The sequence below is a fragment of the Lactuca sativa genome, chromosome 5 (genome assembly GCF_002870075.4).
Source record: "Lactuca sativa cultivar Salinas chromosome 5, Lsat_Salinas_v11, whole genome shotgun sequence".
Lineage (NCBI taxonomy): Eukaryota > Viridiplantae > Streptophyta > Magnoliopsida > Asterales > Asteraceae > Lactuca > Lactuca sativa.
Window position 1 is genome coordinate 74,866,968 of NC_056627.2, and position 72,089 is coordinate 74,939,056.

Below are 72,089 nucleotides of genomic sequence, written 5' to 3' on the forward strand. Positions count from 1 at the left end.
GGGTTTATTATAAATAGATGCATGCATGCATTCTAGAATAAGAGGATTAGAAACGATTAGAGAAGTATTTTCAAGTATATTCATCGTTCTTGTTTTGTAACCCTAGAAGTCCTCTACAGCGGAAGTTCTTAGTCGAGCTCTGCTGAGGATTGAGTAATCTAATCATTCGACTCATTGTGATCCATTCTTGTGTTTTATTTCCCTGTTTTTTACGTTCTTTACTTACCTGTTTCGAAGATCTAATCAATCAAAGAGTTTTTATAACTCATCAATTGGTATCAGAGCAGGAGGCTGTGTAATCGATACACATCTTTTCTGTGAAAGAGTTTGCGATTAGGGTTATTTTGCATTAACTGATATTTATTGAGCCGTCATTCCATAATTGACGTAACTCAGCATTTATTTGTTTTGACCTAATATTACGTGTTACAAGTCTGATCTTTCCAACAGGTTAAACGATCAAGCATGGACGAGTCACAATCTAATCCTATAAACATCTCAAACAGCATTGGATCAACGACAAAGATTCCTATTCTCTACACCCAGGATTATGAAGTCTGGGCGCATCATTTTGAAGATTATGTCATCGGATCTGAAGATAATGGATATCTTATTTGGGAAGCAATCGTGTCTGGACCATTCGCTCACTTAGGAACATCAAAGATCATCAAAACTCAGAAAGAATATAATGATCTGTTAAAAGATGTAAAAGACGTTGCTCAAGACGAAAAGGAAAAGTTTCAGTGCAATATCAAAGCATTGAGACTAATCCGATTCGCTCTTCAATCTGATACATTCAGGTTAGTGAGTTCCTGCAGTACCGCTAAAGAAATCTGGGATAGGTTGCGAGAACTTTATTCCACATATGAAGATTTGGAGCATTCCATTCAGACGTTGTTGTTGTCTGAGTTTGGTGAATTTAAGCAGAATTCTGATGAAATTGTTACTCAGATATCCGATCACTTCAATCATCTTCTTAGCAAGATGATCAAACATGATATAGAAAGGAAGCTGATTGAACAGAAAGTCACCTTTTTGAATGGCCTAAGACCCGAATGGAGAGTTGTTGTGTCTACAGTCAAAGCTCATGAGCAGTTCAAGTCTTATTCGCTGGCAAAGCTGGTGGGAGTTTTGAAATCCCAAGAAAATATTGTCATGCAAGAGAAGAATGTGGTTTCAATTTTGGGGTCCTTGGCCCTCCTGTCTAAAGGCAAAAATGTGGTTGATGATGAAGATCTGAACCTAGAAGACTATGATCTTACTTCTGAAGATTATGCAATGATGGTGTCTAATCCAAAGAGGTTTATCAAGAAAAGGTTCCCTACCAATAAGAACCGAAATTGGCAGGGAAGCTATAGTTCTGAAAAGGTCAGAGAGGAACCGAAGACAGAAGAACCAAAGAAAGAGGCGAAGGTTGAAGGAGATTCTGGTGTGAACTGCTACTACTGTGGAGGAAAGAACCATTATGCCAAAGACTGTGTTCTGAAGAAAATGGCAGAGAAAGATGAAGAAAAAGATGAAGAGGCTATTTTGATGAAAAAGTTGGATGAGATCAAGAGGAAGAAAGCTGCTACTAACCCTTCTATGAATGCTCTTATTGTACAGGGTTCGGCAGCAGATGACGAGTTCGGTGGCGTGCAAGTATGGTCTACCGACTCTGAGGATGATGAAGTGAGAAGGCCTTCGCATGGAAAGGCGTATGTGGCAAGAGGTGACGAAAGCAGTGGGAAATGTTTGATGGTGACTGATGTATCTCACATGAGGGGATACAATATTGATGGTGGAAAAGAGGACACCAAGGAGCGAGAGGACTTATGCTTCACAGCAAAACCTCTCAGTGTGCAGATCAATGAGCTTGATGAATTGATCAAGAAGGTACAATCTCTTTTTGTTTCATTCAAAGTCCCACAGAAATCATATGAAAAAGAATTAAATAGCTTAAATTCAATAATCTCAAATTTGGATAGTTGTTTAACTCAAACAAGGGTCACCAATTCTAACCTAACTGACCAAATAAGCAGGGTGTCATCCAAGAGTGAGGAACGGAGGATGTGGATAGAGCTGAAGGAGTCAGAGCTGATTAAGTCTAAGGACGAAAAAATTTATTTACAAAGAGACAATTTAAAACTTTTGAAACAGAGAAATGTTTTTTGTTTAATTGCTAAACGTCTTTATGCTAACATCACTCAATTGCATCTGAACTGTGAAATAGGGCAGAAAATTCATTGCATGATTTTGCCCTTCCTTGAGTTTAAGGAGGATGAAATCGATGCTGAGGCATATAACTGCGAAAGTGTTCTTTCATCTGATGATGTAAATCCCACCTATATGTATGGTCTGGACAAAATCGAATCTTTTATAAAGTCCAAGGACCATAAGGACATGTTGAAAAACCTTTTGGATGAAAACGACAAACTGAAACTAAGGACCGAAACCATACAAAAATTTGACTCATTGAATGCCAACTTGAGCTCAGAAAATAAAATTGATGTTGAAAACGCGTCTGAGCTTAATGAGGATGATGATATGAGCGTAATTTCTGTAGATGATGAAGTCGACTGTTCTGAGTTTGTCAAGAGCGAACCCGAAAACCACAAAAATCTTATTTCTGAAAATTCTGTGGAGTTTGCTCGTTTGTCCCAAAATAAGTCTCCAACTCTAAAAGAAAAGGCTGTTGTATACTAAAAGGTGAGAACAACACCAAATCAAGTATATAAGGTCATTGGAGTAACCGAACATCAAACAGCCGAACTCACTGCCATAGTGAATGAAGATAATGCAGATGGCTGTGATGAGTTTTTCTGGTCTGCTCCTATAGATAACGCTAACGAAACTGTTGGTCTGTCAGAGCGGACGTCCTGGAAAACCAAAGGCAGATATGTTCCAGAGCCACTGAACAAGCCTGACAACTTCGACGTGCCAAGCACTAGTGGTACAAAAGAAGTTCCTGTAGAAGAAGTTACTTCCACAAGCGAAACATCATCTGTGAGAAGTGAACCGGCTGACAAGAAGCAGAAGCAAAAGGCTAACATCCACAAACAGCCGAAACAAGTGAAGGATCAAAAGCAACAAAGAAATCAAAGATACAAAAAGAATCTCTCTGAGCGAAAGCAGTTTTGGCGCTCTCAAAACAATCATTTCTCTTATCATGACAAAAATTCAAAGTCAGAGAAAAGTGTTGTCAGACCGCAAGAGGGCAACAACAACCGAAAGGACAAGTTCGGTTCAGAGAGCACCAGCAACCGAAAGCATAGGTTCGGTTCCGAAAGCAAAAGCTACCAAAGTTCAAGGTTCGTTCCCTCTAATGATCAAAAACAAAAGGGTCACTTAGAACCTCACGTCAGGAAACATTCTCAGTCAAAATTCTCTCATTCTAATACTTCTCATTCTAAACCTAATTCTGTTCCTGCTCAAAGTTCAAAATCATCAAAGGATTTGAAAGGAAAATCGAAGGTTTCCACAGTCAAGAATGACCGAAAGCAGTCCATGGCCCAAACGTCAAAACCTGAAACCAAAATGACTGTAACTAATCCTAACAAAATCAAAGTGTACACCATTAAGAAGAAAGATGAAACAACTTTAATAAAAAGAACATGTCTTGTTGATGTTTCTCTTACTATTCCTGTTCCTGTGAAAGGCTCACGTGGACCCAAGAAACTTTGGGTTCCTAAATCTGCTTAAATTTCGTAGGTTATTAGTGACGAGCAGTTCGACGAAGAATGGTATATTGATAGTGGCTGCTCACGTCACATGACAGGGAGGAAAGAGGAGCTAAGGGAGTTTCGATCTCTTGAGAATGGTGGGAATGTCAAGTTCGGGAACAACTCATATGGAACGATAAAGGGTTATGGTATGATAACCAATGCTGATTTCACTATAAGAAAGGTGGCGTACGTTGAAGGGCTACAGCATAACCTTATCAGTGTATCTCAGCTTGTTGGAGGTACCGGTCTTAAAGTTTCATTTGACGATGAGGGTTCGGAAATTATAGAGAAGAAAACAAAAAGGGTGATTCTCAAATCAGAACGCAAAGGCGAAATGTTTCCTCTCAATCTCAAACCTATCAAAGGAAATCCAGCTATCTGTCTGTTATCCAAAGCTCATTCTGACGAAAGCTGGTTGTGGCACCGAAGGCTCTCCCATCTCAACTTCAAAGATATCAACAAGCTTGTCACCGGAGGTCATGTTCGGGGTCTTCCATTGCTCAAGTTTGATCGAGAACATTTGTGTGCTGCATGTGAAATGGGGAAGCAGAGTCGTCAAAGTCACCCATCCATTATAAACACTAAAGTTGTTGAACCGCTTGAGTTACTTCACATTGACTTATGTGGTCCATCATCTATCGAAAGCATTGGCGGTAGCAAGTATATTCTTGTTATTGTTGATGACTTTTCACGTTTTACATGGGTATTCTTTCTGAAGCACAAATCTGAGGCTACTCTCAAGCTAAAGATGTTTATTAAGCAGGTTGAAGTGCAACTGAGGAAAGTCGTTCGCAACATCAGAAGCGACAATGGACTGGAGTTCAAGAATAAAGAATTTGAAGACTTTTTGGCAGAAAAAGGAACCAGTCACAACTTCTCAGCACCCTACACCCCTCAACAAAACGGAATTGTCGAAAGACGAAACCGATCTTTGTGTGAGGCGGCCCGAACCATGCTAAGTTTTGCTTCTCTACCTTTATATTTGTGGGTTGATGCTATTGTTGTAGCATGTTTTACGCAGAACAGGTCGTATCTCAACAAGCGTTTTTCTCTTACTCCTCATGAGATCATCAACAACAGGAAGCCGAACATTAAATTCTTCCATGTATTTGGCTCACGATGCTTCGTCTTCAACTCTAAAGAACATCGTAACAAGTTTGATGTTAAAGCTGATGAAGGAATTTTTCTGGGATACTCACTCACTTCAAAAGCATACCGGGTTTTAAATAAGCGTTCGAGGAAGATCGAAGAAACGTATTATGTGACTTTCGACGACAACTACGTAAAGAAGCTAAAGGCCATTGAAGAAGCAATTGGAGAGATTTTCACTCAAACAGGTCAAGTCACGGCCTCGATTGCTAATTTGTTTGAACAGTTTGTAGAACTATTCGATGAACCAGAGAAAGCTACTCTCTCAGAAGCCAAGGCAGCAGACAACAAAGTCGACCATCTGAAGCAAATCGTCGAAGATGCCGCCAAACGAATGGGTGAAGGAGAACATGTTCAAAACGAACCTCCAAAGCATAGTGCTACAGTTGAGGGGGAGAATCCACCTTCTTCAAAACAACCAAGCTCACAAATTGAGGGGGAGAATTCCATTCCAGTTCCACCCGAAAGCTTAGTTCCACCCGAAAGCTCAACTGCACCCGAAAGCTCAACTGCACATGAAAGCCCAACACCACCCGAAAGTCCTGTAGCACCAGAAAGTCCAGCTACACCTGAAAGCTCATCTGTCGAGGGGGAGAATGCCGATGTGTTTTACGACGATGATAGCCAATCTGAATTAGAAGAAATGGTGAATGCTGAATTGGATCCATCCTATGATCCAAATTACCCTCCTCTTTTTAAGTGGACCAGAGATCATCCCGTTTCACAGGTAGTGGGTAATGTCTCCGAAAAGGTCCTGACCCGATCTCAACTGAAGGTAAAGCAAGCATCTCTATTCTCAAAAGTAGAGTTCTGCATGTTTAACTCTTTCGTCTCAAAAGTTGAACCGAAGACAGTTAATACTGCTCTTGATCACTCTGACTGGGTTCAAGCTACGCAAGACGAACTCAACGAGTTCGAAAGAAATAAGGTTTGGCGCCTCATTCCAACTCCTAAAGACGCCTCATTTGTTGGTCTCAAATGGGTCTTCAGAAATAAAATGGACAAGGAAGGCAATGTGATCAGAAACAAAGCTCGTCTAGTGGTGAAAGGATACTGCCAGGAGGAAGGAATTGATTATGAGGAAACTTTTGCTCCAGTAGCGAGGCTAGAATATGTTCGAATATTTTTGGCCTATGTTGCGCATAAGAATTTTGAGGTCTACCAAATGGACGTGAAATGCGCCTTTCTGAACGGAGAACTTGAAGAAACCGTTTACGTGGAGCAACCTCCTGGGTTTGTCAATGAAAAGTACCCCAATCACTGTTATATTCTGGACAAAGCGGTTTACAGTCTGAAATAAGCACCTAGGGCATGGTATGAAACGCTAACCAAGTTTTTAAAGATGTCAAAATTCAAACAAGGTTCGGTTGACCCAACCTTCTTTCGTAAGAAGGAAGGTAACCACCTTATGATTGTTCAAATCTATGTCGATGACATCATCTTTGGCTCAACGAATCCTAGCTTAATAGCTGAATTCAGAAAGCTGATGGAGACTAAATTTGAAATGAGCTCAATGGGTCCGATTAACTTTTTCCTTGGTTTAAATACTAGACAGGGACCCAAAGGCATATTTATCAACCAAGAAGCTTACACCAAGACTCTTCTTGCTAAATTTGGCATGATGGGAGACTCAAAAGTTAAAGTTCCAATGGCATTCGACACCAAGCTCACACCATCCTTGGAGAAACCGGCAGTCGATATTACGTTATATCGTCAGATGATTGGTTCTTTAATGTACCTTACTGCTAGCAGGCCTGATATAATGTTTTCTGTTTGTTACTGTGCTAGATTTCAGGCGGATCCTCGTGAACCTCATATGCTTGCTGTGAAGAACATACTCCGGTATCTGAAACGAACCACCTCTCTCGGTTTATGGTATCCATCAAACTCAGGCTTCTTCGTTCAAGCCTACTCAGATGTAGACCTTGGAGGTTGTGGACTAGACAGGAAAAGCACCACTAGAGGATGCCAATTCCTAGATGGGAAATTGGTTAGCTGGCAATCAAAGAAACAGACTTGTGTATCTCTATCTACCGCTAAAGCAGAATACATCGCAGCTGCCTCCTGTACATCTCAAGTGATTTGGATTCAAAGCCAGCTTCGGGACTATGGACTCAATATGAAAAAGATCCCACTATATTGCGACTCAGAAAGTGCAATTAGGATATGTCATAACCCAGTGCAACATTCCAAGACCAAGCATATAGCACTGAGGTATCACTTCATAAAGGATCATGTGGAAGATGGGAAAGTCGAAATTCACTTTGTTCGAACCACTGATCAACTGGCCGACATCTTCACTAAAGCTCTTTCTGAAGCATCTTTCAACAAAATTCTGCAAGGGCTAGGAATGATGGAATCGAAGTCAATACCAAAGATTACTTCTCAAGCTCAAAAGTTAGAAGCAAAATAAACCGAACGTTCAGGTTCGGGTCTCATGTATGCCGAAATGAACCGAACGCTCGGGTTCGGTCGTATCATCTGCTCTTCGCTTTCACTCAAAGGTAGTTTCTTTGGTTGTAAATTTGTTGTATTACTTTCTCGAAGTCATTTATCATATTATCAAAGTTCTTTTCTTTTTCAAACTTATTTTTTTGGCACCCGAAATAGACCGAACGCTCGGGTTCGGTTCCAAAAAAATTTCTCAACTGAACTACACCGAACGCTCGGGTTCGGTTCCAAAATTTTTGTTAAACCGAAATAGACCGAACTCTCGGGTTCGGTTCCAAATTTTTTTTATGTTTCCAATTTTTTTTTTTTAAGTTTTGTTTTAAAAATCAAAAATTCCAAAAATATTTTTTTTGTTTTCTTTTCGTTACTTCAAAAACTCCAAACACATTTTTTTTATTTTTTATTTTTTTTATTTTATTTTTTATGTCTTATCTTTTTGTGTGTCTATTTGTGGGGAAATCATTTCACTAGTTAAGTGTCCCTAGAAGCATGCTGCTGTATGTGTCCAAAGCCTCACCTGATGCTGAATAATAGCCTTACTGACTTGGTATATACAAACCTTGTCTTCCCAATTAGGCTTTCATATTTATTCTAATCATGAGCTACCTAACTCTCTTCTCACATGAGATAAGAGTTTTCTGCTTAGTCCATCTTTTAACAGCAGAGGTACTTTGGTTTCTTTACACCATCTACACTGCTTCTTCATCTCATTCGCTTCATGAACGTAACCCTTGAGACTCTCAGAAATTACCACTGAGGTTTATGGTTACACAATTTCTGAGTTTATGATCTTAGTTTCGTGTCACTACGTACTAAGTGAAACCCAAAATTCAATACCTACTATGCATTGACGGTGAACAATAAATTTGCTCTAGCTTTCACTAATGAATTGATGGACTTATCCATGGGGATACAAAGTAAAATCTCTAATTTCCTTTTGAGTGATTTCTATGAAATTGTTAAAATCAATAACATTTCTTCCCTTGGAATCCAGTTTTATTCATTTTTTTGAGATTTTACATGCATTATTTTACCTTGCCACTTAAATTATCTCCAACCTACTTGTTCAACAGACTACACTGGTCTCACAAGTACTTCGTTCGATTTCTGTCTTATATCAAGACCAGGAATTCTGAATTGAAGCGACAGCCACCCAAATAAGCCTAATTAAAAGAAGCCTTTCAACACTTCTTAATAAGTGTCTGATCGTTATTCAACGGGAAACCACACAAACACTTTAAGGTCTCTCTTGACTTTGAAGGAAGAGATTTGTGCCCGGGATCCATTGTTTCGTGTCTTTATTGACATCACATAATCCCTCAAATGTGTTGCTTTATTTCTTTTTCTTTTACACACTAAGCACGAAAATCTTTTTAATTCTCCAGAATTCTGATTACATTGGTTCCAAGGCATTTTAATGGGATTGGCAGTTAAAAACGGGTTGTGGTTAATATTAATCCACGTGGGTAATTTTGCTTTAAAGATGTCGTTAACTCTAAAAGAATAAGATGATAAAATGCTGACTCCGGCGGGAGTCAAATCGATTTGATTTCAAACGGCGCTAGAAGGCCAGGCGTGCGAATTGGAACCGTTTCTTCTGAAAATGGCGCCTGATGGGAAGGCATGTAAATCGGGACTAACACTCTCTCTCATGCGTAATCATCGGCAATACCAACTGTCACGCGTCAATCGCATCCGAAAAACTCTTTGTATTTCACTCGAAGATTTGGGAAAGATTCTTCTCTCTCCTCTACCCACAGTATAAAAGGTAACGTAAACATTTGTTTACCTCTTTACTGCACCCATATTTCCAGAGAGCAAGAAAACCCTCAAACACTCTACTGTTCATCTTCTCTCCCATCTTCTTCACAACAATGGCAGATTCTTCATCAGTTCACGCTACTTCACACATCTTTCCGATTCGTCCCCAGCATAGTTTGATCATTGATCTTACTCCTCATGCATACGACGCTTTCATGTTCCCGATAATCGAATGCCTGAAGTACTCGTCGATTGCTCCTGCTCTCACCAGAGCTGAAGCAGTACCCATGGAGTTCTTGTCCCAGATATTTGCCACTGCTCACTACGACAAGGTCGTTGATCGGATTTTCTTCGACGTGTTCAATCAAAAGGCGTCAATTTCCAAGCAGAGATTCTGCTCATTGTTAGGGTTTGAACCTGATTCATCGAGGGTTAACCCTGAAACCATTCCAATGGGTCATCTTTTCAACATGTTCTACAACATGGGGTACACTGAGGTGCTCACAACGGTCACGAAATTCAAGAAATCGTGCCTGCCTCCTTCTGTGGAATGGGTTATTTACGGTACTATTCAAGGGGCTGTCTGAACGCAGTGCTGGATCGGACGGGGCAAGTCGCCTTTTTCTCTCGATTCTGTACGGGGTCTACAACGGAATCAATATGGACTACAAGTCGGTCCTTTGGCAACAACTTATTCAGAGTCTCTTTTCAACTTCTCAGCATTCTGAGATTTCATACGCCCGTTTCTGGACTCTGATTACTAAATGGGTGATGGACAAGCACAACATCCCCATTGTTGTTGGCTCTCCAATGTCTTCGATTGGTACTTTCCATACCACGAAGATCATTGTCTCCGACGCCTCCAAGTTTCCCTTCAATGGTTCAATCCCTGAATCGATGTACGGCGATGTTCCTGCTGACAGCCGGATTATAAAAACCTACAAGGAGTTCCGACGCTCTGGTCCGAGAGAGCTTACTCCTGAGATGCTCAAGTCAAGTCATGATGCTGACAAGCCTGCCCCAAGGGGAAAGAAGACTGATAAGGGCAAGCAAGTTGCAAACGGAGTGAAAGGCCCATCTCCCAAGTAGAGAAAAACCACCAAGGCTGTCCAATCCCCTCCAATGAAGAAGCGAAAAAACCCAACCTAAGCGAAAGCGGATCATCGCTTCGTCCTCAAGCGAATCTGAGGATGAGGGTTCTGATTCTGACAGATCTCAACGTGGTAACACTCCACCACGCTCGCCTACACCAGAGATTCATATTTCCACTTCTCCAATTTCTTCTCCACCAGTTACTATTCCTATTTCTATTCCCCCCATAACCTCCACCACTCAAATACCATCCACCTCCATCCCAGTCCCACCACCCATCTTTACCGAAGCAACCACCACCACTGCCGAAGTAAGAACCAACGTATCTGATACGGGGGTTCACACTGACGCACCCAAATCCACCTCAGCACCCGAACCTACACCAACAACCGAACACACCACCCAACCCGAACCTACCTTTACTACCAAACCTCAAGCTTCACCACCGCCATCATCTCCTTCTCATACAGCAGAGAGTGACGAACCATTCCTCGGCGGAGAGGACATGACCTTTGATTCGGTCTACTATAGTGTGACATCCCCAAAATCACGGCCAGAAAAGACCGGTTTGTTTATGCTTTGTTTAAAAATCAGAGTTACATTTTAAATGAAAGTGTTGCGGAATTTGTCCCAAAACAAAAATATGATAAAGATTTATCAAAAGCATTTCCATAGAAATGTATTTCATTAAAAGACTCGGGATGTCATGTTCGTACAGATCAAAAGCATAAACAGTACAATATAAGCCTTACTACATTATTTCATATCTACAAGCCTATATCCGTAATCCCTCGTCCAAAACATCACACCTATGCTCATGCGCCACTACCTGTAATACATAAAACTGAGTGGGTCAGGCTTGGGAGCCTGGTGAGCACATAGGGTTTTCAACCCACAATAAATAAGTTTATTAATTTCATCGATCAACAATAACCCGATTACCCGTTCCCGTTATCCTCACTTTACGTCCCTAAACACCTATCATAAGGGACCTAGCCTAAGGATCATCATCGGGACGGACACTACTGCTAAGGGGATTCCTCAGCAATAAATGTCCTAAAGGCAACCATGTGGGGGATGGAGTACACCGGTGAACATATCGTTCACAAACACCTACAGGTTGCGAGCCTGCTAGTGTTCCACTGGACTGTCTAGAAGAGTCCGTGGTCGTCATCCATACTCCGCTAGATGACAGAATCAACAACATCAACATCGAGGCCTCTCATCATTTTATCACACATCACCTATTGCATCTACCCATGTTTTACCCCAACATTTTCGTAGATATAAAATACATATACAGTTTAAATCATTGAAAACATGTATAACAACGTTCATCTAGCATAGATAGCAAGTATTCAGATAATATGCACACATAGCACGTAATTTATATAAAATACTTCATATCTATGTGTAAGTTGAAAGTAACTATGCACTCACTTGTTAAGGTGATGATTCCAAAATCGGGCAGCGCTTGCTTCTAACGATTCTATTTTCCTTCGACGAAACCTAGCATTATTATCGCTAAATTTTAGTCTAATATTTACCGTGACCAACTATTAGTCTTAGTATTATTATTATTATATAAGCGTTAAACAATATTTTCCAACCACTATGTACAGACAGGGGCCAGACATAAAACACCGGAGGGCAGGACCATTTTGGCATATAGCACTTCTGAAATCCAACAACCCTATGCGACCCTTTAAACCAGATTCCCCGTACCGCGAGTAGTTAAAAAAAATATTATAACGACACTTATATAAGTTATAATAATAGCTCAAATATTTATTATAAGTTCATAATAACAATACTAATTTTAAATATAAGCTATATTAAAATAAGGTAAGCATAACTTACTTACAAGGGGGTTTTAGCTAGGAGTCGGGCTCTGCAGGGGCAGAACTTCGTCGCTGAATCTTTCTAAGAAAGATTCGTGCAGCGCTTCAGCGCTCACCTTACTATACTAAACTACAGAAAGAGAAGTCGAATCACGAGGGACCGAAATGCTCGGGGGATAAGGAGAGAAAGACTCTTGAATCAAGAGAATGGTGCAAGAAATATGAGAGCCCAAGGCTCTTATTTATACTAATTGAATTTTCAAAAACTACCCTCCATAATTACTTAATGACCTTTTAGTTATATAAACAACTAAACACCCCTCTATAATACTATTATAAATGGATTTAATGATATTTGTACTAAGCTAATGTCGAAAGAACTCAGCATTAGTCTTATAATGACCGCATCGTCGATACCTTTCTAATGATATATACATATGTATATATATGTGTACGTATACATGATTTATACTTTATTTTAATACGTAAATATGCTATTATAATTTGTAACTCGTTCATACGAACTCCGTTTTTGACGTTCTTTATATCTACGCGTAGGTGAAGACGTACTCTACAACTTTCGTTTAGACTCCGTCGGCTAATTTTGACTTTATTTTTAAAGTTATATTTTTAACAAGCCGGGACAGGATTGGTCTATTTAAAATCTCATAACTTCTTCATACGAAGTCAGATTTGGGCGTTCTTTTTATCGATGTTCTTAGTTTAACATATTCTACGACTTTCGTTTAGATCACTAAGGCTAAATCTCGCTCTATCGTAAATTCACTATTCACGCTTCCCGGTATCGTGCCGGTTCTGTCGTGAAACTTCGACGGGTCATAACTTCTTCGTTATAACTCGGATTTCGGCGTTCCTTATATGAACGGAAACCTTGAGACATATTCTACAACTTTATGTAGAGATATCAGGATTATCTCACACTTTAATTTTGACGCTCATTTTTATTCTTTATTAATTATACATTTATAATTAAATAATAAACACATATAATTCACATAATACTCAAATATTTCATCTTTATTATTTCAAAAAGAGTTACAAGAGTTGACCTAGACTATTACATTGACAAAAATGCTTAGCCCTGAAACCCGGGCGTTACAATTCTCTCCCCCTTAGGATGATTCCGTCCCGGAATCATGCATCAGCAAATAGATGTGGATAGCGACTCATCATGTCATCCTCTGTTTCCCAAGTGAGATTCGGCCCATTCGAATGTTTCCATCGGACTAGCACCAAGTCGACCATCTTGCGTCGTAACTTCTTAGTCTTACGGTCAACAATTGTCTCAGGCTCTTCGATCAACCTTTTATTTTCATCCATCCTTAACTCTGAGATTGGAATTATGTCGGGAACATCTCCCGTGAATTTCCTCAAATAACACACATGGAAGGTGTTATGAATACCATTGAGTTCTTCGGGCAATTCCAGCTTGTAAGCTTGGTTCCCTATCTTCTGAAGAACTTTGAACGGTCCAATAAACCTTGGACTCAACTTTCCTCGTTTCCCAAATCGTATAAGTCCCTTCCACGGTGAGACTTTAAGCAAAACGGAATCCCCAACTTCGAAAGTTATCGGTCGTCTTTTCTTGTCAGCATAGCTCTTCTGACGATCCTTGGCTGCTAACATCCTTTCCCTAATCACCTTCAACTTCTCAGCAGTCTCATGGACTATCTCGGGGCCCATACACTGCTTTTCTCCGGCTTCAAGCCAACAAGACGGCGTACGAAACTTCTGCCCATACAAGGCTTGATAAGGAGCCATCTTGATGCTCGAGTGAAAACTATTGTTGTAGGAAAATTCTACCAGAGGTAAGTGCTCGTCCCAATTCCCTTGGAATTCGAGGGTACATGCTCTCAACATATCTTCCAGCGTCTGAATCGTTCTTTCGCTCTGACCATCAGTTTGCGGATGGTAAGCAGTACTCAAACACAACTTTGTACCTAACTCCTCTTGTAGACTCCTCTAAAACCTTGACGTGAAACGACTATCACGATCTGATACAATCGTAAGAGGGACACCGTGAAGTCTTACAATTTCCTTCACGTAAGCATTTGCGAGCTTATCCATAGACCACTTCTCGTTGGCTGCTATGAAGTGTGCACTCTTGGTGAAACGATCCACGACTACCCAAATCATGTCGTGACCGTTCTTCGTCCTGGGCAGTTTAGTCACAAAATCCATGGTGATGTCTTCCCATTTACCCATGGGTACAGGTAAGGGTTCTAAACTCCCATACGGTTTCTGATGTTGTGCCTTAACCCTCGCACATGTTACGCACTCGGCCACATACTTCGCAACATCGAGCTTCATCGTCGGCCACCAGTAGTAGGGTTTTAGGTCCCTATACATTTTAGTGCTACCGGGATGAATCGAGTACATGGTCTTGTGTGCTTCTTCCATTAGAAGATCTCTTATTCCTCCCGTCTTAGGTACCCAAATTCGATCTTGGAATACCTTCAGTCCACGACTGTTTGTACCGAACACTAACGTTCTTCCCAAACGTTCTTCCTTTCGGTCATTTTTCTCTAAAGCTTCTTCTTGAGCTTTCCTGATGCTTTCCACAATCGTCGAGACGACTTCAATTCTTAACGCTCTTGGCCTTTTCCTTTCAAGATTGACTTTCCGACTGAGAGCATCAGCAACAATATTTGCTTTACCTGGGTGGTAAAGTATCTCACAGTCGTAGTCCTTGAGAAGTTCTAGCCAACGTCGTTGCCTCATGTTCAACTCCTTCTGATTAAAGAGGTACTGGAGACTCTTATGATCAGTGAAGAGCTTGCACTTCGTGCCGTAGAGGTAATGCCTCCATATCTTTAAGGCAAATACTATCGCTGCCAACTCCAGATCATGAGTGGGGTAGTTCTTTTCGTGCTCTTTCAATTGTCGAGATGCGTATGCTATCACCTTTTCTCTTTGGGTCAGAACACAACCCAACCCGACTCCAAAAGCATCACTATAAACCGCGAAATCTTCGACTCCATCGGGTAGAGAAAGTATCGGTGCTTCACATAACTTCTTCTTTAGTTTCTCGAATGCCTCATCGTGTTTCTCACTCCACGTATATGTAGCTCCTTTATGAGTCAAAGCTGTTAATGGAGCAGCTATCGAAGAAAAGCCTTGGATAAATCGTCGATAATATCCGGCTAATCCTAGAAAGCTTCGAATTTCCGTGGGACTTTTCGGACGTTCCCACTTCATCACAGCCTTGATCTTTGCGGGGTCAACCATTATTCCCTCCTGGTTAACAACATGACCCAAGAATTGGACCTCCCGTATCCAAAAGTCGCATTTGGAGAACTTTGCAAAAAGCTTCTCCTTCTTCAACACTTCTAATACTTCCCGTAGATGCTTTCCATGCTCCTCTTGGCTTTTTGAGTAGATGAGAATGTCGTCGATGAACACTATCACGGATTTATCGAGGAATGGTTTACAAACCCTATTCATCAAATCCATGAATGCTGCGGGAGCATTGGTTAGCCCGAATGACATAACCAAGAACTCGTAGTGTCCATATCTCGTTCTGAATGCAGTCTTCTCAATATCCTACTTTCTCACCTTTAGCTGATGATATCCTGACCTAAGATCGATCTTTGAGAAGTAGCTCGAACCTTGCAACTGATCGAATAGGTCATCAATCCTCGGCAATGGATACTTGTTCTTCACCGTTGCCTTATTCAGCTCTCGGTAGTCTATACACATTCTCATACTTCCGTCTTTCTTCTTCACGAATAACACCGGAGCTCCCCAGGGTGATGAACTAGGTCGAATAAAACCGTTGTCCAACAGCTCCTGAAGTTGCGTCATGAGCTCCTTCATCTCCGTCGGTGCTAATCGGTAAGGTGCCTTTGCTATCGGTGTTGTTCCTGGTAACAAGTCTGTACGAAACTCCACTTGCCTATCAGGTGGTAATCCGGGAAGATCTTCGGGAAAGACTTCCGGATAATCACACACAACCGGTATATTCTGCACCTCTTTCTTCTCCTTCTTGGCATCGATTACGAATGCCAAGTATGATGCACATCCTTTGGACAAACATTTCCTGGCTTTCATCAGGGAGATGATTCCAGAATTCACTCTGCGTTTGTCCCCATACACCATAAATGATTCTTTTCCGGGTGGGTTTACCTTTACTATCTTCTTTCGGCATTGAATCTCAGCATCGTTGGCGCTAAGCCAATCCATACCCAAAACGATGTCGAAACCGTTTAACTCTATGGGTAATAGCTCTTCGTGGAATTCGTTTCCGTTTAGGTCAATGACGATGTTCCTAATACGATTACTAACAGGTACGAATTTGCCACTGGCAACTTCTACAATCAGGGCATTATCTAGTTTTTCTACAGGCAATGCTAATTTCCCACCAAATTTATGCGACACAAAGGAGTAGTTGGCTCCGGAATCAAATAGTATATTTGCAGGCAAACCATTTACAAGAAAGGTACCTGAAGCGACGTCTGCTGCCTCCTTTGCAGCCTCGAGCGTCATCTGGAAGGCTCTCGCCTTCGGCTTCGGTGGTATGTTGGGTCTTCCTGTCTCCTTCTTCTTCGGGCAATCCCTTGAAATGTGCCCCTCCTCATTGCACTCATAACAGACCTTCTTAGTGAACGTGCATTCATTGGCATAGTGCCCAGGCTTTCCGCATTTGTAACAAGTGACCCCTCCGTCACACTTCCCAGAGTGCTTTTTCTTGCACTTGTCACACCACTTCGCTTCTGATCCTCCTCCTCTCGAACCAGACTTCGAGAATCTACCCTTCTTACTGGACCTTGAGGATCCGTCAAATTTCCTTTTCTCGCCAACCTCGACTTTGCTGGCAGCTCTTCCCTTAATCATATCCTCCACAGACTTGGCAGCCCAGATAGCTGCCTCCAAAGTAGGTGCCTGACGCACTGGCACCGCATACTCCCATGGTAATCCCTTTGCGTACTTATCAATTTTCGTCAGCTCATCCGGAACAAGACGCAAGGCAAATTCCATCTTTTCTGTGAAGTTGTTCGTGTATTCATCGATTGACATGCTCCCCTTCTTTAGGGTTAGAAACTGGTTCTCTAGCTCGAGCAGGTTTTGAACTGAGCAGTACTTTCGTTTGAATTGTACCAGAAATTCTGCCCATGTCAATTCCAGGGGTTTGTTGGGGCTTAAAGTCTTCCCCAAAGTATTCCACCAACGTACAGCGCCTCCTCGAAACTGACGCACTGCAAACGTGGTCTGTAGCTTCCCTCTGCAACCGCATGTCATGAAAGCTAACTCCATCTCCGAGATCCAATCCATGACTCCGATTGGATCTTCCTTTCCCGTGAAAGTCGATGGCTTGCAAGTCTGAAAATCCTTGTACTTGCATCCATTTCTCTCGAATCCGTCATCTTGGTTATTTTCTTGAACTATTGGTTGGTTGACTTGACCAACAGTTCCACTGTAGTCTCCTTCCTCAGTCTGCCCTTCGTTCAACTCGGGCTGTTCGATTTGAATAGTGCCTTCCTCTCGATTTTGCTGGAGCAAACGTCTAGTTTCCTCCATTTGACGATCCAACATAGCCTGGATCATCGCTTGCACTCCGGCCATCGTGACTGGCTCAGGTGCAACTTCTTCTACAACAGGTATTTGTTGAACCACTGGGGGTTGGTTCCTATCTCCATTCGCGTTCACGTTTCCGCTACGAGTCCTTGCCATCTTGATCTATACACCGAATAAGGTGAATTTAGATCTTTATTTAGGATAGACGTTTAAATCGTCCTTATCACTCTGAAACGTTTACATGTTAGTTCTAATATCGTAGTCGTACGTTTAGAATCCTAAACACATAAAGTTTCCAGATCCGGTCGGCAACAGACCATAGATCCGAACAATTAATAGCATATTATGCACAAAGCATTTAGCACATAAAAGCATTTTAGGCACAATTCCTAAAATAGGCTAGTGCTCACACCTCACAATCATCGCTTAGCATTCTAAGTTTAAGTCTATAAATCCTACAAATTCCTAGTTCGCTTAAACTAATGCTCTGATACCAACTGGGACATCCCCAAAATCACGGCCAGAAAAGACCGGTTTGTTTATGCTTTGTTTAAAAATCAGAGTTACATTTTAAATGAAAGTGTTGCGGAATTTGTCCCAAAACAAAAATATGATAAAGATTTATCAAAAGCATTTCCATAGAAATGTATTTCATTAAAAGACTCGGGATGTCATGTTCGTACAGATCAAAAGCATAAACAGTACAATATAAGCCTTACTACATTATTTCATATCTACAAGCCTATATCAGTAATCCCTCGTCCAAAACATCACACCTATGCTCATGCGCCACTACCTGTAATACATAAAACTGAGTGGGTCAGGCTTGGGAGCCTGGTGAGCACATAGGGTTTTCAACCCACAATAAATAAGTTTATTAATTTCATCGATCAACAATAACCCGATTACCCGTTCCCGTTATCCTCACTTTACGTCCCTAAACACCTATCATAAGGGACCTAGCCTAAGGATCATCATCGGGACGGACACTACTGCTAAGGGGATTCCTCAGCAATAAATGTCCTAAAGGCAACCATGTGGGGGATGGAGTACACCGGTGAACATATCGTTCACAAACACCTACAGGTTGCGAGCCTGCTAGTGTTCCACTGGACTGTCTAGAAGAGTCCGTGGTCGTCATCCATACTCCGCTAGATGACAGAATCAACAACATCAACATCGAGGCCTCTCATCATTTTATCACACATCACCTATTGCATCTACCCATGTTTTACCCCAACATTTTCGTAGATATAAAATACATATACAGTTTAAATCATTGAAAACATGTATAACAACGTTCATCTAGCATAGATAGCAAGTATTCAGATAATATGCACACATAGCACGTAATTTATATAAAATACTTCATATCTATGTGTAAGTTGAAAGTAACTATGCACTCACTTGTTAAGGTGATGATTCCAAAATCGGGCAGCGCTTGCTTCTAACGATTCTATTTTCCTTCGACGAAACCTAGCATTATTATCGCTAAATTTTAGTCTAATATTTACCGTGACCAACTATTAGTCTTAGTATTATTATTATTATATAAGCGTTAAACAATATTTTCCAACCACTATGTACAGACAGGGGCCAGACATAAAACACCGGAGGGCAGGACCATTTTGGCATATAGCACTTCTGAAATCCAACAACCCTATGCGACCCTTTAAACCAGATTCCCCGTACCGCGAGTAGTTAAAAAAAATATTATAACGACACTTATATAAGTTATAATAATAGCTCAAATATTTATTATAAGTTCATAATAACAATACTAATTTTAAATATAAGCTATATTAAAATAAGGTAAGCATAACTTACTTACAAGGGGGTTTTAGCTAGGAGTCGGGCTCTGCAGGGGCAGAACTTCGTCGCTGAATCTTTCTAAGAAAGATTCGTGCAGCGCTTCAGCGCTCACCTTACTATACTAAACTACAGAAAGAGAAGTCGAATCACGAGGGACCGAAATGCTCGGGGGATAAGGAGAGAAAGACTCTTGAATCAAGAGAATGGTGCAAGAAATATGAGAGCCCAAGGCTCTTATTTATACTAATTGAATTTTCAAAAACTACCCTCCATAATTACTTAATGACCTTTTAGTTATATAAACAACTAAACACCCCTCTATAATACTATTATAAATGGATTTAATGATATTTGTACTAAGCTAATGTCGAAAGAACTCAGCATTAGTCTTATAATGACCGCATCGTCGATACCTTTCTAATGATATATACATATGTATATATATGTGTACGTATACATGATTTATACTTTATTTTAATACGTAAATATGCTATTATAATTTGTAACTCGTTCATACGAACTCCGTTTTTGACGTTCTTTATATCTACGCGTAGGTGAAGACGTACTCTACAACTTTCGTTTAGACTCCGTCGGCTAATTTTGACTTTATTTTTAAAGTTATATTTTTAACAAGCCGGGACAGGATTGGTCTATTTAAAATCTCATAACTTCTTCATACGAAGTCAGATTTGGGCGTTCTTTTTATCGATGTTCTTAGTTTAACATATTCTACGACTTTCGTTTAGATCACTAAGGCTAAATCTCGCTCTATCGTAAATTCACTATTCACGCTTCCCGGTATCGTGCCGGTTCTGTCGTGAAACTTCGACGGGTCATAACTTCTTCGTTATAACTCGGATTTCGGCGTTCCTTATATGAACGGAAACCTTGAGACATATTCTACAACTTTATGTAGAGATATCGGGATTATCTTACACTTTAATTTTGACGCTCATTTTTATTCTTTATTAATTATACATTTATAATTAAATAATAAACACATAATTCACATAATACTCAAATATTTCATCTTTATTATTTCAAAAAGAGTTACAAGAGTTGACCTAGACTATTACATTGACAAAAATGCTTAGCCCTGAAACCCGGGCGTTACATATAGTCCGTTTCAAGTTCAGAGTGATGATGATGACGATGCTCCCGTTACCAAAAAGCATCTCAAGGAGCTTCACGACAAAATCGATTCGCTCATCGCCTCATCTTCTACATCCCAGTCCTCCATCTCTGAAGCTGCCATTCAGAAAATTGTTGATGCTTTTCCAAAGCTCATCAAGTTTCTCTTGATTCCGCCACTGCAGCCATTGATGCCTCAACCAAAGCTTGTGAGGCAGCGACCGAAAAAGTCGATAAACTATTTACTGATGCTTCTTCCTTGTTACAATCTTTACAGGAATCTGCTGCAGCCACCAAAACAACGCTGGAACCAATTGTCAACCAGCTGGCTACATCCGTTGCATCAGAGCTGAAGTCATTCGCTTCTCTTCGTCAAACTCTATCAGACGACAACTCAGCCTTCAAAACAACCATTGAGGAGCGCCTCTCCAAGCTTCAAGAAGACTTAGCTGCTGAGAACTCCCTCATGGATGCTCTTGCAAGGAAGACTACCGCTCTTAAGGTCAAGAGTATTCAACTCTCCAACTCTCAACAGGAGATTGAGTCTCTTCGATCTGAAAGAGAGATTATTTCTTCGTGTGTTTCGGATGTCCACACATCCATATCCAACATCCTGGAAGCACATGACCCGATCCTCAACTACTCTGTGAGGCGTGACCTTGCGGAAAAGCTCTCTCCTGCCCTCTCCCTACTGAGCAAAATTGAAGGGCTTCTTGATTTTGTGTCCATTCCGAAACAAGCGGGAGAAAAAGAGAAAGTGTCTCAACCGCCTCCTACTTCAACAGCAACTCACACAACCAAACCTCCTCCAGTAGGCCAAGCCTCAGGTTCCGGTGTAAAAGACAAGGGCAAGAAAATTGCTGAGGAGAGCGACGATGATGATAAGGAGACAATTGTCGACCTTTTGAAGAGATAGGGTCGAGATAAAGATGCAGACATCAGTGCTCGTGTAGCTAGAGAGGCTGAAGAAGCCGAAAGAAGACAAAAAGAAGCTCACGACCTTCTCGAGAGCAGGAAAACTCTTTTTCCTCCTTGGACTCTTGAGAAGCTACTGAAAGAAGCCATCGAAACACCCAACATCTTGTGGCTAGAACCGGTGATCTCTTTGGATCGTTCTAACACTGTCGATTCTCAGTTCGACATGCCTCTAACCCGAAAGGCGTTTGTATTCCATGCCTTTGACAACATTGCTGAGTTCCCTCATCCTCATCCAAAAATTGATAGGGACTTAGTTGATTTCTATCTGAGGGCCGCCCAACCACAGTACCAAACATGGAGCGCTCAGAAGATTATCAATGTTTGGGTTCTGAAGCCGTACAGGGAAGGAAACTTCACCAACGTTCAGTTTAAGGTGCTAAGGGGATCTGCTAAGACCGAACATGCACTCTCGCTTGCTGATCTTCCCAACTTGAATCCACACGACTGGATCATCTTGCACAACATCCTTCTTACAAACGAAGCTGAATATGGTCCGATCATCGACCACTTCAAGAGGATGCTTGTCTGCTATATAATGGAAGTCGCAAAGATGGATCAGGAGATTGCGAGCGTATTCAAGAAAAAGCCTACCATATCTCCTGTTGGCTCGGCAAGTGACCTAAACATGATGCAGATGGGAAAGATAGACCCAAAGAGAAACTCTGTTATGTTTACCAGAGACGAAGGCCAGAAATGTCTTTTCGCTTTGGCAGACAAACATCTCTATACCACTGCATGTCTGGAGCATGTCTTAGGGATTATCCATCGGTGCAAGCAGAACACAGCGGATGATAAAAAGTACTTTGACGATATGATTCAATGGTACATTCGCTTCAGACAGACTATCCTTGCGCTTATCTCACGTCTGTTTGATACAACCAAGAAAGTTCCCGCTGCTGGTCCAAGCAAGAAGAAATGAAGTCTCGCTCCAAAATTGACGCAAAGGGGGAGATTGTTAGGTCCAGCTTAGTGTTGCGTCTATTGGGATCGTTAGCTAGTTCAATGTTTATCTCTGGTATGGGCCTGTCCATCCTTGAGTTTTGTAGGGTTTATTATAAATAGATGCTTGCATGCATTCTAGAATAAGAGGATTAGAAACGATTAGAGAAGTATTTTCAAGTATATTCCTTGTTTTGTAACCCTAGAAGTCCTCTACAGCGGAAGTTCTTAGTCGAGCTCTGCTGAGGATTGAGTAATCTAATCATTCGACTCATTGTGATCCATTCTTGTGTTTTATTTCCCTGTTTTTTACGTTCTTTACTTACCTGTTTCGAAGATCTAATCGATCAAAGAGTTTTTATAACTCATCAGATAATTATAATGACTGATTATTCCGTAATTATTATTGTGCATATACACACACACACAATAATTATGATTATATAACGAGATATTAGGGCATAATAACAACTAAGTACAATGCCTATACTAAAACTTGTCCAACATTCTTCTATGTACTATGTTATCCAAGGTAAAATGGCTAGCAAAACGACTAGGTATAATCATTTCCTAGTATATTGGGTAGCATAATGATTAGGCATAATATCATTTCTTAAAACTAGGCAGAGTTTCTATCAGAAATTTATCATATCGTTTCATGTTATATGTATAAACTACTAATATATTTATTAAATATATTTTGACAAAGAAGTTTAATAAGCATGTATCCCCCCCCCCCGGGGGTAAAATCTTTTAAAACCATAAAAGTGGGGTCGTGAACTCACCCTAGTAGCGTGATCGTGAAGACTCTAGCTATCGCATCCGAAGCTTCACACCATCAGAAGAACGAGATAGATCAAGAAGGTGAAAGTGTTTAGAGGTGTTTGGGTGTGAAGAATCTAGGAAGTGGGCACTCCTATTTATATTGCATTTGCGTGTGACGCATCTTGTGCACGCCATGCACATGATTCGTGGATCCAACCAAAAATTGCCACGTGTCACACTTTTGATGGTCAACGTCTCTTGAATCTCGACGAATCTTGGTGTCAGATATGCGTGTTGGGCATGATGTCCATATCGCGCACTCTCATAAATTTTCTATAAAAAATCATATCTTCCTAATATGAAATTTGTTTTTTTATCCTCTTTATATATTTGTGTAGCTATCCTTGAGCACTACAACATTCCTTAAGGTTGCGTTGTCAAATTTTTACTTTTATTTTTAACCCGTATTTTATATTTTTCTAAAAATCGTATCTTGTTTATACAGACTCCATTTTTTACCCTTTTAATCTCAAAGTTCTTATCCCTCTGAGTATTACGGTTTTCCTTTTTATGACTTTAGTCAAAACTCAACCGATTTCTTTATACTATTTTGATGTTAATTACATTAATCACGCGGTTGATTTTTTACTTTTTATAAAATCATAAATCCTCCAATCGGAGTAAGATGTTTACAAAGTTCATATCATTGGAATCACGTTTCTATGTACTTTCCAAACACACTAACCATTAAATAGTGGTATAACTTTTTGGTCACTCATGCTTGACCGTACAAACCTTTTTCTACTTATAAATCATAGTATATCTGATAATATTTTCCCGAAATACGAAAAACTCTATTGTTATCATTTGCCTATGCTAATTCTTAGTGACAGTTGTTTGACAGAAATTTCCTAGTTAACGCAATATCTTTTAATCACCCGTAATTTGGGAAACTAATTGTAAACATGAAACTGCGCTTATATTATAGAGTTGCAAAAGAGTAAATGAGCTACAGTTGAGAATTAAAACCAAGACACGAAAAAAAAACCTAAATTAGAAACAAATACATGATTATCAAGTAATCATTAACCAAGAATCACACTTTTGATAAATTCACTATGAAAATCGAAAAGGAATAAGAATATACCATGTTCATGGTGTTAGCAACCACAAACTCATAAGAAGCTATGGTTGCTATGGAACTATACTGTTGTGTGACCAAAGGCAAGACCATGAGCGTGACTGTGCTTCGATTTCAGAAAGAGAGTTTGTGAGAGCAAGTGAGCGACGGTGAGAGGCTGAAGGAGAAGTAACAATAACGAATGTGAGATGATGAAGGAGGAGTGTTTGTGATATGGAGCGACCTGGACGCTGATAATCTTGAGGTGATGTTTGTTTTTCTGAAGCCAAAATGTTTGTAGTCTGCGGACCACATCTGCAAGCCTTTGCAGCAGAGGTGGACCAAACGCCTGCATTCTGCAGTAAGAAGTCTGTTTGTTTTTTAATATACGCAGGTTGCTGAAATAAACTCATTTTACAAACTTAAAATGGGTTTTCAACACCAAATTTCTAGTAGTTCTAATCGTGCAAGATTGAAATAAAATTCATGTAACTAAATTAGTCTTACAATAAACAAATATAGTTTTACAATAACAATTTCACTTAAAATAATTCATTTCATATTTTGCAACAACTGTTCAACAATTTCATCTCATAATTGAGTCATATATTTACGGTCTGCTGCAGTTTCATGTGTTGGAGCCTCGTCTTCGTCATCATCAACATGCACATTATTATTTCGAAACGAGACATTGGGTTCATCGTATCATGTGGAATACTCATCACTTAGTCCTTCTTTCTGTATAAAATTAGACAAAACTATAAATTTGGTCCTTGTGGTTTGTAAAAAACTTTGGATAGGGTCCATAAAGTTTCCAACTTGCATGGAAGGTCCAAAATCAAGAATTTTCTGTGAATTTGGTCCTAAAAAAACTAAAAATATTGTTATGCCCTTCTAATTTCCATTTTATATTTTCTATATTTACTTTAACACTATTTTAATTTTAAAATAATAATAAAATAAAAAGGATTATATATCCCACCCACCACATCCACCGTACCCTCCCTTCCCCCTATTCTATCTCTTTTGTCTCCTCATTCTTCTAACCCACCTTCGACACCTCCGACGAGTCCCACCCATTCACCATTGTCATCAAGAAACTAGAAGAGCAATAGTTGATAAAAAAAAACATAAGCACCCATCTTGGGTTTACTATGTGATTGAACAATAGGAGGGAACTCACACACAAATTGTGTGTGTGATAAAGATAACAAAAGACAAAGACGATGGGAGTAAGAAAGGGATAACACCACTTCCACATCACTACTCCTCAATTGCTAAATAGATTGATTTCCTAAAATTGATCTCTGTTTGGATCGATCATCAGGAGGTTGAGCAAAGGGGATGCCGACGATAGGTTGATGGAAAGGTGTACTGGAGCAGATTATTGGAAATGAAGCCAGTCGAAGATGATACGGTGGCCCTAGGCGGAGCTGGCAATGATTTAACAGTACATAACACTGCTGACTACTGTCGTCGGTGGATGCAATAAACAGGAATCTGAAAAGTGAATTCAAAATAGATCTCTTTAATCTGGTACACGTAAGTTAGTGGAATTAAGAACTCATGAATGAAACATGAAAGTGCAGGTGATAATTCGTTCCAAGATTTGGGTTTATTCCACCATTGTAGGAACTTATACAGAGGGTTGATGATGGTTTCGTTGGGGTTGTTGAGGGAGAAATCATGGAGATTGAGTTTCTATTTATGGCCTTATACCTTGTGAAGGATGTAGTCGAAGGTAGCTTGATCTATGGGTGATTATGAAATGTTGATTGGGTGGTTGAGGAGGACGATTTATAAATGACAGTGTTTGTAAAGAAGATGATATTGAGAAGAAGATTTGAGTATTGTGTTAGGAGAAAAAAGTCATATATATGTGTTTGTGTGTGAGAGAGAGATGAGATGGGATGTTGTTTTTTATTTTTTAAAATAAAAAAGTATTAAAATAAATAAATACAAAAAATAAATTAAAAAGGGCAAAACCATCATTTTGGGTGTTCCAAGGACCAAAACCACAAGAATCTTCTAATTTTGGGACCAAAAGCACGAAAAAGTTTTGATTTTGGACCTTCCATGCAAGTCGAAAACTTTTTGGACCCTATCCAAAGTTTTTTACAAACCACAATGACCAAATTTGTAGTTTTGTCATAAAATTATGAAGAGCAAAACATGCCATGGTAATATTTCTTTGTGTAGCAAACTGGAATGGTGTCATCCTCTTCAATATAGGGAATCACGCTTTCAAAACACCAAAAGCATGCTTAATGATGTTCCGAAGTTTTGCATGTGCATGGTTAAATTTTTCTTCATTGGTTAATATACGTCTTTGATGAAAATCTCCAAGCCTATATATACCTCACATTACGATATGGGGTCATAAATCCTCGAGTGTGTGCATACGCGTCATCACAAAGATAATATTTCCCTGCAAAAATGCAAAACATTAATCAATTTTCAAATTAAGATAAAAATATTTAAAAAAACAAAAACTTACTTGGTGGTGGAAACAATAATGATGCATGTCGACGACTAATCCTTCTGATAATATCCTAGAATCATGTGCCACCCTTCCCAAATGGCCACAATAAACATAAAAATCATGTTGAAGTCACAATTTGCCAATACATTTTGGTAACGATAGCCCTTTCCCCTACTTCTATATAAATCTTGTTTCTTAGCGGGGACTACAACATGTATCAAAGTGCTATCAAGTGCACTAATCGCTTCTTTGAAAACTTATTGTAGCCGCTTATTATGTCCCAGAATGTTTGAATTTGGATTAAAATAAGTTGGTACTAATGTCTTTTGCGAAAAACATCATTTTGTCCAACACTTAATAATTTTTTTTATGAATTGTTTGCTTTGAGTGTTGAAATCTCCGCTGGATGATAACATAATATTGATTATGACCGATTATCATAAAACACACAACCATATTTTCCTCAACCGATCCATGTTTGTTATCCTTTAATGAGTAATTTACTCTAAAATAAGAACGTAGTTAGACAAAATATTCACGAGACATGCGTAGTACTTCAACAACTTGTAGAGGATTATGTTCTAATAAATGTAACGCGTTTTCATGTCCCGTCATTTTCAAATCATCGTCTCGCACTCATTTCACACCCTTCTTCCAAAAATAACGAACATACAAGTGCATTAGAATTACGAGAAATATCTTTTGATTGTGATCCTTTATGAACCTATTAATCAACAAAAATCAATACTTAACCATATTTCAAGTAGCAAAAAACAACACTTAACAATATTTCATTCAAGTATGAAATAAACAAAACTTAACCATATTTCAAGTAGCAAAAAAACAAAACTTAACCATATTTCAAGTAGTAAAAAAACATAGTTCCAACACAAGCAATAAAACCTAACAAATAGTTCTAACACAATTAAAAAAACCTTCAACAATGATTTCTACACAAGCAAAACCATCAGACAAATTTTATGTCCTTTAGAACTCCTAAACATATAATAGTCATCTTGATCCATCCTTATAATATATCGTGATCATTGGGTAAATCCATCCACATCTATCTCACATTCATGGTCCCTCCAAAAATGTGATATGCAACAAAGCGTAGAGGATCCATATGGCTTAACTCAAGTAACTCTAACTTCTCTAAACATTGAGGAATTGTATACCCTTTAGCGAAACGTTGTATAGCTTTTTGCATTTCATATGTCAAATCGTCAGCAGTAATAGAAGCCTTATGTGAGGCACCGAAATGTCATCAGGTGGAGCAATATGAGCTTTGGGAGTTGAGGGTTTAGCCCTTTTGTTGGGGTTGCTGGAGGGTGAAGCAGTAGGAGCTCTAAGAGTTGAAGGTGAATAAGAAAAAGGTGGCGGCTCAAGAAAAGGCTCACTTGTATAACTGGGAAGTGTCATCATCATCATCATCATCTATTGCAAGCTAGTGGGTGTCTATAATCTAACGTGGTGGAACATGAAAAGAAGATGATCCAACTCATGATGATATTTTGGTTGAGTAACACTTAAAATTGCCAGTGACACTATTTCCATCAAAAAGACGTTCATAACGATCGGGAAAAAACAGTGAAATTGTTTTTAATGAAGCAACCTTTAGATGCCCTTGAACTCAAATGTAACAAAAACTAGTATAAGAATATTTGGCAACTTCGAACACACACACACACACATATATATATATATATATATATATATATATATATGTATATATATATATATATATATATATATATATATATATATATATGTGTGTGTGTGTGTGTGTGTATGTGTTCAAATGTTTCTAACAACTCTTGTATGTATATAAGCACCAATTAGAATTAAGCAAAAATATAATCATTAATAAATCATAAAAGTGTATGTTAGTAATCTTAGCTATAGTTAATTATGGTAAATAATAATATTTATTTATTTAATAGCCTTTAAATTAGGGATATACAACTTAAAACCCTACAAACCACCAACACACATCTTTATTTCTCAACATCGACATCTCGCCACTGCCGATTCACCTTTCTCCCTCTACGGCCGACTCCATCCTCATCCTCACCACGGATATTGACGAACGTTCATGTTCCCATGAAGTTCCGCCGCTTTACTCAAGTCCTCCGCCATTGACTTTTTTGCTTTTATAAATGGCAATAGTAACGATGAAATCACCACCCTCAAGGATGATGATGATAGGCACAAGCCAAGTAAGTCGTTATTATCTCAAACGTATTTTAAATGATGATGATAAAGGACTATTAATTAACTAGTTATAGATTCATTGAATATAGTTATCTCAAAACGTATTTTAGTATCCTTTTTCCGTGGGTTTTTTCCCTCCTTTTCCCATGAATATAGTTATAGATTCATCAAATATAGTTATAGATTCATTGAATATAGTTATCTCAAAAAGCCAACATAACAATGATTTCTTTCTTTCTTGATTATCTCAATTTTTTCCAATGTCGGTTTGTTAAGATTAAAAAAACTTTTTAACAAAAAGCAAACGTTAAAGATTTTAATAGGATCCAACTAACTAAAACAGATTCTAATAACTCTTATGATTAAAGATCATCATACCATTAAATTTCTAACAAAAAAGGGATATATAAACTAAAGTTTGAATATTTTCAACGATTTGACAAAAAAATCTTAAATTTTATTTTTTTGATAGTAAAATCCAAATTTACGATTTGATAAAAAAGTCATAAACTTTATTATTTTTGACAATAAAATTGTAATTACTGGCTAACCAGAAAAACATGATAAATGTATCAAAAACTACGAGAGTTAGAACTTTATAGTTTAAAAAATAAAGTTTTAATTTTTTTTTTGTTAAATCTTTAAAAATATTAGGATTTTAATAGATATATCCCATGTTTGTCAGTTATGTGTTTTTGAATTAAAAGATGAAAATAAGGAGTGCAAATTGTAAATTTACCCGTTTTCCAATATTAACAAAAATTTGAAAAAGGAGTACAAAGTACCGCGTGAGCATTCAAAATTCAAAAACCATCCCCAGATCACATGAATGTCACGTGTCTATACATCAACGGCCAGTCCCAAACAAAACTGATCTGACGGTGGATGGAAACGCGTTAGGTTAAAGCTAACTTGAGTGTGGAAAAATTGTGAAAGATATAAACCCCACCAAACTACGCACAATTCTGCGTTCAATCGTTCATCACTTCTGCAGACAGCGTTCAAAATGGTATGTTTTACTGTCTCAATTTATATTTGTGCCTGTGTTATTTTTGATGTAAAGCATTGGATTCATGTTTTTAATTTTCTGTGTTTGATTTTTTATTTTTTTGAAATAACTTGTATTCATGTTTGATTTCTCCGGATTTTCTTCCAATTTTGTTGGTTTCCGTTTTTTCGATCTACAACTCGAACCGATGATTGGTTCGGAGTTTTATTTTAATATTCTGGTTTGCGTCTGTTAAAACGAAAATACCGTGTTTATTACTATGTTCTAAATTTCGAGCGTTTTTATTCGTTTCAGGCTTTGCCGAATCAGCAAACTGTTGATTACCCTAGCTTCAAGCTTGTAATTGTTGGCGATGGTGGAACCGGTACACTCAAATCACTTTCGTTTTCGTTTCTGTCGATTCAAATTTCATCATTACAATCTGTTTTAACCTAGTTCTTCTACGAATCGATACGATCTACTTGTTTAGAACGTTTGCGATTTTAATCAACTGATCGTTGAATATTTCGCTTGTGTAGGTAAAACCACATTTGTAAAGAGACATTTGACTGGAGAATTTGAGAAGAAATACGAACGTAAGAACTAACAATTAGTTTTTGTTGCATTTCCTTTCCTCCAATCTGAGTTTTTTAGCCGTTTATAATGATTATTATTGATGGATTGTGATTAGCAACCATTGGTGTTGAAGTACATCCATTGGATTTCTTCACCAACTGCGGGAAAATCCGGTTTTACTGCTGGGACACAGCCGGTCAGGAAAAGTTTGGAGGCCTTCGAGATGGATATTAGTAAGCATCTTTATCAGAAGTTTATTCTAAAGTTAACTGTAGTGTAATTATGATTTGGTTTTTGGTTTTGGAATTGTTTGTCAAACACACACAATAAATGAGCTCTAACCAAATTCAAACAATATTGTTTTTTCATCTGTAGCATCCATGGTCAATGTGCAATCATCATGTTTGATGTGACAGCGAGATTGACATACAAAAACGTTCCAACATGGCATCGGGATCTTTGCAGGTTTGTTTTCTCTTTATCTAATGATTAGGTTTTTGGTATCTATTTATATGTGTCATATATGATTTTGAATTTGTTTTATTTTTAGGGTTTGTGAGAACATTCCAATAGTATTATGTGGAAACAAAGTTGATGTGAAGAATCGTCAAGTGAAGGCAAAACAAGTGACTTTTCACAGAAAGAAGAATTTGCAATATTATGAAATTTCTGCAAAGAGTAATTACAATTTCGAGAAGCCTTTCCTCTATCTTGCCAGAAAACTTGCTGGGTATTTTTTTTAATCTTTAAATTATAGCATCCTATTTTTTTTATTGCTTCTTATTACAAATTGATGTTACTTGTATATATATTTAAGTAGCTTTTCAAAATAAATTAAAGTGCATTGCTATTTTTTGTATTTGATGTCAGTGATCCAAATTTGCATTTTGTGGAGTCTCCTGCTCTTGCTCCCCCAGAAGTGCAAATTGATATGGCTGCTCAACAACAGTAAGATTTAATAATCCTTTTCTTTTTTTCTAATTACCAATATACCCTTGTAAAAAGTATTTGTTGCTTTTGTTTTCAGTTTGTGGTCTGTAAATTCATTTATTTCAGCAAACCATGAATGAGAATAATAATTTTTTTTGGTGATTTTTGTAGGCATGAGGCAGAGCTTCTTCAAGCTGCAAGCCAGCCTCTTCCAGATGATGATGATGATGCTTTTGAGTAGATTAAAATGTTTTAGGGATAATATTGTCTGTCATGAATTTTACTCATTTGTTTGTGAGGGGAAAAGGCTGAGTGAAATTTTGGTTTTAGAATGAATGAATGATGTAATCCTTATTTTTGTTAACAATACGTTTGGGTTTAATACATGATTCCATGTATGCTTTTTTTGTGCGCAAATTATTGTTTTAGTTTTTGATTGAAAGTCAAAATTTTTTACTACTAATGACCGTATAAGTTATAAATGCCGCCCACCAGCCACATGGGTTTATTTAAAAAATGGGTTTATTTAAAAAAATTAATATAAAATTCAAAATATTTGAGAAGTTTGAATTTGTAAGAAAAGTGAAAATTGAATTATAAAAATTAAATAAATAATTTAGATAAATAAATAAAGAAAATTAATGAAACTTTAATTTAGTAATTTTGAAATGAGAAGGAAACTATATTAATGAAATTGATATGCATTTATTAATTAGATTTAAATAATATTTGATATTTAATAAAATAGAAAAACCATAAAATGACAAGTGGAATAAAAATTAATTTAAAATTACCATAAAATTACATGTGGCAAATTGAATGAGAATATCATAAGTGACAAGGTCATTTTCATTTATTAGAGTAGATATGAGTTTTTAAAAGAAAAAAATTTAATATAAATTTTTTTAAGGATATATATATTTACAATACCGGAAATATTGAAATTTATATCAGAATCTTGTGAAATCATTTTCTTCAACATTATATAATTTTCATTTTCTTCAACATTATATAATTTTAGAATTGTTAATATAGCTTATTAAAGAAAGAATTATATGAAGCATTAGTTATCATAAAACATAGGAAGGAATTTTTTTTTTGAACAGCAAATCTAACCTACTCCTACTATATTACTCTTAAGTGGGTGTTTGACTTAGTTTTTTAGAGGTCAAAAATTCTTTTTGGAAAAGTTGTAAAAAGTCGGGTTTTTCTGACTTTTTCAAAATGTTGATTTTCCTTCTATTCAAAATCCAAAAGTAGTTTTTGAAAGTCTTTTGCCAAATATTTTTTATCTTTGATCTTTTCCTAAAAGGACTTTTGGCCTCTCAAAAGCTAAGCCAAACAGCCCCTAAATCCACCTATGTTTCCAATGAGACTTGAACCCTCAATCTCAAGGAGGGAGGACACTACCTGATACCGAGAGGAAGAAAATTAAAGTTTGTTTAACAATTATTTTGAGAGTTTAATATAATCAAATACTTTATCTTTATTATTATATAAAACATTTTAGATATTTTTAAAATTTAAGAGGTAGGATACCTACTGCAGCATGGTCTCCAAATGAACTTTTATATATATATATATATATATATATATATATATATATATATATATATATATATATATATATATATATATATATATATATATATATATATATATATATATATATATATATATATATATAGAGAGAGAGAGAGAGAGAGAGAGAGAGAGAGATGATCAAATGAGAACACCTAAAAGGTTGAGAATGCGAGAACGGTTCTGGACCAATCAATATATAAGGTCATATTAGTAATTGTATATTTTAATTAAATTAAAATAAAATAAAATCAACCAAATTCACTTAAATTTAGGACCAGTTACCAAAAAAGAAGGAAATATTATTTTTTACTTTTCTTATTAATAAATATAAATAACATTTTTATAAAAAAAATTTAACTAAAAACATTTAATTTTTTTTCTTAAAAAATAATTTTTTTTCTCGTATTTCATGTTTTTTTTTCAAATCCAACCCCAAATCAATACATTTGTATTCATAAACGATTTTTTTTCAAAAAAACCAATACTACTACAATCACAAATGAATACATATCAATTTACAAGTAATCCACCTTTCTTTTAATCAACCGACAATAAAAGAGGTGTAAAAATTATCATTTCTTTATAAAAGAATACCTTTAATCATAAATAAATACACTTATTCACACAAATGAATACATTGTTATTAACAAATGAATACCTGGTATTCACAAATGAATAAAAGAATACATCTAATCATAAATAAATACACTTATTCAAACATGATTACACTGCTATTTACAAATGAATACATTGTTATTAACAAATGAATACCCTGCTATACACAAATGAATACCTCTCTCACGCATTTCATCAAACAACCCAATCGTCCCAGATACAAAGCCAATGAACCCGATGTCAAATACGCCCTCCACAACCAAAGATAATCCTTATACAAAGCTGGAAGTAACACAAATCCAATGATGCCCCTCTTGCTCATTGGTAATTACTCTTTTCATTTTTTACCCTTCCTTTTGTATGTGTAATGTAACATTGGCATAACACAAACTTTCCCACGCAACCTGTAGAATGGATCACTTGAGGATACAAAAACAATCAATGATGAACTCTAGAGTATCTGCCACAGTGAAGACCTGCAAACAAATCAATGATGTTTTGAGAAAATTGGCAATTCACAAACTTTCCCAGCCACCCTGTCAAGAATGTGTTTTGTTTTTACTCTTCAAATTGCTCCCGCGATTCCGAAATCAAAATCCACCAAGAAAAAAGTATAATCAACTAACCTTAATATGTCATTTCCTGTTAAAAGGGAAAACCATTTCTTTTCCTTCTTTTCCTTCTTCGTGAACTGTCAAAGAAACCACCGGAGATGGAGTTTTCTTCCGGTGAATAATAGAGGCAACACCCTCCCATTTTCCTTCTTATTTTTCTTGTAAAAAAAATAAAACAAACACCCTTTTGATCGATTTTTTTTGCCTGTTTCATCATCCTTCGTGTTAGCTGCCAAATAACAAAGAAGAGGGTGCAAGGAGATTACCGGAGACCCTTTCCCTTACTTCCTGTCGACCCTCGCTGCCAAACCACCCTCACCAAAGCTGTTATCGCTGATCGTTTCCCCAATCGCACCTCACACTTTCAACGGTCGAGCAATACCCACCAAAACCCCACCTGCGACCCTGTCACTGCTTATCGGACATCTTCTGGCCTCACCCCTCGCTCTCCCTTTTCTTCCTATCGACCAACGACCTATGAAGATATTGTCTTCATCGCTGCTTCTTCCTATCTTCTTTCCCTTCGGCCTCGTCGACCCCCGTAGACGATCTCTTCTCGCGAATCGATCGACGAAAACTCGTGCCGCCTGCGAGCCTTCGTGCTTCCTTTTCGCCGTCTTTGTTCGTTTTTTTTCGGTCATTTCCCTTTCCTTGATCGATTAGGGTTTAAAGGAAAAGAAGTGGTTTTCCCTTTTCTTTGACAGTTTACAAAGAAGTGACTTCCATCGGGTTTAAAGGAAACGCGCGCGCGCGCGCGCGCGCGCGCGAGAGAGAGAGAGAGAGAGAGAGAGAGAGAGAAAGATTTTAGGAGTTGATAAAAATAAGATAAAACCTAATGACTATAGTACCCTTTTAGGTAATTAGGAAGTTACATTTTAATCCTATGACTTTCAAAATTTATATAAATGGCCCGTTAATATTAACCTTTGATTTTAAAATTTATAAGGCTTAGATTTGTTCTCGCGTTCTCAACCTTTTAGGTGTTCTCATTTGATTCTACTCCTATATATATATATATATATATATATATATATATATATATATATATATATATATATATATATTGTAGCACCTGGTTCCTGGTACGTAAATCTTATTTAGGTATTTTCCATTTTTAGCCTTGGACTCGACGAGTCATAGGTCCGACTCGTCGAGTAGAGACGGGACCCCGGGACACGTTTAAGTTGGTGACTCGGCGAGTCCATATTCTGGACTCGACGAGTCACCGCTGTTGGATGAAACCCTAAGTTTAAGGGGTTTGCACCCTATTTAAACAACATATCCGCCCCAAGCCAGCCCCCATTCCCCCCAGAGCTTCCAACCCTCGTTCTAAGCTATTCATTGAAGAGTTTGAAGCAATTGTTGTGTGTTCTTGAAGGTTTTGAGGCAAAAGGGAAGTAGATCAAGAGGAAGGGAAGGAATCCAAGCATCTTTGTGCTCTCTCAGTAGTTCCTTTGAGGTATAACCCGTTTTCCCCCCTGTTTCTATGCTTATTACTTCATTTAAGTCTTTCTTGAGCCAATCCCCCAAGCTTGTATGTGCAAATTATTTCGTAATAAGCTGATTGGCCCTTAGATCTAGGCATGGTTGAGCTCCAGGAGCTCAGATCTGTTGCCTTTATGGACCCTCATTGTATGAAGACCCTAGATCTACCCTTTTGGGTGCATTTTGAACCCTAAAACCCTTATTGGTGAATATCTACACGTAAAGTTGGAAACTTTACGTGTGATTCATGCTCTAGGAACCCAGATCTGTGAATGGTATGGACTGGAATCGAGCAAATCCGTGTAGTTAATTGTTGCATGGCAACGACTCGGCGAGTCGTTCATCTGACTCGACGAGTCGGTTCGTGAGTCTCCGAGTTTGTCCCCTTTTCGTAGTGTCGAGTGAGCAGTGAGTCACGGGGTGTGACTCAGTGAGTCGGAAGCTGAACTCATCTATGGAGGAACTCGGCGAGTCAATGCCCTGACTCGGCGAGTTCAAGGCAATCTCCTTAGATCAAGAATGAACTCGGCGAGCTGTTCATACAACTCGACGAGTCTTAGCATAAGTGTTCATCGGATGAATATGAACTCGACGAGTTGTTCATACAACTCGGCGAGTAGGATGAAGGACTTGAATATCAGTTTAGAAGGAGAACTCGTCGAGTCATCTCCTAACTCGACGAGTAGAAACGGGATTCAGGACAATCGTTTGGGTAGGGACTCGGCGAGTTGGAGAGCCAACCTGGCGAGTCGGGTCAACTGAAAGTTGACCCTGACTTTGACCTAGGGCACGATCAGGGGTAAAATGGTCATTTTACCCAAAGGACAGTTAGCAGTGTTTGATTGAGTATGTTGTGGGAATTACAGCCGGATGATTTCCGGAGCAGCAGCAGTAGCAGTAGACAGTCAGTTCCCGAACAGATCAGCAGCTACTTTGAGGTGAGTTACCTTCCAGTAGCGGTGGGTCTAAGGCCACAATGCCGACCCACCAGTAGGAGACGTATGATTGATGATTGTCTCTGTGATATCATCTAGGTTTGCTACTACCTAATATGTTATATGCTAGCATGATATGCTATATGTGATAGTAGTATAGTTCGGTTGTCAGGACCGAAGGGTAGCTCAGACACCCCATATATGTCTGATAATATGTTAAGTTATGATATGTGATAGTAGTAGTAGTAGGGGGTGAAATAGTCCCCGAGGATCGGTTGTCAGGACCGACGGGTAGTCAGCACCCCAGAATGGCTTGACACGGGTAGTCAGCACCCCAGAATGGCTTGACACGGGTATGACGGCACCCCAGAATGGCCGCACGGGTAGTCGGCACCCCAAAATAGCCTGGCAGTATGTATGATATGTGTTGTACGGTGTGTGGTACGATGGGGGAACTCACTAAGCTTTGTGCTTACGTTTTTCAGTTTTGGTTTCAGGTACCTCTTCAGCTAGGGGAAAGGAGCCGGCGCAGTAGCAGCATGTCACACACACACTCTTTGATTCCGCACTTATGAGTTTACGCTGGGATTGATACTCTGATATTTCGATTGGTTGTATGATTTGGCTTTTAGACATGGTTTACGTTATGATATGGTTTGATCAAACAATGTTTTCAATTATTAAGGTTTTCTAAAGTAATGTTTTAAAAACGAAATTTTTGAACGTGAAAATTGGGTCGTTACATATATATATATATATATATATATATATATATATATATATATATATATATATATATATATATATATATATATATATATATATATATATATAGGGTGGAGTTCAATAGAGAACCATTATTTACCAATGAACTAATCTTTTTTTCAACTTTTAGAACTTATTTTTTATCAAAAAAAAAAAACTAAAAATACAGAAATTCATAACTTTTTATCTTTTTTCCAATGATTTAAAATTCGATTTATTTTATTTTATTTTATTTTTTTATGTCAAATTCACAATGTGAATCTTCGAAAATTCACAACGTGAATACGGATTCACACGGTGAATCTGAACAATATTTTTCACATTCACAATGTTAATATATGAATTTAGATATTTTTAGATTTTTTTTCGAATTGTAACATCTCCAAAATTCAAGGTTAAAAATTTCATTTTTATTATAACCAAAACGCTATTGAAAACTTACCCAAACATTGAAAAAACATTTCAAATACATAATTATCAGAGTCTTTCCCAAAGATCACAAATTGCTGAAAAACACGGGTGTATGCATTGCGATCGTCCCGGGCTCTCTCATTTGAAAACTGGAGTACCTGAAACATAAGCTAAAAACCGTAAACACAAAGCTTAGTGAGTTCCCCAAATACCACATACCATACATATCCAATGATCCATGCATGCCATACATAACCGTGAGCCATACATATAATTCATATATCATAATCAATAAGAGTGCTATGTGCCAACCATAGTTTTGCCATTATGCCACGAGCCGCCTCATGGTCTTTCTTGACAGGTCGGGGGCCACAACCTTGGGTCTTACAGACAAGTGCCAAGAGCCACCTGCTGGTCTTCCATGCAAGCATCACAAAGACAACTAGCATACAAACTACACTTCTTAACTAATTACTTGCCAGAGTTCAGACTCTGGTCTTGCATATAGTGTGCTAGGAGCCCGACTCCTATTCTTTCATACATAATGCCAAGGGCTAACCCCCGGGTCTTCTTACACTACATAAAACAAATGGGTCGGCATTGGTGCCTTCGACCCATACAACAGTGATGAGACTCACCTCGAATGCAGAAACTCGTTGAAAGAAATCCCTTGCTGCTGCCCTGACGACACCTCTGAACTATCAGATCAAAATAACACCAAATAAACAATTGGATTCCATTCCAAGGCCTACTAACCACACTTAGGGTAAAATGACCATTTTACCCCTGACCCAAACAAGAACCAACACTGAGGCCCAACGTTAATAACAAAAAAAGGCCCAAAACTAAAAGATCCACAATGGCCCACTAATGGCCCAATTTTCCAAATTGGGCCCAATCCCATATGTGCCTTATCCTAAGCCCATACCATACTTCCCTTAATTACAATTCAGATTACCTCAATTACATCGTGGGACAAACTTGCTCAAATTCATAAATCAAAAGTCAAAGTCAACGGTCCAAGTTGACCCAACTCGCCGAGTTGCCTTCAGCTCATCGAGTTTCCTTCATCAGACTGCAAAAATTGAGAAGGACCGATCCAACTCGCCGAGTTCACCCAAAAACTCGCCGAGTTCATCAAGAACCAAACATCTTAACCCATTAAGCCGACATAATCGAAACTAACAGCTTCCCCACTCAGATCTTAACTGAAATAGCGTCTAGAAGGGTAAAGTTTCCAACTGACCAACCAAGTGGACTCAAAACCCAAATCCTAGGCTTAAAAGGTTAAGGGCTTAATCAATAATCACTTAAATACCAAGGCAAAGCCCCAAAATACAGATCTGGTCCTTTAAGGCTGCATGGTCACATAAAGCTTCCAACTTTACACTCATGCATGGCTAGGAGAGGCTCAAAAGCTCATAAGAGACTAAAAGAAGAGCTTAATAGATGCATGAAGCTCTTAAGATCATAATGTTGGCACCTTTATGCCAAAAGAACTCATGAAGATCATAGATCCGAAAGAGTAAGGACTTGGGACTTCTACTTCCCCAACAACCACCCATCCATGGCTAAAAGCATACAAATAACCCAAGAAGAGATCTAAGCGAATACTAAGCAAGATTAGAGCTTTATACCCGAAATGTGCTGAAAATGGAGCAGAGAACCAAGATCAGAAAGCTCCTACTTGAACACCACCTTACACCAAGCTTCTCTTCCTTCAAAGAGCTTTAAACACATCAAAACACACCCACAATGAGCTCACAACACTCAAGGAGGCTATAAGGTTTCGAGATTAGGGTTAGGGGATATGGAGGTTGGGAATGAGGCCAACACCTGGGACTTAAGGTGTTCAAATAGGGTGAAAAACCCCAAAATTAGGGTTTCCTAAACAGCTTCCAACTCGCCGAGTTGGCTCATTAAACCTCGCGACCAAAAAAATTTCTACTCGCCGAGTTGAGGCTCCTCAACTCGTCGAGTAGACCCATTAAATCCCCACGATTCTTCATCTTCAACTCGCCGAGTTCAACTTGAAATTGGCATAATTCCACAATTAACCTTTTAGATTCCGAGTGTTACAACTCTCCTCCACTTAAATCAGATTTCATCATGGAAATCGCTCATTACTAATACTCATATCAAAACGAACAACCTGCAGTACACAATCGAATATTCCGCGCATAGAACAATCTTCCCAAGGCAACCAAACCCAAATCGAAACTTCCAACCCGGAAACAACATTCAAACCTTCATCCCCTGCAACCCACTTCTACCTTTCTGAGACCTGAAATCTATGATGGTCTGACTCCCTGACAGACCGCTCACGCGGAGACAACTTCATACCAAGCTCTCGATAGATAACCGACCAAACATAACACTTCTAACTCTGATCATACAATGGCCTATCCAAATCTATTGAAACCATCTTTAGAATTGTTCTTCCAGCGCGATGAAGAACGAATCCGCAATCTCTTGAATAAAACCAATTCTACCTCGCCTGAATTCTGAAACCTAAAGTCTCAATGGTCCGACTCCCTGTCAGACCTCTCACACCGAACTGTTACCATGCCAACCTCATAGAGTTTCATTCCAAAAAATGCTTCCAATCCCTGATCACATTGTTGTTTCCAAGGGAACAATGCCACTGACCATATACCGCTACATAATAGCTATACTCGACAGAAGGCTCAGATAATCCTTCGAGTAGAAGATTTATCCCTGCAACAGTTAGACTCAGACGAGAGCTGTGCAACAGGATCAAATCCATTACTCTGAGATTACTTAATCCCATTGCGAGTGACTTAGTATTTCCCAATCAACTATCTATTCTACTCCCACACGAATCCTCAAATCACAACTTTTTCCCGAAGCACCACGCTGCCTCCTGGCTGCTTCCCGCAACCGAGACCTCCATGGTCCTAACTTTTCTGCCAATTATCTGAAATAACAAATTTCTGCCCGACTGCTGAGCCAAACGACACTCCTACAGTCTCCCTACATGACTTCCGAAAGAAAACCTCAAAGTACATAATCATCCGAACCCTCACGACATCAACCCGATGCTAAATTAAACGCTACACGACCAACTGTAGCCTCGTCTCGTACCCGGTCTCCTGCGACCTACCAATTTCTGATTCCAAATATGTTGTGACCCACCTACAGTCTTACGAATAGACTCACCTTGGCCTAAACCATCTGAAGAAACCCGCAAGCAAATCACAAATTTACCCCAATCTCGCTGATGCACAGGGAACGGTGAATGTTACGGGCCACCCTAAATTCTTACAACACTTCCCACGCTAACTGACTGCTAGTGAATGCTACGGGCCACCCCGCAGTCTTACAACACTCCAATACTAACCGCTAACTAGTGAATGCTACGGTCCACCCCACAGTCTTATATCACTTCCACCTTGCCACAACTGCCGCCTAAAGCCTTACTGATATTCTTCGGACACATCTAGAGTTGAGCACACACTCGACCCATCACCTGAGCTGAACAGGAGTCATACCTGGAACCCCAACTTGGGTCCCCCCAAAGCCTGCCATCAAACACCAAGAAGACGCGGATCCAATGATGGGAAGTTTCTAGAACTCTCAACTCACAAAATCCTCAATCCAGGCAGCCACTTGACCCGCCATTTCCCCCCGATAGGGATGCAAAACTTGTCCTAGTTTCACACCCGCTTCCTTCCTGAATACCTGAACGGTTCTCCCCCAATTTTGATTCAACTAAGCCCTCGCAACACATAAGAATTGAAGGATTCCCAATCCTTCTTACCCTTGAATGATCGATTTGCCGACAACTGGCGCTTACCAAATCTAGTGTTCCATCACTATCCAAATACCGCATAGCCCCTGAAGACCAACTGAATACTTCCTGAATCCCAACAGTACTAATAACCCTTAATACTATAACATGATACTACACTCAAATCCTGAAGTCCAAGGGACAGATGCTCAGATCAAAACCTCCGCAATAGACCACTTCCTTCGGTACATCCCATAAGCCAATTCGCGCACCAACGTTAAATCCACTAAATCCTGGCGATGCTGATGTCACAACTAACATTTTGGCTAGGAAATTCCGTCCTTATGTAAGCAATAACTATTATGAGACTTGTGCTAACACATTAAAAGTTTACTTTATGGTTCCTAATGGACCATAGAAAGTTAGAGTAAAATTCTCACCTGGTATGTGAAATCTCTCCTAATTCTCTCCAAATATGTGAAATCTCTCCCAAATCTCTCCCAAATCTCTCCAAGTATGTGAAATCTCTCCTAAATCTCTCCAAGTATGTGAAATCTCTCCCAAATCTCTCCAAGTATGTGAAATCTCTGCCAATTCTCTCCAAGTATGTGAAATCTCTCCCATCTGTGCAATCTCTCCAAGTATGTGAAATCTCTCCCAAATCTCTCCAAGTATGTGAAATCTCTCCCAAATCTCTCCAAGTATGTGAAATCTATCCCAAATCTCTCCAAGTATGTGAAATCTCTCCCAATTCTTTCCAAGTATGTGAAATCTCTCCTATATGTGAAATTTCTCCAAGTATGTGAAATCTCTCCCAAATCTCTCCAAGTATGTGAAATCTCTCCCAAATCTCTCTACGTACCTTCCTCAGTTGAAAACAGCCCAAAACCGGAGGAGAAAACCCAAAAGGACCCTCTTGGTCCGGAACGCTTTTGGTCCGGAACCCTCTTGGTCTGGAACCCTCTTGGTCCTGAACCTCTCGTGCGGAATCCTCTTGGTCCTGAACCTCTCGTCCGGAACCCTCTTGGCCCTAAACCTCTCGTCCATAACCCTCTTGGTCCTAAACCTCTAATCTGGAACGCCTTCTAAGGAGCCAAGAGGAAGCATCTTCGGAACCTTCCACCCCCCCTCGGAACCTCTGAAGTGACTCCGGAAGGCCCTAGTACCGAATCACCTCGCAACCTCGGAACATCCAGATCCAGAAAATTTTGATGGGTTTGAGCCATAAGAACTTTCCTATGTGCACATGCAAACCCTAATGCTTGGATCTAGGTTTCTCTAATTGAACATGCATTGTATCCAAGGCTTATAACTCTAGATCTAGTATAAACAAATGAATCAAATCATATGAAATCATATCTAGAAGAATACCTTATGTTGCTTGCTTGAGACTTCTTGTTCTTGGAGCTTAGAGTCACAATTTTCACTCCTCTAATGGCTTACAAACACCAACTAGCAAGAGGATGATCTTGAGAGAGAGAGAGGAGGTGAGAAATCGGCTCTAGGGTTGCTTGCCTTTCATGAATATCCGATTTCTCTCACCCAATGGATCCATTTATACTATGAGCTATTAGGGTTTCACCCTTAACTCTAATTGAATAACTTAGGCCCTAAGTAATCCAAAGATCCTCTTAGATATTAGGCTTGGACGATTTTAAGGTCTTCCAACCCTAAAATTTGTCCACCCTTATATCCATAAGGATACATAGCCCAAAACACAACTATCACACATTTGACAGTTTATGCCCCTTTATTCAATTAATCTCTTTAAGTCACCAAATTAATTCTCAATTAATTTATGACTTATATCAATCAAATAATATAATTATTCCTTTAATATATTACTCTCATAATATATTAACAATAATATCTCTTATCTCTTTACAAATCATCCTGTCAAGTTGCTATGGTGAAGGCAACCCAAAAGGACCATGCATAACCGGGTCAAATACTTACCAAATATAGTTACAGCCTTAGACACTAATCCAACAGTCTCCTACTTGGATAAGTCTTGTAACTATATATGCAAACACAATTCGATTAGCAATCATAGCTCTCAAAGACGCTGTCAAACTCTAATCTTATCAGTATCCTGTGCTTTAGATAAGGGATCGTACAGTCCTCTGTTTAGATATTGTGCGGATAATCTTATGGAACTAATTGTACAACAGTTGGTTTCTCGATCTCAGATTCATTTGACATAGAACTTAATTGAACACATCAATTCAATCCTGACCGGGCCCGACACATAAGTCAAATCAAATCATCGAGGGGCCCTGATATCGCTTTTACCCTCTAATGATAAAAGTAATAGATAAACTTCGACTTATATGCATTTACTATTCACTAATCAACTATACACAACAATGCGTTTTATGAAATCAATTTACTGATACGGTTTCACATTGTCAATGCACAACCAATTAATAAACAATAAACCATATATCTTGGTTTTAAGACCATATGATATTATCGTCTTGCGATCACTTGCGTCACATTCCATAAAGTGATTCCAGCAAGCACGGGTTTATTCCAATGCTCAAAACTTGTTCATAAGCACTCACGAACGTTGCACCAAACCTTTGCTATGTCTAATACCTTTTAGACAATTTACACACCAATTCACGACAATCTTCATTCATACCTACTTCCAACATATGAACGATTGTGGACCATTCGAATAATTCGATTATTCTTAATAACTCAATTATTCAGGAAGTCAAAACATGCAAAGTGAAACAATAGTTAAACAATTAACATAAGACAATAGATTTACTTATAAATAATAATCCTTTATTTAATCATCAAATGTCAATTACATTTATCTATTACATGTTTCCAAACTATCTAATCTAAACTAATATCGTCTTTTAGCCCAATGCTCCTAGCGTGCTGCAAATGCTTAACCGTACTCAGTCCCTTCGTAAGCGGATTTGTTGGGTTATCCTCTGACGATACCCTCTTTACTATGAGGTGTCCTTCTTCTACTCGATGTCTAATAAAGTGATATTTTCTGTTGATATGCCGAGATCTACCATGATCCCTTGGTTCCTTGGTCAAGGCAACCGCTCCTTCATTATCATAGAAAATTTCCATAGGCTCCTTTATGGCAAGCACAACTCCAAGGTCACCAATGAAGTTCTTCAACCACATCGCCTCCTTTGATGCTTCGCTCATTGCAATGTACTCTGATTCGCACGTTGAATCAGCTACAATTTCTTGTTTGGAACTTTTCCAAGTCACCGCTCCTCCATTAAGGGTAAAGACCCAGCCCGACTGCGAACGGTAGTTGTCCCTGTCGGTCTGGAAGCTGGCGTCACTATACCCTCGCACCTTTAAGTCATCACTCCTTCCGAGGACTAAGAACCATTTCTTGGTCCTCCGAAGGTACTTAAGTATATTTGTTGACCGCAATCCAATGAGCTTTGCCCGGGTTCCCTTGATGTCTACTGACCATGCTCAAAGCAAAGACCACATCAGGGTGAGTACAAGTCATAGCATACATGATTGAGCCAACTGCGGAAGCGTAGGGTACTCGACTCATCTCAGGTATCTCGGCTTCTGTACTCGGACTTTGAGTCTTACTCAATTTGGCATTACTCTATATCGGTAGTTCTCCCTTTTTTGAGTTTTCCATACTAAAACGTTTTAGTACCTTATCCAAGTAAGTATTTTTGACTAAGTCCTATTAGTCTCTCACTATCCTTATTCCCAAAATATAGGAAGCCTCTTCGAGGTCCTTCATAGCGAAGCACTTCCCGAGCCACGACTTAACCTCCCGCAGAGTCGGAATGTCGTTTCCTATGAGCAGTATGTCATCGACATACAAAACGAGGAAGCTAACTATACTCCCACTGGTCTTGACATATGCACATGATTCATCTTCACTTCGTACAAATCCAAACTCTTTGACTTTCTCATCGAAGCAAAGATTCCATCTGCGAGACGCTTGCTTAAGTCCATAAATGGACTTCTCAAGCTTGCACACTCTATTGGGATGCTTTGGATCGACAAACCTTCTGGTTGAGCCATGTAAACATCCTTAGCCAACTTCTCATTAAGGAAAGCAGTCTTGACATCCATCTGCCATATCTCATAATCATGAAATGCAGCAATGGCTAGCATCACCCTAATAGACTTTACCTTAGCAACTGGCGAGAAGGTCTCATCATAGTCAACTCCGGGAGTTTGAGTAAAGCCCTTCGCAACCAGTCGTGCTTTATATGTGTGTACATTCCCATCCACGTCGGTCTTCTTCTTGAAGATCCGTTTGCACCCAACCGTCTTACGTCCGGGCACATTGTCAACCAAATTCCAAATGTTGGTTGTCATACATGGAATGAATCTCGCTGTCCATTACCTCTTTCCATTTTGCAGACTCTGGGCCTGCCATGGCTTCCTTATAGCTATTAGATTCATCTAGATTTATTAGTGTACCATCACTAATATACGCGTCCCCTTCGGTAGTAATATGAAAGCCATAAAACTGGGGTTGAACTCTAACTCTTTCGGAACGTCTAAGAGGTAAGGACTCGTCAATTGGTTCAACCGGAGTTTCCTCTTCGGGTTGAGCGCCAACGTTAGAGGTTCCTTCATCGCTCGACTCTTGAATTTCTTCTAGATCGATTTGCCTCCCACTGTCCCCTTGGCTTATGAGTTCTCGTTCTCAGAAAACCCCTCTCGTTGCAATGAAGACAACATTGTCACTCGGTCTATAGAAGAGATATCCAAAGGATTTCTGCGGGTAGCTGATGAAAATACACCGCTCAATACGAGGTTCGAGCTTGTCGTGAGTTTCTTGTCTTACGAAAACTTCACAGCCCCAAACCTTGATATGTGCCAACGAGGGAGCTTTCCCTGTCCACATCTCGTGAGGTGTTTTAGCAACCTTATTTGTAGGGACTCGGTTAAGAATATGGGTGGCAGTCTCTAAGGCATACCCCCAGAATGAGATAGGTAGTGAAGCACGACTCATCATAGAACGAACCATGTCTAACAGGGTTCGATTACGCCTTTCTGCCACACCATTCAACTGCGGTGTCCTAGGTGGCGTCAATTGCGAAACTATTCCGCATTCCTTGAGATAGTCGTGGAATTCAAGACTTAGGTACTCTCCTCCTCGATCGGATCGAAGCATCTTGATTTTCCTGCCCAATTGATTCTCCACTTCATGTTTGAACTCTTTGAACTTTTCAAACGTTTCCGACTTGTGCTTGATTAAGTAAATATACCCATATCTACTATAATCATCGGTGAAAGTCACGTAGAAGCGGTTCCCATCTTTTGTGGTGGATCTAAAGGGACCACACACTTGGTCATCTTTCCAAGTAAACAAGATTCGCATGTGTCCTCTTCCCTATGGTCGAATGACTCCAACACTCCATCCTTTTGGAGTTGGGCTATGCGCTTCTTGTTGACATGTCCAAGACGACAATGCCACAAGGATGCTTTATCCATACTATTGGAAGAATCCATACACAACACATCATTTCCTAGGTTATCTACAACCATAACAGTTTCATAAATTCCATTACAAGGCATAGCTTCAAAATATAAAACACCATTTAGATAAGCATAAATCGAACCATTCTCATTATTAAACGAATAGCTAAATCCTTGTCTAAATAAACCATGAGAAGAAATGATGTTTCTTGCCATATCTGGCGAGCAGCAACAATTATTTAAATCTAAATTTAATCCATTACTAAGCACTAAAGAATACACTCCAATCTTGGTAACAAGCGACGATCTTCTGTTCCCCATGATTTAATTTATTCTTCCACGCTCCACATCCCTATTTCTTCCTAGTCCCTGCAAATCAGAACATATGTGATAACCACATCCTGTATCAAGAACCCGAGAAATAGCATGAGATGAATCATTAGATTTAATTGTGTAAATACCTGCGAAAGATGGCTTGATCTTCCCATCCTTGATGGCTTGCAGATATTCCGGGCAGCTTCTCTTCCAATGTCCTATTTTGTGGCAATGATGGCACTCTGCCTCCTTTGGGTTTGGGTTGGGCTTAGCAGGATCAACCTTGGTCCTACTAGGAGAGGAACCATATTGGGACTTTCCCTTGCGGTGGTTCTTTAAAGAAGCCTTCCTCTTCTTGCCCCTTCCTTGCCCAATAGCCAAAACAGGAGCAGCAGGTGGATTGGGAGATAGTGCAACAGACTTGTCCTTAAGGTTGTTCTCAGCAGTCCTTAGGAGCCCTTGGAGTTTGCTTAGGGTGACTTCTTCCTTGTTCATATGGTAGGTCATCCTAAATTAGTTGTAGCATGAGGGCAAGGAGTGAAGAACAATGTCGATAGCCAAATCCTCCCCAAAGTTGACATTCAACTTGCGAAGACGATCAACATACATTTTCATCTTTTTCAAGTGCACGGTTAGAGACTCTCCACTTCCCATTTTAACAGTGATCGTATTCATTATGATCTCATAGCTCTCTTTCCACGCGCTTTGGTGATATCTCTCCATCAAGTCTAGATGCATCTCATAAGGATACATGTCCTCATAGGACTTTTGGAATTCGGAGTTCATCGTGGCTAGCATGATGCAATGGACTTTCGTTGCATCACGCTCATGGGTCTCAAAGACAACCATTTCTTCGGGAGTAGCAATTTCTGGATTGATCTTCTCGAGTTTCTCATCGAGAACATACTCTTTGTCCTCGTAACGCACGATCGTGCGAATGTATCTTATCCATTCGCTAAAGTTCGATCCATCAAAAGTCACTTTTTAACAAAGGCTCATTAGCGTGAACGAGCTAGCAGCAGAGTTGTTCGCGTTAGACATCTACAAATAGAAAGGAACAAAGTTTGATTAGAGTTAAATCCCTAATTAACACCCAAAATAGAAAATTTGGGCTAGGACCCAACAACATTATTTACACATTAAAAAAAGGATGCCGTAATCCAACATGCAAATAATTTGGAGGTAAGTGAATGAAGATTCACTAATTCTTCACCATGAAAAACATAAGCTTAAGTTTTAAATGTATTGAGAATTCCTAGATTTCTTTGAGATTCATTGAACTTTTCAATGGCATGTTTAAATCTCGATATGCCCCTCTAGTTTGTGACTGGGACGCTGAGGATCACAAAGCGGGTGTGAATAGCCATGCAAATCTACATGGTGCCTTCATTGTTACAATCATCTATTCGATGTGCCGGTAAACCACACACGCTCCATCGAACTATGACAAACAATGAATCACCCTTTGCCACCTTTGCTTAGAACCAATTACTGTGCCGGTTAACCACACACGCTCCACTAACATCTTAACAAGGGTGCAAAGTGTAATTTCATGGGATTGCATCAATTCACTTTTCCTAAAGTAACTAAGATTAGGAATTTTATGAAACACGTTTAGTTACTTTATATAGATTCATTATACTTATTAATGAGAAGAGGTTGGCCCTATCCTACCCGCTCGGCTAACGACCCTCCACCAGTCAAGCAAGCGGTGGGTGTGAGTGTACACCCATTAAGCCCCATTTTATAGGCAACAACCTTATACCCATCTTATAGACTGGCTTCATGAATGAGGCCTACTAACGGTAAGACTAGCATTTTTAAATCATACATACATATATATTAAGCTTTTAATAATATATTAGTATAGTGTTGAATTTTAAACTTGTAAAATTCTAGGGTTTGAAATTTAAATTATTCAAATTAAACTTTTAATCACAAAACTTAAATTTCAAAACTTGAGGACAAGTTTTAAACTTTTCAAAACTTGAGGACAAGTTTTAAACTTTTCAAAACATAAGGATCAAATAGCAAATAATATAAATCAACTAATTTGATTATCTCAATTTGATCTTATTCAATATTACTTGCAAGACAATTCACCAATTCAATTCAAATAATCAATTATTATCATATAAGGAAATTATTATTCAACTAATTGGTAATTATATTTTGTTTGGTCAAGAATATACTCAAATATCTGATAAAATTCGGATTTTAATGACCCAAAACAGTTAAGGCAAGTATTCTCAAGTAAAACAACAAGAAATCCCAAAACTACCTCCAACTGACGCTCGAACTCGCCGAGTTCCACTATGGACTCGCCGAGTTGGAGGTACCCGCCGAGTCCACAATGGAACTCGTCGAGTTCATCAGACAGAATCACAAAATCGAATTTTTTTCAAGCAACAAGCAATCAACCAATGCATCAATTCAATAGAAATCAATCAAAGCTCTGATACTACTGATGGGTTTGAGCCATAAGAACTTTCCTATGTGCACATGCAAAACCTAATGCTTGGATCTAGGTTTCTCTAATTGAACATGCATTGTATCCAAGGCTTATAACTCTAGATCTAGTATAAACAAGTGAATCAAATCATATGAAATCATATCTAGAAGAATACCTTATGTTGCTTGCTTGAGACTTCTTGTTCTTGGAGCTTAGAGTCATAATTGTCACTCCTCTAATGGATTACAAACACCAACTAGCAAGAGATGATCTTGAGAGAGAGAGAGAGGAGGTGAGAAATCGGCTCTAGGGTTGCTTGCCTTTCATGAATATCCGATTTCTCTCACCCAAGGGATCCATTTATACTATGAGCTATTAGGGTTTCACCCTTAACTCTAATTGAATAACTTAGGCCCTAAGTAATCCAAAGATCCTCTTAGATATTAGGCTTGGACGATTTTAAGGTCTTCCAACCCTAAAATCTGTCCACCCTTATATCCATAAGGATACATAGCCCAAAACACAACTATCACACATTTGACAGTTTATGCCCCTTTATTCAATTAATCTCTTTAAGTCACCAAATTAATTCTCAATTAATTTATGACTTATATCAATCAAATAAGATAATTATTCCTCTAATATATTACTCTCATAATATATTAACAATAATATCTCTTCTCTCTTTACAAATCATCCTGTCAAGTTGCTATGTTGAAGGCAACCCAAAAGGACCATGCACAACCGGGTCAAGTACTTACCAAATATAGTTACAACCTTAGACACTAATCCAACAACAACAACACCCTCATGTCGCCAGAACACCTAGCAGGCAGAAACGACATAGAACCAATGGTTACAACGAAAATGAAACTAGCAACGATAAGAACACGAACATTAGAACACCTAGCAGGCAGAACCGAGATAGACCCAATGGTAACAACGAAAAAGAAACTAGCAACGGTAAGAACACGAACATTAGAACACCTAGCAAGCAGAAATAAGATAGAACCAATGGTAACAACGAAAACAAAACTTGCAATAATAAGAGCATGAACATAGAACACCCTGTCGTTACTGGCAACCAATACTCCTCAAATCAATGTAACAACAAGGAGTCCAATGTCATCAATTGGCACAGACAGACTTGATCCTCACCTTGCAAACCTCGAGCTTTGCAAATAGACTTTTGTTCTACTCAACCGAATAACAAAATGCTTTTAGCCGGTGACGACGAAATCCCTAGCAACCATACCCCTAAGTCCTGGTGTAAGAAATACCACACCCTTCCCTATCCCCAATAAAGATGGAAGGATCAAGAAAAAAAAGGCATCAAGGGAATCCGAAAGGCTTCCAACCTTTCTCCAGAGATTCCTAAGGATCCCTTTTGAAACCTCAACCAAGTGCTAAGCAGAAATAGAATCACCCCGACTCCTGGCACCACCCCAATAAGCAAACACCCGATACCACTTAGTACGGTCACAAGAACAGATAGTGTCTGATCACAAGATCGGCGTAATAGATAAAGGAAACATTAGACCCAGTCCTTGACCACAGGAAGCACCTATCTAACCCATGAGGAAGAAATATGAAAATACTATAGGCACCACCGACTACGAAAAAGCCAAACAAACCCATCCTAAAGGATCGATACCCCATACCTCGAATCGGTGTCATGTTCAACCAACAACAAGGAACTTGCAGAGGTCGACCTACCATTAGCTCAGAAAACTATAGGAAGAAAACTCCCAAGATGATCCAAGACTCATAAGGTCAACTACATCACACAAACTCAACCTTGGTAACCATAGTACCAACTCCTAAGGCCCATAAAACTCTACTTCTAGGACACCAGGATCCCGATCTCTAAGAAACCATTCAAAAGTCCTCGCCAAGATAGGCCTGATAACTCATAGCCACCGATTAACCAAATGACCGAGTTTCGGACATTTTAATGTGCTCAGCACTCACAAGTTTCAGACCACCAAAACTCTAGAAATCCTACCCGAAGAGGTCAAGGTAAACAAGAAACCACATCACGAAGAAAAGCATGTGAAATGGACATTGACAAAGCTCAAGATACCCACTTGCTTCTAATCAGGTATTCATATAACAACAACTACCACTCGAGCACAAGAGTTGCACCCCTCAGGGTCCTATGTGGCCAGAGGTGTAGATCATCCTCTGTTGAGCTGAGGTGGGAGATACTCAGCCAACTATACGGAAAACGCCCAATAACACACTCACTAAAAACGAGATTATTCGAGAAACCACAAAAAGGATAGTCCAAACCCAAACATGACCCCAACCATAGTAACGCCGACAAAAGAGCTATGCTAATAACATCTTAAAACCTTGAAATCCCAAGTAGGGAATTAGGGTATTATTTAAGAACTCCCATCGGGAAAAATGACTCAAGCTGAAGGGAAAGGTAAACTAAATCCACGATGCATCAGATCATTCGAAATCCTTGCACGAATCGGTCCGACAACCTACGCACTCCAACTACCCTCCGAGTTTAGTGACGTACACCCTATATTCCATGTGTCGAATCTAGGAGGTGTCTATCGGACAAAACCCTCCCAGTTCCAATAGACAAGATTAAAGCGAACTAGAACCTCCTAATCATTGATCAGCCTATCAAGGCAATGAACAGGAAAGTTAAGTACACAAAACAAGGCTGCATCCTGATTGTGAAGGTTCGAGAGAACGCTAGACGTGAGCCGGAATTCACTTGGGAACGCGATGAACAGGTAAGTCAAAAGTACCCTCACCTATTCCCATATTCAGGACCCCATCCACCGAAAGAATTTCGGGACGAAATTCCCTCTAACGGGGGGATGATGTCACAACTAGCATTTTGGCTAGGAAATTTCGTCCTCATGTAAGCAATAACTATTATGAGACTTGTGCTAACACATTAAAAGTGTACTTTGTGGTTCCTAATGGACCATGGAAAGTTAGAGTGCAATTCTCACCAAGTATGTGAAATCTCTCTGAATTCTCTCCAAGTATGTGAAATCTCTCCCAAATCTCTCAAAGTATGTGAAATCTCTCCCAAATCTCTCCAAGTATGTGAAATCTCTCCCAAATCTCTCAAAGTATGTGAAATCTCTCCAAGTATGTGAAATTTTCCCACATGTGAAATCTTTCTAAGTATGTGAAATCTCTCCAAGTATGTGAAATCTCTCCCAAATCTCTCCAAGTATGTGAAATCTCTCCCAAATCTCTCCAAGTATGTGAAATCTCTCCCAATTCTCTCCAAGTATGTGGAATCTCTCCTAAATCTCTCCCATATGTGAAATCTCTCCAAATATGTGTAATCTCTCCTAAATGTCTCTACGTACCTTCCTCAGTCGAAAACAGCCCAAGACCGGAGGAGAAAACCCAAAAGGACCCTCTTGGTCCGGAACCCTCTAGGTTCGGAACCCTCTTGGTCCCGAACCTCTCGTCCGGAATCCTCTTGGTCCCGAACCTCTCGTCCAGAACCCTCTTGGTCCTAAACCTCTAATACGGAATGCATTCTAAGGAGCCAAGAGGAGGCATCTTCGGAACCTTCCCCCTACCCCCTTCGGAACCTCTGATGTGACTTCGGAAGTGAGAAGCTCCAGAAGGCCGTAGTACCGAATCACCTCGCAGCCTCAGAACATCCGGATCCGGACAATTTCACATCTCAGCAACTTCTTGGCTCCGGAAGATCTAGCCTCGCCCCGATTCGGTTCGGAAACACCTGGTCGGTCCGGACCACTGATCCGCTTCCTGACTTCGGAATCCGAGAAGAGCCTTCCGGAAGTACTGTTTGCTTCGGAAATTTGCCCCATACTCCGGAAATTGCATCCTGACTCCGGACCTCGCATTTTGACTTCGGATTTGTGCCATTTCCGGACCATTTCATCATTTTAAGGCATTTTGACGTCGAAAATCGCACCAAACTCATATTTTTCATATCTTAGACCCCTTAAACCCCTATTCTATGCCAAAATCAATTATTTTAAACATATTTATATAAAATAATACCCGAGATTTTAAAGAAATTTTTAGAGGATAAAGGGGTTTGACTTTATGATGTGATGCTAATTCCTCATTTCCCATGCAAATCCCAGATAAACACACATTATCCATAAGAAAATAAGCTTTACCCACCAGCTTTCCATGCAAATGTCAAGTCACCCTTATCCTTCCCTTTAGATACGTGACCTCCCTTCCTCTCCAAGTCCCACTTCCCTCATTCACATTCAACAAAATCCTAAGAACACTCTTATTTTCTCAAAAATACTCCTCCCAAGAGCAAAGTTAAGAATCTTGCTGGAAGCAAAATTCTTAAATCTTCCCTGGAGTTTTTCTAAAGTAAGTTCTCCACTCATCTAAGATTTTATATAATCTTCAAGATGAATCCATATTATTTTACTCATAATAATATGTGATAATCAACCTTAGGACAACATTCTTCCCAGAGGAGATCCTCATCTCAGCCAAAAGTTTAAGCTTGAGATCTTCACCCCATAACTCCAAACAACTCCTCAACCAACTCAAGGTGAGCTTCATACCCCACATTTTTCCAAGTTTTAATTGTTTTTGGGGGAGAATACAAGTCAAATTCTTGTGTAAATCATGATTTAATTGCTTATTGTATATGCATGCCATCTTACATGTGTTTAAGTATGAAAACTCTTGTAAATAGTCCAAAAACTCGAGATTTTGGTTAAGTCTCAAGAGTTTGGATTAAATCTCACAAATCAAGTTTGAAATCAAGAACTAGCATGTTACCAAGTATAAACCATGAAATTTTTATATCAAAAACTATAAGGATTTATTTTAATATTTGCTTACACAAGTTGTTGGGCAAAATACTCTGAAAATGACTAAAGTATGGACATAATAATATTTTGGATCATTTTTGGCCAAACATAAATACAGGGGTTATTTTGGAAAATTGTGTCATACTCATAGCTTTTTACCAGATTGACAAACAACTTGTGATATTTATGAATATTTAATATAAATATTTGTGTCAAGAAAATGTACGATTAGAGCCTTTATGACAGAAATATTTGCATGTCATAAACTGTTGTTGTAAAAACCTCCAAGAACATAAATAATGTTCTATATGTCATAAAACAGAAAATGCGTGTCATAACCGACAGTTATAAATTTATACAAATTATAACTTGACACTTTTTCTCTCGACTAAAATGACTTATTTTTCAATAAACGAAAAGGAACGAACACGAGCACCTAGTTAACGAACACAATCAACGATATGGAACGAGAACGATATTTCTATTCAATAAGTACGAATTTCATTATTTATCTAACAAATAATGGATCTCTAACGATTTCGCAAAAGGTTGTTAATATTCTAGTCAGACAAATCTCAAAAGTACCTAAATATAAAAATATTAGTGTACGTCTAAAGTCCTGTAAGGAGTTATAGCCAGAGTCTCCTGGAGGGAGAGCGGGAATTTGTGTATAGATCTATACGGGGTTGACACCCCGCACCTTCGTTGTTCGCTACAGCTAGACTGACCAGTCTAGGGTGACAAATGTTTTTTCCAAACCGAGGGTGCCTAAGAAACGCCAAAACAGGCACTCCGTCAGATTAGTATGGTTATAACGACTCTCTAGAATATGTTATTTTAACTAGAAATTTATGTAAGGAAAACCTCATAAATAAATTTTGGCACGTTGTGTTGACTGTCCTACACGTGATAGGTGATGGTCTGCATTTGTTGCGTTGACTGTCCTTTTTCTTCGCGTAGAATGTCCACAATTGCCATGTTGATTCTTTTTCCTAACAAGTATAGAGTCGTAATACTGCTATTTTTACAAATTAAAAAGCGTAGGACACTATGGAAAACGTTTGTAAACGATTTTGAAAACGATAAACTAACCCACACATATACATAGTTGGAACTAGAACTTACGGATATTTTATAGCGGAAAATATAGGATTTTCTGGAGAAAACGATTTTCTACGATTTCAATAACGATAAACTAGAATGCACACCCAATTTTACTCGATAAGAAGAACAAGATTTTCAACCATATTCTCTTTTTGAAAATAAGGGATTTTTTGGAAACGGTTGGCTATTACTATTCAAAAGAACTACTCTCGAACACAGCTCGCCTTTATAAATTTCACTACTTTTCAAAATCACTCCTTATAAGGATGAACAAAAGTAACGACATGCACACATATATCCATGATTTTCAAAGCAAGGCTTCAAACGATTTCATAGAAAATATCAGATTTTCTGAAAGTACAATAAGAACGATTCTAAACAAGTGTAAACGATTTTATACAAAAATGCTTATGAACTCACCAACTTTTTAGTTGACGCTTTTGAAAACGACTTGTATTCTCAGAGATCTAGTAAGCAGGTAACAAGGGACGCGGATGCAGGACTATTTAGCTGTAGTTTGGAAATTTTCTACTTATGTCTCTTTTGTGTAATTCGAAGGACAAATACAATATGTAAATAATGTAAGTTTGTGATCTCAATGTATGATGTTGTATTGCTCTGTTTCATTTATATTCAATTGTTATGATACTACACAATGAAGTCATCCGCCTCCGGACGTTTCCGCTGTTTGGTCCGGGGGTATAACAGCTGTAGAATAGCCCTGCTGAACCCGGACCATAATCCTTCCACACAATGCCCCTGACCGAGCCCGACCAAAAACCAACATAACACCCGAACACTTGAAACCCTCTATACAATAAATGACCTTTACTAATCCACTAACGATTCATGGAATGCAAATGACATATAACATTTCTTGAAGATATAACCCAAACATAAGCAGAAAATAAACCAGAGATACACTTACCCAACCCGATACACTATTCCAAACTAGTGCAAGAATCCAACAACAAAATGTAGATAAAATTGAAAAGAAAGAAAAAGGTCCATACCCGCAACATCGCCTGCTGAAGTCCTGACCTCCTCTGTCTGACACTACAAAGCCTGAATCCTTTCCGCTGGGGCTCTTGCCCTACACTCTCATCCATCAGTGATCCTCAAAGTATCCGGAGCAGGCGCACTCACTGCTCCTCCCCTTAACATCGGACAGTCGGCCTTTTGTGGCCCACCTGATCGCAGTGAAAACATAACGGGATTGCCCCATGAGGACAATCCATGCTGACGTGGCCAACCCTGCCACACTTGTAGTAGCCCAAACCCTTGGAACGACAAACTCCATCATGCAGTTTCCTGCACGTGCTGCACTGAACCCGACCCTGCTGGCCTGTCAAAAGCTGGTCAGAAGTATTGGGCCTCTTCCCGGGACCCTCCAATATATGCAATTGATCTGACCCCCTCTTCCCAATGTGCTCCAAATCAATCTCTCTCTATCAGGCTCTAGAAATCATATCATTCAGGGTCTCGCACCCTGAAATACTCACGAAATCACTGATATCATCCCGCAGCATATCATGATACCTCACTTTCTTCATTTCCTCATCTGCTGCATACTCCGGTACCAATAAAGCCCTCTCCCGGAACTTGGCAGTGATCTCTGCCATAGTCTCAGTAGTCTGATAGAGATCCATAAACTCTCACGCCAACTGCTGACCCTTAATTGCTGGTGCAAACTTAGCTCGGAACCTGATCGAGAAGTCATCCCATGACATAGCTGTTATGTTTTGAACATAACATCATTCCTATGGTGTACATGCAACCCTAATTGCTTTGGATCTAGGTTTTTCTAATTTTAACATACAACTATGAATACTAAAGCAATAACATATGACTAGCATACATATATTGAAAATCACATATGATTAGGGTTAGAATCTTTACCTCTCTTTTTATGTATCAATAACTGTAAGTCCCAAATCTATTTGTGTATCAATCAGATCCATTTGATGGTGCGGAATCCCAATTAAACGGATGATGTCAGATCAAAATAGAAAAGAAGGAGAACAAGAATAATATGAATCTTGTAAGATATGATTAGAATGAAATTCCCTTACACAAGATTCACACACAAACACACACTTAAGCTCCTCTCTTACATTCTCTCTCTACAATATGCTCACTTAGCCTTTTTATCTCTCATGCACTCCTCACCCTATATATAGGACCACCAGCTGTACACACGTGTATAGTCGTACACCCATGTACGGCTGTACACACGAGTCCGTCCGTACACAGCCACAAACATATATTACACTATAGAAAAATACAGTTGTCTAGAAAAGCAAAGTATAAACCATAATTTTAGACCCAACAATCTCTCCTTTGGTTTATAGCTTTCTTTTCTAACTGACCAACAAACTCCCCCTAAAAGGTAGTTGGCTTTTCTTGTTAATCTTCATCGGGAGCTTGGCTTTAGCATTAATCTTTGATTTTCTTCACAGCATCAAGATGAACATATGAATCTTCTATGAATGAATTCATCTTGAGCTGTTGGGCTTTTCTTCAAAATTTGACTCTAAACGCACATTGGGTGAGGAGGCTTCTTGAAAAGATTCTTGAAAGATAGCGTTTTCAGCTTGAGAATCTTCAGAGAGAATGTCACACCCCAAAACCAAGAACGGCGGAAACGTTCTGGGGCGGAGGACGTCATGTACAGTATCACAACAATGAAAAGTAGTAAACAAGCAACAACATCATCCATTGCATTAATAATATAATTATTATACAATTGTGTTCTGTCAAATTTTGATAAACACTAAAGCATAAATCAAAATGAAAGATGAGTCTTCAACGAGCTCCATCTTCCCTAATCCTTGCGTCGGTACCTGTCTAAGATGACCTGAGGATACAAGTAATTTTGAAAGCGAGTATCAGCTTTGAAGCTGGTGAGATCATAAGTATTTTAGTGTCTCAATTTGTATGTAAGTATTTGTATGTAAGAATTTGTATATGAACTGTAAGTATTGAAAATGTAGATGAACTGTAAGTATGAAAATGTTTGTAAAACAACTATAACCGTTTGAAAAACCCTAGAAATCCCTATGACTCCTACTATTATAACAGGGAGTCTTCTACCAAGACTTAACTGATCTCTATGTAGCCTTCTACCAAGGCATCTAGTGTCTGTGTGTGTCTCTTGTAAGAGTGTGTATTTTCCCAAAGCTGACTACCATTAATCAAAAAGATAGTTTCTACATTACCGTGCGTCGTGTGAAAATTCACGAAGTGAATGTAATGGGAAAAGAAATAGTACCATGGTGTAGTGTCGAACTACAACCGTACCTATTACATTAAATCTAGGGTAATACTTCCAAGTACTATAGTATTTGATATAAATAACTACATTGGTACTCAACTGCCTTATTTGAGGGATAAGGTATAATGTGATGTCTAGATCCCAGACTATACGCTCCCTAATCAAAGGGATTTTGGGACCTAACCACGACCACTGCATGTATGCACGCCGTGAGCATCCACATTACTATGATCATGTATACTCGATATAACTATCACAATTGCGTTGTGATTCATCAGTATAGTTAGATCCTGAACTGGTTCCGTGCTATAGCACCTAGTGACGTCTGTTCTATGTATATGTAAGCGTACTTATGTAAGTGTGATCATGTAATTGTACTTATGTAAGTGTGATCATGTAATTGTACTTATGTAAGTGTGATCATGTAATAGTATAGTAGTGTACTGTAATGTTCTACGTGTGCTAGCTGTAATGTGTGTTCTCTCTCTATCTAGCATGTATAGTAATATACTTTAATGTTCTAGCTGTAATGTATGCTCTCTCTATCTAGCAAGTATAGTAATGTATAGTAATGATCTAGAAAGTATTGACTCATGAATGAACTGACTCATTGTATGATATTGCGTTCTAGTAATAGTTCTAGTATCTTCCTAAACTACCCATATGGTAGTTTACTAGTAATCTAACTTGTACGTATGGACATGGATGTATACCCTTGCTACCCAAGGGCATGGGATGAACTGGAAGGACCTTTTATGACTATATATGTACATATGTTATATAACCAATATTTAAACGACCTTCGGACGAGTACCCGATATCCCACCAGACCACATCTCAAGCGTGAAAAGGAAATAGGGTGGATAGCCTTCCTAAGTCTTTTAAACATTTCTTATATAACTATACATATAGAGGCACGCAATTTATAATTTAAAAGCATAAAATAAGATTTGTACAACCTTTGAACATAAATATTTTCTAAGAAAAGACCGACTTGATGTCGATCTATAAAATGGTTTTGAAGGCATGGGTTTGATAAAACAGTTTAGTATAAAGAACATTTGTTTGAAACACAATTGTAAATAAGTTTGAAATGTAATATACAGAGTAAAATGTACAGTGTAATAAGGAGTTTTTAAACACATAAAGTGTTTATGCAAAACATTTGAAGGAAACAGTTTGGTAAAACGGCTAATGAGTAGCCAATCATTTGAATGCTGCTTATTAATCACATATAATTGATATAATAATTAGCATAATTCTACTTTTATCCCCCCCATAAAACATTTAAAGACAGTTTAAAACATTGATTAAGGGGTATGAACTCACCTGCAGTAAGTGACTGGAATTGAACGGACTGTTATCGTAAGGAAGGATCGGACAAGTGCTTGGTGTCAAGTGAAGACTTTAGACACACACAATGATCCTAATTACATATGAAAACATATGTATATAAATAATTAGTGATTAAAACACTAATTATACAAGTATAAACATTTTAACGTGAGGAAAACACTTTTGGTCAAGTGCTAGGAGGCTAATGGGTTGCAACAAAGGAGTGTAATACCTCAAATGGGAGTTTAAGGTCTAATGACCATATTCTTTGGAGTTTACGGCCCAAGGGAGTAAACTCCTGGCCGTAAACTCTACATTGGGTCATTAATTGAGGCTTAAAGTTGTTACAACTCAAGTGGTAAATTGTTCCAAGGTTAAATCAAGTGTTTGGGCTTCCTATTAACTCCTTTAAGGAGTTTACGGCCCTGGGACCATATTCCCTTAGAGTTTACGGCCATAAACTCCCTTGGGAGGGTGTTTATGGTGTTTTCAAGTCTCTAACATTTCAAGGTTATGATCTATGTTGGGTTCTAGGCATAAGGAAGGAGTTAGGGTGTCATTTGACCCCTTTACAGGGGTTTACGGCCCAAGAACTTGTCTTGGCCGTAAACTCCTCAATACTTGTGATTCCTTATGTTTTCTAGACTTTAAACACTTTAGGGTACATGTCTAAAATCAAGTTTAAGCCTTAGGTGCCTTAAAAGCACCATTTTGAGCATTCTTTTTGGAGTTTACGGCCTAAGATACTATTGGGCCGTGAACTCCTAAACTTGGGTGGTTCTTGCTTGATTTCATGTCCCTAACACACTCCTATACAAGTCCAAGGTAGTTACAAATCACGGGGGACAATCTAGGCTTGGTTTCTGGAGTTTACCGCCCAAGAACACCTTAGGGAGTAAACTCCTAAATCGAATGATTTAGCTATGTAATCTATGTTATGAACACATTTAAAGCTTTATAACACTACTAGAAAGAGTTACTCACAATTTGGGATAAAAACCCGAAGATCTGTGAGAGAGAATTTTGGCTTTTCTCTAATTGGAATTCAACTAATGAACCAATTTGATTCAGAATTCTATTTATAGTCCTGAGATATTTTGGCAGAAATTATTTTTATTCCTGAAACAAATTCTAATGTCCTAGAGTATTGGAATAACAGTGTTGCACAAAACCCTAGTGCATCCACTCTCCTAATATCTCCTTAAGTGTAAAATCCTGAAAACTGCCAAACTTATACTCGAAATCTGAGTTTTCACTGTAACTGTTCTACTTCTATTGGCTTCAAATGGTTTGTTCAGAATGGAAATTTCGGGTTGTCACAGAGAACAATAGAGAAATCTACTCTTCTGGATCACTTCAGCAGGTACAAGATAGCAGCAAATTGATTGAGGAGGCTTCAATGCAATCTGTCACATAATCTTCAATTACAGCTTGACCTTGCTTCTGGGGTTGAAAGATTGAATGTTGGAAGAATACTCTTCATTTCTTTCTCCTTTGAATGAAAATTCTTCGACACTCACGGATGAAGTCTTGGCTCAGAAATTCTTGATACAGTCTCCACGAGTCTCATCTACATCTGAATTCACTTTTCAAGACAAACAAAGCTAAAAATAGAAACGAAACTAAAATAAAACTTAGTACACTATATTTTTGGATTTTTCATATTTTATGAAAATGAAATAAAACATAAATAACACTATTTTTGGATTTTTAATTTTCTGATTTTTGTTTGGTTTTTAAAATTTTTAATTCTCCCCCTAATTTTTTTGAAATTAGAAGAAAACTATGAACAAATGTAACAAAAACAAAAATAGTAGCTAACTTTAAGAGTGATTTGGGATCAAAGTTTTTAGACATCCTTTATCCGTTTATCAGTACCTCTCCCTTCATGAATAGATCTGGTCAATCGCCGGTATTGTGTTCCACTTAAACACGAGAGATTGTGACAAAATTAGGACATACTACAAGTGACAAGACAATGTGATCCTATGTTCATAGATAATATTCCTAAAGGACCCATTCAACTGACAAAGACCAAAGATATTGTTGTCCACCTAAATTGAGCAGCGAGATCTACAGACAACCTAGTGATTGTTCAATTTTAAATGTACTAGAACATGTTTCTTGCTTCCTGACATACCCCAATAATCAGGAACTTCCAAAGTACTCCTTACTTTAGGTGAGCAGACAATTATTATGAGAGAAATCAGATTTAGAATGCATATGCTATACACCCTGGTCGGATCTCTTCCAATCTCGCAGAGGGTGAAACATATGACTAACTAGATTTAGAGGGATTGAGAAGTAGAATGGTGCATATGCTGTGTACCAGGTCGGATGTATTTCAATCACATAAAGGAGACAACATATGACTAACAAACAAGAAGAATTGCATAGATAGAAGATGCAGAGAAATAGAATTGCATATGTTGCAGTCTAGGTCGGATGTATTTCAATCACACAGAGGAGGCAACATATGACTAACAGAAAGAAAGCAAGAAAATAATTTTCTACAGACCTAATTTATCGGAATTCCCCAGTCGCCCCATCACTATCGGAATTAAGGACAGAGTCCGTACATTGAGGAAAAGTTAAACCACGGTTCTAGATACAGATTACTTTAGTGTGACCGGCGGATTATCATGTATATCTCCTTGCTCAACCTATCTGAGCGTCGTATTGTCCGGCTAAATGGATCTATCTAGGTCAATATTTTTCAAGTCTCTAGATTCCTTAAGTTCATTAATGCCTAGTCAAGTCCATTTTAATCTCTCTTGCCTACCAGCGCATTGAACACAAAGCCTATACAATTCAGATTCAGTCCCTTACACATGTTTAGGCTGCCCATTATCACTTGAATATATCACTTCCCCAACACATCATCCTCAAGAACATTCCATTAACACCATATTTTTGGATTTTCTGATTTTCTAATGTTTTTGGATTTTTTAAAATTTTAAAATTTTTGTTTTGTTTTCATTTCTCCCACTAAATTTGTGCATAGGAGAGAAACAAAAGTAAATGCACAAATTTAAACTATCCTAAAACAAAAATTTGTCTTTGAAGCGAATCAGCTTAAGAAAAACTCAGGAGTATCGAGAAGAAAACTCAAACCGTAAGTCACCAATTGAATTTACATCTAGAAGGTCCAAGAACAGCACACATAATCTCAGAACAGATCCAAAAATTCTTCATGTCATTAAGCACAAACCCCATGTGTGATCCCTTCCTTTCTTCCTTTCCCTCAAAGGACACATACTCTCAAACAATGTTCTGAGTGTTGTACAGTTGAGAGATGCCTCCTATCATGTGCCTGGAACAACCACTACCAACAAACTGAAGTCTGATAATATGCCTCCATAGCTGCTCCGACACAGAGTGGGATTAGTTGGTCTTTGGAACCCACTCCATTTTGGAACTGGGTTGACCTTTTTCATCAATGCAAGGTACTCTCTCCCATGCCATGTCCTGCTTATCACAAAAAGAAGATGTAGAAATATTAGAAGCATTAGGAGATTTAGGAGATTGAACATTTGGTACCTATTTGTAGTTGGGTTTAACCCATTTCTTTTTCGATCCGATGGATGCCTCGATACTTGATTTTGAACTTGAAGCCGATCTTCGAGATGACTTTGACCTAACCGGTCTTAGTTTCACTGGAGCATCTCTTGGATTGGACTTCTTGGTCGACATTCCCTTCTTGCCCTTGGGAGTTGAACTCTTGCCCTTCGTGGCATTCCATTCACCATTGTCTGAACGTGTCCTTGAGGGGTTTCTTTTGAAAAATCTCCTTCTTGGCGCGTTCTGCCACCCTTGTGCATAGTAGGGAACATATGCGCGATTTGGACAATTTCTGGCAATGTGTCCAGGTGTTCCACAGTGAAAGCAAGTCAACTTCTTCACATAGGGAGTTGTTTCTTCCTGCCCCTGGTGGCGTGTCCATGCCTTGTCTCTTATTGTTCCCACAAGCACAATTACAACAGGCACTATGTTTCGCTTGTTTTGGTGGCCTGTATTTCTCAACAGCAGGTTGATCAGAAGTAACTGAGTTCGAAGCAACAAATTCAGAGTTTAAGGAGACATTGGTTTGTTCAATAGTTTTCTCCTTGTTCTCATCTTCCGTTACTTTACCTGCACAAGAAGTAAAAGCATTATAATAGTTTAGCTCAAGACTTTCTGGCACATTCACGTCAGAATTATCAAATATATCATCAAATGTATCGAAAAAATTTATGTCATCAGTCTTTAATACAATTTCATTATCAGACACACTCTCTTCAGCTGCTTGCTTGCAATGACTTAGTGGTTGATATGCAGAAGAAGTAGAAACATTAGTACTTTCAACATTAATACTACCTCCTGAAACAAATCTATATTTGAGATGTGGCTCTCTGTCTATTTTCTCTTTTGTCAAAAGGTTATACTGATAGGTGTGATTAAAAGGAGGAGACACTTTATCATAACCTAAACCCATTGACTGATTATTTTTAAATCTCAAACTATTTTCCATCATTGATGCAACTACTTCACTCGACGCATCAAATTTTCTGAAATTAAAGTCTACATTTTCAAATTTATTTTTCAATGTGTCAAGTTCAGCAGTTAACTTAGCAAGTTGCTCTGTCACAAATCTATAGTTTGCACATTTATTGCTATATTCTTCTTGCAGTTTTCGGAAGTCCTTGGTTTTGGTCTCTAATTGTTCTTTTAGGGGTTTTTGATCTTTCTTAAGTTGATATCCTTCGTAGTTTACGTCCTCGTTCTCTCTGTGTAATAATTCGATATGCTCAAGTAAATTTTTAACATTATCAATGCATGTTTGAGAACAAGAAATTTCATTGACTTTGGTGTTTGAAGAACTCATTGTTTTAAAAATATACCCTTTGACTAAAAACTCAAAAGTCAACCTTAAAAGTCAAATCTAAAAAGTCAAACTTAAAAAATCAAACTTAAATGTCAAACTGAAAAGCTAAATTTGAAAATTTGAAGGTTAAACGAGAAAGTCAAAGAATAAAGTCAAAGGTCAAACTTTAAAAGTCAAAGTCAAAATATTAAGTAAAAAGTGAAAAATTAAAAAAATAAAATTTTTGGGTTGAAAATGGAATTTAAAATTAAAAGGAAATTGATTTTGGGGTTAAAAGTGTCAAAAATGCGAAAGAGGAACCGAGAAAGCGAATCCTTAAGAATTAAAAACGGAAGGAGGATATCATCTCGCAGCCTAGATGAGTTGGAAGGGGCGCTGGTTTAGTTGGGAGGAGACCTGGGTTCGATCCCCGACACCCTCAATTTCGCTTGGTGTATGGTCGTACACATCCACAAATACATATTACACTATAGAAAAATACAGTTGTCTAGAAAAGCAAAGTATAAACCATAATTTTAGACCCAACAATAACAAGATTCATCCTTCTTGATCTTGACTTCTGAAAGCCTAGTGCCCCAAGTGTTGCACTTCTAATGGAGTCACAAACACCGAATGCAAGGAGAATGACTTAGGAGAGAAGGATTTCGGCTAGGGTTTCTTTCTTAAATGCTTAGGCCTAAAAATCCCCTTGTATGGGGTCCTATATATATATATATATATATATATATATATATATATATATATATATATATATATATATATATATATATAGCTGTGGCTGCTAGGGTTTTCAGGTGGAAACCCTAATACCTAAGTTAGGCAACAAGCAGCCCATGAACTCCTTCCTTAGAGCATAAGGAGCCCATGGACGAAATCTTATGGGCTTCCCCATAAATTTCGTCCACTCCACTCTATGGAGTCAATCAGCCCAATTATGCAACTATCAATGATTTGCATAACAGTCCCCCAATTATTTAATCAATCTCTTTTGACCACTAAATTAATTCCAAATTAGTTTCTGATCAATACTAATTAAATAATATGATTTCCAAATAATATATTAATCTTGTAATATATTAACAAAACCATTTTGAGTACCAATTCATTATTCACATAATAAATTCTACTCTTTCTCCTCTTGTCATCTTATCAAGTTGCATGAGTGAAGGCAACCCAAAAGGACCATGCTCATAATCAAATCAAGTACATACCAAAAATAGTTATGGGCATAAACACCTAATCCAACAATAGCATCAACAACATCATCACCCAACTCACTATTGACCTCCTCCCACCAATCTTGTGCCCTGTCCTTCAATAGGCAGGAAACATATCTGACCTTCACCTCCTCGGGGCATAAAATCATCTTGAACATGTTAGCTACATCTACTAACCACCTCCTACTGACAATGGCATCCCTCTCCCCATGGAACGCATGAGCTCTACAAGCACGAAACTCCCGGAAAGACAGAGTGCGAGCTCCAATGATAACCATAACCTTCGCACGGAACGCGCCCAAGCTCTCATCCAATATTTTCGAAACACAACGAGACATCTCGGATGAAATGAACTCCCGCAACTGCTCGCTAATCGACTCAGCACCCGAATATGAGCCAGAACCTGAACCAGAACCCGATCCTGAACCACCTTCTTGAGATCTCATCTCCTAACTAAAATACCACAAACCAATGATCAAAACATACTCCAGAATCTCCTACCCTCAGCTTCTTAGATTCTCCAAGACTCTTAACGATTTGAGTATGGATTATGTGCTTTTCATAGTACGGACCCAATAATACCTTCCACACCTATCCATACTTTCCTCAGCAATCCTCCTGAATCCTCTCAGTCACTTCCTCAAGCCAAAGCACCAAAACTCACTAAACCGCATCACTACCCCACTGAAGCATATCTTAGGCTCTCCTAGGTTACCAATCCCATCCAACCCTTAGCTGCTGAAGGACTCCCACAAATGTCAATTAGCTTCCTCATGAATATGGCCACATGCAACAGAGATAATATAATCCTTCGAGTAAAAGACTTAACCATAGAACAGTTGGACTCAAACAAGAGCTGCGCAATAGGGTGAAATCCAACACTCTAAGATTATTTAACTTGTGCCACATGTGACTTAGCATATTAACTTAAAAGTCAATTCACCTCACTAAGAGTCCCACAAAGCACAAAGCAAGCAACATTCAGGCAATGGAAAAATCTAACCAACATACTCTAAACAAGCCATTCCATCTAGTTATCTGATATACAAACTAGCATGCAATACTAAAGCTCATACAATCAGGCATACAAAAGCATTTCTCCTATCATATAATACTGAGCAGATCCTTAGCCCTAACTAGCATGCAATTCTCATAATCATAGCATATACAAAAATGAACATGTATTGGTATTCTGGGAACCACTTACTTAAGCTCGGCCGATTTCACGCATCACACCTCTTTCTTTGATTAGAAATTCCTTTTAATTAGATGTTCATTTTATAAAAAATTTCACCAAACCCTTAGTTTGAGTTCAGTCACACCCTAGAGTATGCCCGAATCCCTCAAACCAAGGCTCTGATACCAACTTGTAACATCCGAAAATTCAAGGTTAAAAATTTCATTTTTATTATATACAAAATGCTATTGTAAACTTATCCAAACATTGAAAAAGCATTTCAAATACATAATTATCAGAGTCATTCCCAAAGATCACAAATTGCTGAAAAACATGGGTGTATGCGCTGCGATCGTCCCGAGCTCTCTCATTTGAAAACTGGAGTACCTGAAACATAAGCTAAAAACCGTAAGCACAAAGCTTAGTGAGTTCCCTAAATATCACATACCATATATAAATCCAACGATCCATACATGTCATACATAACCGTGAGCCATACATATCATTTATATACCATAATCAATAAGAGTGCTATGTGCCAACCATAGTCTTGCCATTATGCTACGAGCTGCCTCGTGGTCTTTCTTGCCAGGATGGGGGCCACAACCCTGGGTCTTACAGACAAGTGCCAAGAGCCACCCGTTGGTCTTCCATGCAAGCATCACAAAGATATCTAGCACACAAACATCACTACTTAACTAATTACTTGCCAGAGTTTAGACTTTGGTCTTGCATACAGTGTGTCGGGAGCCTTCCTACAATACATAAACCAAATGAGTCAGAACTGGTACCTTTGACACACACAACAGTGAGGAGACTCACCTCAAATGCATAAACTGCCTGAAAGAAATCCCTAACTGCTGCCCTGATGATGCCTCCGAACTATCAGATCAAAATAACACCAAATAAGCAATTGGATTCCATTCCAAGGCCTATTAACCATACTTGGGGTAAAATGACCATTTTATCCCTGACCCAAACAAGAACCAACACTGAGGCCTAACCTCAATAACCAAAAAAAGGCCTAAAACCAAAAGATCCACAAAGGCCAACTAATGGCCGAAATTTCCAAATTGGTCCCAATCCCATATGGGCCTTATCCTAAGCCCATACGTCCCTTAATTAAAATTAAAATTACCTCATTTACCTCTTGGGACAAACTTGCTCAAAGTCATAAATCAAAAGTCAAAGTCAACGGTCCAAGTTGACCCGACTCGCCGAGTTTCCCTTCAACTCGTCGAGTTTCCTTCATCAGACTGCAAAAATCGAGAAGGACCGATCCAACTCGCCGAGTTCACCCAAAAACTCGTCGAGTTCATCAATAACCAAACATCTTAACCCATTAAGCCGACATAATCGAAACTAACAGCTTCCCCACTCAGTTCTTAACTGAAATAGCGTCTAGAAGGGTAAAGTTTCCAACTTTACCCCTAGGGACCAACCAAGTGGACTCAAAACCCAAATCCTAGGCTTAAAAGGTTAAAGGCTTAATGAATAATCACTTAACCACCAAGACAAAGCCCCAAAATATAGATATGGTCCTTTAAGGCTGCATGGTCACATAAAGCTTCCAACTTTACACTCATGCATGGCTAGGAGAGGCTCAAAAGCTCATAAGAGACTAAAAGAAGAGCTTAATAGATGCATGAAGCCCTTAAGATCATAAAGTTGGCACCTTTATGCCAAAAGAACTCATGAAGATCATAGATCTAAAAGAGTAAGCTCTTGGGACTTCTACTTCCCCAACAACCACCTATCCATGGCTAAAAGCATACAAATAACCCAAGAAGAGATCTAAGCCAATACTAATAAAGATTAGAGCTTTATACCCGAAATGTGCTGAAAATGGAACAGAGAACCAAGATATGAAAGCTCCTACTTGAACCTGTTGGGTTTTGAGCATTCTAACATTCCTATGGTGTGCATGCAACCCTATAAACCTTGGATCTATGTTTTCTTTATTATACATGCAAATAAGAACTTTCCAAGGCTTGAATCCTAACTAGCATATTATGAAGCTCTTATACTACAAAGTACTAGTTAGATGACATACCTTTTATGTAGCTTGATGTCTTCAAGCTTTAAGAGCTTAGCCCTAATAGTGTGGAAGCCTCAAGTGGAATCACAAATCACCAAAACACCTTGGAAGACTTTAGAGAATATGGATACTTGGTTCTCTCTAGTGAAATCGGCTAGCCCTTCTTAGTGTACCCACACTAGTGCCAATTTCACCAACCAAGGACATCTTTATATAGTATGGAGACTAGGGTTAAACCCATGAACTTTCATTTCATATGATCCATGGGTTAAACACTCCATGGACTATCCATGAAAGCTTAACCCAACCTAAATGAACTTGGCCCATTCCATATATATAAGAGTCCATATTTAATTAGTTCATTTTGATCACTTAATTAATTCTAAATTAATTCTTGATCAATACTAATTAAATAATATGATTCCATATTAATATATTAGAACTTATAATATATTAATATTAATCATAAATATACTATTCTCAAAAGATTATCCATATAAATTGTGTCAGTGAAGTGCAACCCAAATGGATCATGCCGGGTCGGGTCAAGTACATACCAAATATAGTTATGGACTTAGACATTAATCCAACAGTCTCCCACTTGGATAAGTCTAAAACTATTATTGAGTATGACTTCAAAACCTAACTGGCAATCGTAGCTCTTAAAGCTGTTGTCGAACTATGATCTTTGTCAACGAACTTGTCCATTAGATAAGGGATCATATATTCCTCCATTCTAGATATCATATGGACTGAGACATGGATTATAATCATTCTCTCTGTCCATTTGTTGTTTCCCGATTTTCGATTTATGACGACTGACTAATTGAACAAATCAAATCAGTCCTAGCCCGGCCGAGCACTTCCATTTGTCATCATCAAATCATCGAGGGGCCCACATATATCGCTTTTATCCCGAAGGTAAAAGGAATAGATCAACTTCGACTCATATGGCTTGTTCTACTACTTGTTGAATCATACACAAAGGCACATTTTATAGCACCGAGTTACCGAATGCGTTTTCGTGCAATCAATGTACAACCAACTCATAGTAACAACTCATATCTCTAGGTTTGAAGAATATAAGATATTATCGTGTCATGATCACTTGTGATAAAATCCATGAAGTGATTCCATTGAGCGCGGGTTGAATCCAATACTTAGAACTTATGAGCACTCATGAGTGTTGTAGCCCTTTGTCCAACACCTTAGACCTCTACAAGCCAACCCATGACAGTCTTAATTCATATCTACTTCCAACATATGACCGACTGTGGATGGTTTGAATAACTTAGTCATTCCGGAAGAATAACCTAGTTTATTCGGGACGTCAAAACATGCAAAGTGAAACACAATAATAATTGAATCCAATATGGTATCAAAACCTATGAACATAAATAAAACACCTTTTATTTATCACCATATGATTACACATTATTCATTGTATACTCTTTCAGCTATCAACTTTATTCTTGAATTTAAAAACAATAGTTGTCCCATGCTCCAAGCATGTACACTATGTTTTCTAAACGCTAGTCATGCCATACACCAAGTATGCATACTATGTTTGTCTATGATCTTTACTTTGTGAAATAGATCAATTGAACATAACTCCAATGATCCTCTTTTCACAGTCCCAAATCCTTAGTGCAAATGCAAGAATTCCAAATTCATGTGATTTACTGAAATCTGTTAGATTCTAAACTTATATGCATTGATCCTCTTGTAATGATTATGCACGAAGTCAGAAAGACTTGACAACAACCATTATAGAGCATTCCAAAGGAGATCAGCTCCTTAGAAACATCCTTCTTGCATTAAGTTTTCTAATCTTAAACAGATTGAAAATTCTAACTTTGAAACATTTCCAGATTCCATTTTGACTATCACTTCTGAACAAGAGTTGCCTCCTTACAGATTATGTCAATATGGTCCTTCCAGAATTATCACTATACTTCCAACTGTCCTTGAGAAACCAATCTTTGGTAAACCTTAGATCGTCCTCGACAATTGTTTAATCCTTTTAGTCATATCCAGTTCTAAACCTTTTCCCTTCTTAATGCCCCATGCATTTGGAAAATTTTAGAAATGATGAATATAGCACATGTAATCGATCCTATATCCGAAGCATATGGGACACGATTCATGATGTCTCACATAAAGACTAAACCAGTCTTTTGCTATAATATTTCCATTTCTATTTGCCAATTTCTCATAATTCAGATTATGAAAAGGGATGCCGTAATCATAATCGAATTTTAGAACGCAAATAATGGATTCATATACAAAATTTCCTTATGTTGAGCCATTCCAACATGAAATTCATATATATATATATATATATATATATATATATATACATACATATATATATATATATATATATATATATATATATATATATATCCTTGACTAAATGATTAAAACCTCACAATCTAAGCTTA

At 38.5% G+C, this 72,089-nt stretch overlaps 1 protein-coding gene across 1 annotated transcript; it reads left to right on the top strand.

The window, feature by feature from the left end:
- Window positions 1-29,897: 29,897 nt before the first annotated feature.
- LOC111908026 (GTP-binding nuclear protein Ran1A) lies at window positions 29,898-31,885 on the top strand. Its single transcript, XM_023903839.3, has 8 exons — window positions 29,898-29,983; window positions 30,278-30,347; window positions 30,502-30,558; window positions 30,654-30,771; window positions 30,914-31,003; window positions 31,089-31,268; window positions 31,409-31,486; window positions 31,640-31,885. The coding sequence occupies exons 1-8, from the start codon at window positions 29,981-29,983 to the stop codon at window positions 31,707-31,709; spliced, it is 666 nt and encodes a 221-aa protein (XP_023759607.1). The 5' UTR covers window positions 29,898-29,980; the 3' UTR covers window positions 31,710-31,885.
- The last annotated feature ends 40,204 nt before the right edge of the window (window positions 31,886-72,089 follow it).

Bases quoted from the DNA above. Each gene is read 5' to 3' on its own strand.
- LOC111908026 (XM_023903839.3), top strand. The intron at 30,559-30,653 runs GTAAGAACTAAC...GATTGTGATTAG, and splicing joins ATTTGAGAAGAAATACGAAC to CAACCATTGGTGTTGAAGTA. The intron at 31,004-31,088 runs GTTTGTTTTCTC...TTTTATTTTTAG, and splicing joins TGGCATCGGGATCTTTGCAG to GGTTTGTGAGAACATTCCAA.